This window comes from Adiantum capillus-veneris, chromosome 8, assembly GCF_014529385.1.
Source record: "Adiantum capillus-veneris isolate H3 chromosome 8, ASM1452938v2, whole genome shotgun sequence".
NCBI lineage: Eukaryota > Viridiplantae > Streptophyta > Polypodiopsida > Polypodiales > Pteridaceae > Adiantum > Adiantum capillus-veneris.
Window position 1 is genome coordinate 104,885,160 of NC_140938.1, and position 72,089 is coordinate 104,957,248.

Here is a 72,089-nt window from a genome sequence, read left to right on the forward strand (position 1 = left end):
GAGTATGAACCCATGACTGCAAAGCCCATTGCCAATGAGCCAAAGGTACTTGAGACATTCTTGACAGACCTCACCAAGGCAATCCAAGAGTCTCTTAAGGATAATCGACCCCCTCAAAATAGTCACATGTATCCAAGAAGGGAGCAACAATGGTGTTCCATTTGCTTAGGTCCACATAGCACTAGTGAGTGCCCTACGTTTAGAGTAAAATTTAATGGAACTTGCAACGCATGTGGTAGGTATGGTCACCAAGCTAAAGATTGTTTAATGATCAAACGTATGATGGCAAATAGACCACCTATAGCCTGGACGGATGCGCCTCGAGCTCCTGTATTGATGCCTACTCCACCTGTTGAGTAACTACCGCAACACATGGTCCCTAGATCTCAAAATGTTGTACAAGCTACACCGCTACCACCTCCTGTGCTAGGACCGCAGCCCCCGCATCCAAGAGTCGCCCCTATGAACCAAGTGGGTTGCGAGCCATCAAATGCTTATGCAGATGGCTGTGAGGAGGAAATAGACACTAGTATTGCCTACGGACTTGATACATTGGAAGAGTGTCCTATATACTACATGGAATATTGTTGGGGGCAAGTCAAGCCGGTTTATCAAGCTGCTGCTCTCGCATCCAGAGGTCAAAATATCAACACCCAGGCTAGGAGGCCACCTCTTCAATGCTACGAGTGTGGTGGACCACATCGAGCAGCGGAGTGCCCTATTAGGCTGCAAAAGAATGCTGCACAGATGCAAATGAATCAAGGGAGCACGTCTACAATGCCAATACTCACATGTAATCGTTGTGGCATAGATCACTTGATTGCCCAATGCCCCTATAACCCAAATGCGCCTAAAATCACACCCCTAAATTTGGTCGAAATTGCTAGTGTGACATCGCCAATACCACCCGTCGCACCCGCTTATGCGATTACACGGTCCATGCTTCAAGGGCCAGGCCATATCCTCGAAGAGAGAGATACCGCGTCAGTTATCCAAGCAAAGAAAAAGAAGACATGAAGGAAGAAGTCGCAGAATACGGAAAATTCAAAGCCAAGTTCCAAAACAAACATAGGAACAGGAGATGACCCCGTGTATATGAATGACCTCGAGGATGATTCAGATTCAGTCGAGACAATGGAGACTAGAACCAATACCACAAAGGGAAAGACCGATAAAGAAAACTGTAACATGGAACCAAATGAAAACCGAATAAGAGAAAACCATAAAGAGCCTCTGAAAACACCACAAGTGTTTCCAAATCCAATCCAAGACCCCCAAGATAAACCGCAGGGGCAAAAAGGGAAGAATCGTAAAAAGAAGATTGGGACGTACCCAAACCCTGTAGACGAGATTAAGCAGGTGAAACATCTAAGAGGTTTAGTGGAGGAGACTCAAAGGAAACTAGAACCAGAACCCATGCATGTCAAAATTCATGACACAGTGTTTCCCACGCAAGTTCATCCACCCCACATGAACCATAGACCGTTAGCCATATCTAGTATCATCCAAGAAGGGAGTGAGGACGGGACATCAGAAAGTGAGCATACACCTTTCTTGTTGGAAAGGATGTTTAACGAAGGAATACCTGATCCCATTGAGGAATATGAGATTCCATCCTCACTAGTTCCTAGTCAAGGATCTACACCCTGCAAAACGCCAATGAATGTTGCCAAACTAGTGGACTTCATGTCTTCTGAGGTCCGAACCACGATCATAGCAAAGCTGTATGGAGATCCTGAGTTATTCCTTGCACTTCGAGCATTCCTTAGCGGAGAGCTACGAACGGGATTACCGCAGTTTGCGCAACCAAATAGGCCTGACTCGATTATGATTGATGAGGAAAATCATGTGCAATCACTTGACTTAGTTGGACACGAGTCTGTGATCGAGGTACCCATTAACGAATTAGGGCAGTATTTTGAAGGCGACGAGTCTAATGCGACCCTACCCATCACTACCAAGGGATTAACTATAAAGGGAATTCTTGATGGTGGTGCGGGAGTTAGCATCGTTACAAAAGATTGTTGGGAATCCATGGGAAAACCCCGCCTCAGTGTTACTAACATTGTGGTAAAGATGGAAAATGGTACCATAGCCAAACCTATGGGGATGCTCAAGGATCTTAAGATCAAAGTTCTAGGACACAAGGTACGACATACGTTCATTGTAATGGATTTCTCTAAACACCTCATGTCATATGAAATGATTTTAGGACGACCATTCATGAGGGAAGCACAAATGGTTCATGATTGGTCTAAAAATCATGTCTATTTGCAATTCCAAGACTCTGTCCTTAGAGTGGATTTGGTGACTGGTAAGGTACACCCCTTAGGGAGTAAAACCATTATTGATCATCGCTCTGACACCACAGTTCACTCAGCCCCACTACAATATTGTTACACTTGTAAGAAGGATACAGACATTGGCCAAGATTCTCCTTATATGGATATCCTACCTGGGATGAGTGAGTCAGAGAATGTGAATTGGGTCCACCTAGCATCAACCATAGACACTTGGGGAAATAGGGGGACGACTTGGGTAACACCTGAGGGGGATGAAATGCCTATACCCTTAAATATGCTACAAGCAATGCATATCGCTTCTGACAAGACTCATCCTAATGTAACGAAGAAAACATACAAGTGGGTCCCTAAAGCTTCTTTAGTGACCATAGCTAGTGCTATAAAACAGAAGACTTGTAAGAAACGTACCACTCGCTCCAAGAAAAGTAAGAAAATGTTGCGATGGATCCCTAAACGACTATTGGAAGCCCAAGGCTACTATCAAGGAAATGATCAAATCTGGGTGGCAAAACGTAGATTGTGCTCTTACCTAACACCTGACCCAAGTGAGCCCAACCCCGTAGCTCCAAAACAAATCAATGATCGTGGAAAGAAAAAAATCACAGAATGCTACACACCCGCTCCCGAGCTAGTTTGGGTACCAAAGAAAGAACGATTTGTTCCACCTAGCTCAGGAAGGGGGGAGTCCCATGAAGCTTCTAGCTCCTCATGTAATACATCCATAGAGGTAAAAGCTTCTACACAGCCTCCATCTATAGTAGTGGACCTCCATGAAGCTACCAAAGAATCCACACCTCCCAGTGTTCAAGAATCACCTGATGAACCACTTCAAGTTCGATCCTGGGAGAGTACCTTACCACCCTTGCAACTCGACAAGGTGCCTAGGGTAATAGAAAACTACTGGCAAAAATCCTCACCTATTACCAACTGGAACAATTGGTTTCAAAGGGTGACAAGCTCATTTCAAACGGTATGATCTACCCAAGGAAGGGGGGAGTGTTTGCTGACAGTCATCATTCACTTGTTTCCCTCTCAACCTTTTTCCCTGACCTCTCAATCTCCGATCTTAGGGAATGTACATATAAAGCTTTATACTCACAAAAAAAAAAGAGCAAGAGCAATTAGCAAACGAGTATGCACATTAAAAGCCAAAACATTGACTCAGACCTACACATGTCACATCTGGTACAGTGAAACAGAAACCTATGTCATGAAACACCTTTGATCCTCATCACTTGAGTGATGGAGGGTAGGTAAGATTAGTACGATAGGAGTGTTTCTGTTTTAGAGTTGAGTGATTAGCAAAGTTCTCTTTTCCCACTAATGTGCCTCCTGGAGGTATTCCTTTTGTTTCCTAGTGTGTACAGGAGCGTGTTGCTATTGATAGGATTTGGACCTTCATGGAACCTTTCTCTCGTTCACACTTCAAATCAAGCACGACCATCAACACAAACAGGTGTTTCTTGTCCATTAGCATTGCCGTTATCTTTTTGCATCTATGATTGTCTGCTTTGATTGTGATTGGTAGCATAATATTCAGCGCATTGGCTTAGTATCAAACATTTAATTCAATGTAATGTTTTGTCATAATCACTTGTCTAGGTTTAAAAATCAAGCAGTCCGACTAAGCTAGTTTGACCAAGCTAGGTATTAGAAATCTTCTCTTAATACCATGGGGAATGCCTTCCTAATAAGCAATGGTTACTTAGGTTCTTAATCCGATTTAGGCAGCATTGTATGAAATGTACTAGGGCTTTCTAGTGGGCTTAACCCTAGTGACCTTTAGCTTAAGTATTCTAAAGGGAGTTTACTAATGTGATGAGCCTGGGGAGGGTAACAGTGTTATATGACCCCCCAAAGTTACAAAATTTAAATGCTAAAAATGAACAAACAAAAAATCAAAGTGCCACAATGTAAAATTTTAAGCTGGAAGAGAAATCCCCGCTTGATTTGGTACTTCACTCACATGTATCGCCTATGGTACTAGAGCCCTAGAGGTTCCCAGTGTGGGCGCTTTTCCTTGAAAAGCAAAAAACCCAAGGCATACAAAATAAGCACACACATCATAATTGAATCACTCTGAAAAGACTTTGGGGGGTCAAAGAAAAAGTAATCAGTCAGGCGATGATTTCATGAGAAATTCCTTTATGGTAGCTTAACTACAAGGTTTTCTAGATATAGCCTCTAGTCAGCCCTCGAACATCAATACTTGGCTCTCACGATTAAACAACTTAATTGACCACTGAAAATTAAGAAGCTTACCCATGGTATTAATATTCGATCTCTAGTGCCTTTCAACCGTCAAATTAGCGACCCCAGACTTGTTTAATTTTCTACCTTTACATCTGTTTATGCATTTGATTACATTGCAATTTAATGTTCATTGCTGACAAATTGTTTGAAATTCTTTGACCAATCAATTTTTCTACCTAAAACTGCATATGCTTTTTAAGAGAATGCAATTACTGTGCCAATGTTGTTTGATTTTACAGTGACTGAAGAAGGCTAAGGACATTCATCTCAAATGCTCTTCCACCTCGACGAACCAGCTTCAACTCAATAGCTTCCGAGGACGGAATCTACATCAGGAAGGGGGGCATGTTAACCCTCACGGCACACGGACACCCTATGATCTATAAACGTTGTATTATTTAGAGTCAGGTACCGGGCTTGTCGGACCAATAGGGAAATGTAGAGTGATCGCCGATGAGAGGCGCACTTTAACTTGGACATTCAAGGGATTAGTTAATTAAGCATGGGCGCCCAAGTGTGAATGGGGTGAGCTCCTATAAAAGCCAACTAAACCTAATTTTTACTCATTCTCTCATTTGTGCAATAGAAGAGTGCTCTTGCTCCATCTCCATCTTCTTCTTCTTCACCTCCTTGTGTGTGTGTGAGAGAGAGAGAGAGAGAGGGAGAGTGTGTGTGCGATCGAGCATTACGAAGGCACGACGGCGGCGAAGCGGTTGAGCGCGGCACGACTGTAGCTTCTTCTTCATCGCGGCGAGGAATCCACCACGAAGGTGAGCGTAGAGCGGTGAGTGACACACCCTTTGTTCTCTTGAGCTTGCTAGTTTAGGCTTGTTGTGTGCTTGGAGCCGTTTGTGGCTCGCACACGGTGTATTGGCAAGTCCCTTGCTTCGACAGTGCGGCAAGGAGTGCACACTTTATCTTACCTTAATGTGTGTCACAGTACCTTTGTGTATGTTGATGTAGAATATTTCAAGCTCGTGTGCGTTGGAGGTTTCTGGAGCACTCATAGGTTGAGAGGAGAGGTATATCAAGCTCTTCTTCTTACTCTCCTTCGTTGGCGACGATCACGAACAAGGCATGTAGAAGAACTTACTTCTTGAATTTCAATGACACTGCAACCTGTTAACAAGACCTCGATGAAAGCTTTTAAGGCCTCTAAAGCCTCCTCCTCTTCTGTTCTCCAATTTGCAAACTCCTCACGCCATTCGTCCATTTTGTAGATTGCACATCTTCATTGCTTGTAAACTGAAGGTCTGTGTAGCCCTCCTCAGTGGGGGCACCAAAATGATAGCGGGAAAAAGAGCAGTGCAATCGGGTGGCCTCTGTACTCGTGCACACTCCACAAACCACACCTCATGCAAACAAGCAAAGAACAAAACAAAGGGGGCACCACCCTAAATTAAGAGGTTTAGGGACCTCACACATAGTGCACATAGGCAAGTGAGACTTCTTGCATTATGATGGCATCAAAACATATGGCAAAACACATAGAAACGAAGCTTTGGGACCTTATGTAGCATATATATACACAAGACATAAGCTTAACAATACAACGGCATCTGATCATACATAACAAGGATATAGAGAAGCAAGCCAAGGATGGCATAATCCCTTGTCAAAAACAATCAACCTAGCAAGTAGGTATGATCCTATTAGCAACACATCTATACCTTAGAGAATGATGGCGAGGATGGTGGCCATGGAGCATGAGAGAAGACTCCTTAGTTAGGTCTTAGGGATAGTAATGTAGCATACTAGAGGGGGAGAGAGAGAGAGAGAGAGAGAGAGAGAGAGAGAGAGAGAGAGAGAGAGAGTAGAGCTCCATCCATAGCTCCTCGTTGTGAGCAATGTCGTCATAGCTTCGTTGCTTGGTGAAGTGGGTGAAGTGTTGGTTTTGAGTGAGAGAAGGCCTCCTTATATAGGTTTCTGAGAGGGTTTAGGATTAGGGATAATAAACATGCTTAAATCCGCTGATTGGGGTTACTTTTTGCTTAGGGTAGTCAACAGATTGAGGTCACTTGATATGTCACCATCAAGATATTCTCTAGAGTGATGTGAGAGGGGAGGGTAAATGCTGATTTTTCTGATTGTGACACATGGGGATAAGGCCTTGACTAGCATTTAAGAGCAGGTAAGGTGGCTGTTGAAACTGGAGGTTCTGCACATGTCAGGGGGGGACCTGCGGGGGGGGGGGGTGGCAGCTGGGTCCTCCTGAATATCAAATTCTCAAAAAATCCTCAACCATGGCTTCTTTTGACATGTGTTCTTTGAAAAAATCAGCATGTCTCTTTTCAACTCAAAAGTCTTTATCCCTGTTGACTCACCTTTACCATAAGATTTTCTCCTTTTCTCCTCCTGTAACTGCATTGTTGATGCCCAATCACTGCTTCTAGTAACAGTGAACTGTTACTTACCAAATACTTATGGTGCAGTAAAAAATATTTACCATGGGTAAAAAAAGTTACTGTAGGTAAAAAGTGATTTGTATTTACCATGTAGGTGAAAAATATTTACTGTAGGTAAAAAATATTTACTGTGGTAAAAAATATTTACTGTCGGTAAAAAAGTGACGGAGTATGCTGTGCTGTGAGTCCACACGAACATCCTCGTGTTAATTTCACTAGAAATTCACACCTAGAATGGGCTATTCTGTAAGATATATGTTGTAGGCATGCATAAGAGCTCGTTCCCACGTATCTTCTGTCCATGGCACTTTTTACTCTTTGGTGCTTGTGAAGTAGATTTTTCTTCTCTTTCGAGATCCCTTGGACTAGAGTATCCTCATCTCCCCAACAACTGACTGTGCCTTTATTGCATCTTCAGAAGGGGTCCTAAAAACCATGCATCACACCACAATTACTACCTCATTATTTTGCACATACAATGAATGATCTGCATCAGACATCTCGAAATGAGGAATGCCACAATCCTCTCATACCAAGATCTAGGTGCTTGCTTCAGCCCATACAATGCTTTATTTACCCTACATACAAGGTCATGTAGCCTCATATTTACATAACCTCGTGGCTGCTCCATACACACAACTTACTCAAGTCTCCATTTAGAAATGCATTCTTTACATCCATTTGCACTAAACACACAAATGGTAGTCATCTTGGCTACAAGGCTGAACGTCTCCTCATAATCAACCCCATAAGTCTGTGCATAACCTTTGGCTACAAGCCTAGCCTTGTACTTGCTCACACTACCATCAACATTATGCTTTGTTTTGTAAACCCACTTACATCCGATTGACTTTTTTGCCTTTTGGTAATGGCACCAATTTCCATGTTCCATTTGCATCAGGTGTATCCATCTCTTCATCCATAGCTTGCTTTGATTTTTCATCTTTGATATCATCATCAAAACATGTGGGTTCTACATCCTTTGCAATATTTGCTATATATGCACAATGACGCACCACAAAATTGTCATAAGTCAATCTTTGCACAGGATTTCTTACTCTTTTTGACCTACGTGGTCCAAGATCACTTCCAGGTGCCTTGTTCCCTACTTGCATCCTTCTTGCACCCGAAGTCTTCACAGAGATTGTCTTAAGTCAATCTCTGCACAAGATTTCTTACTCTTTTTGACCTACGTGGTCCAGGATCACTTCCAGGTGCCTTGTTCCCTACATGCATCCTTCTTGCACCCGAAGTCTTCATAGAGGGTATACCAAACTCATCCAAACTTTGCTTAGAACCAATGCTATTACCATCATCATAACCATCACTCAAATTTGGAAATTTAGGGACATCATCAAATTTTTCCTTCCCTTTCCTTGATACATTTGAAGACTTAGCAGGATTTAATATTTCACGTAACGTGCCACTCCATGGATTCTCACCATGACCTGCACTAACCCTTACGATGCACTCAAAACTTGTGATTGTGCACCTCTATTTTTGTAGCCACATTTTCTGTTACATCAGCCCCAAAATCATCTTTTACATCAACATACCAACTTGCCATTTCAATAAAAATGACATCCTTCTCATCACTTTACTTGTGACAAGATTGTAACACTTGTATCCTTTTCGCTCAAGGGAATAACCAATGAACATGCATTTTTTTGCTTTTGGATCAAGCTTACTTCTTAGGTCATCCGATACATGCACATAAGCGATACATCCAAATAGATTAAAATTTGACACATCCCGTGTTCACCACTGAACTTATCTTTAGGTGTCATATCATGTACTGCAATAGTAAGGGTCCTATTCATTATGTAAACACCTGTAGAAACAGCCTCAACCCAATAACAATGAGGCATGTGCTTCTCATTCAATGTTCTAGCAGCTTCTGCAATGTGCATGTTCTTACGCTCAACAACGCTATTTTGTTATGGAGTATACCTACATGAAAATTGCCTCTAAATTCCATGATTTTTTAGAAAACCATTGAATTCATTGGAGAAGTATTCTCCCCCTCCAGTTGACCTTAGGCACTTTACATGTTTTCCACTATGTTTTTCAACCATATCTTTGAAGTTCTGAAAGTGCATAAACACCTCACTTTTTTGCTTCATGAAATAGACCCATACCTTCCTCGTATGGTCATCAATGAAACTCACATAGTATCTATATCCACCCATAGATGCAATCTTTGTCGGACGCCATACATCTGTATGCACTAAATCCAATGCATTCTTGTTTACATGATTATCATGAGGAAAGGATTCTTTTGCCTTCTTTCCAAATTGATAAGCTTCACAAACTTTCTGCATTTTAGAAACTCTAAACATAGGTAAACTTGTAACCATCTCTTTAGTCTGCATCATTTTCAGCCTCTGAAAATTTACATGAACAATATGTTTGTGCCATATCTCAATGTCTCGAACAACACTTGCACCCCATGCAAACATGGTAGCATTCACCTCGGGCACATTTACATCCAAATTAAACATTTTGCCCACTTTCTTCCCTTGTGCCACCAGCCTTCCATTGTTCTTATGCTCTTCGACAAAGAGACCATCAAAGCTAAACCGGTCCTACAAACCCTACTCAACTATTTGCCCAATGGAAACCAGGTTCTTCGTAATGTTGGGCACATGCAACACATTGGTTAGGTACTTTACTTTACCATCTGTCATACACAATGGCACATTTTTTGTATGCATAATAGGATGTGTAGTATCATCCCCAGTCTCTACATAACCAAGACTATGTGAAGTATGCATTTCCTTGAACCATTCACCATGACTGGTCATGTGACTTGATGCACCAGAATCCACATACCAGACATTATTACTAGATTTTACCACAGTTGTAGGCATAGTATTCAACATGTGGTACACCACAAATAGCATCTTGAGCTCATTTGCATTCTTGCTAGTGGTTACATAATTGTTTTGCTTCCTCCTGTCTAGACAATCACGTACAAAGTGACCATGTCTTCCACAACCCAACATACTACATTTTTGTGTTGACGTACATTATTATGTTGTGCATTTCCACAACCTCTTGGACTCCCCCTACCTCAAAAGTTTCCTTGACCACCACCTGTGTTTTGACCTTGATTGTTGTTCTACTGTTGTGCTTTGTGGTTACCTCATCCCGGCCTCATCCACAATTTGTGCCACATCCCCTTCCTCTTCCTCTATTGTTGAAGAGGATATTTTCAGAATTGTTTCCACCCTATGTAGAGGAGTCTTTCTCAAGTTCCTTCTCTTCCACGACGATTAATAAGGACACTAAATTTTTAAACAAGGGAATGTTCTCTCGAAGATGGATGCCAGTTTTAAACCATCTATACTCAGGATTCAAACCTGACAAAAATACTTCTACTTTATCATCATTATTAATAGTAACACCAATCGATGCAAGTGACTCACATGTGCTATTTATCTTCATCGAATAGTCATTGATGGACATGATTTTCTTCTAACCATTATTCAACTCAGTCTTCAACTGCAACTTTCTTGCCTTTGTGTTGGTCACATCCAATGATAGCAAAATGTCCCAAGCCTCCTTAGGAGTATGAGCATCCTGTATATGCCCAATCAACGTGTCCTGTAGAGTGATAGAAAGCCAATACATGACCTTTCGAGCTCCCTGGTTCCAATCTTTAAATGTCTTAATTTGCACAACTCTCATGGGGTTTATCTCTTTGTACGAACACACCTCATAATGTTGGCTATAATATTGTAACTTACTCTGATCTACTAACAATTGATGATTAAATGGTCAATAAATCATAAGGTGTTTGCCATTGTTTAAAGTGCGCAATTAAGTCTTTAGGTCTTTTTCAAGAATCACCCATAAATTATTTCAAGTTGAATTTCATAAATGTTCTAAGGCAATCTCAAAGGTTTAGGGTCATGTGCAATCTCATGTGGCTAACATTTGCTTTTTGCTCTGCACAAATGGAAAACATACCTCAATACAATGACATACCACCCCAACATGATGATATGCCATTTGAGCAAGATGATGTGCCATTGTAGCGTGATCAAAATGCAAATGAAGATCTCTGCCTGAACCATGCACTAGTGCAACAAATCTATAAGGAGGATGAGATTCATGTAGCTAAAGGATATCTAAGTGGTTTGGCAAGGTCCAAACATGACGAGTCAAACAATGATGGAGAGACATTGAGCTACAAGGAATGCAAAATATTGTACCCAAATCATTTTTCATGGCACACACTTTTTAGAGCCTCTGGCAGCACAAAGGGGTCCCCTTCCACAAAGATTTTTGACCTGAAACACACAATATTGGTGCAGCATATGCACACCATATTCTTACAGGCGTACAAACAAAATCCAAACAACAACTAGATAGCCATTTACTTGTGCAACAATGCTATTGTTTTTATGTTTTGGGGCACAAAGTGGACTAGAATGATTAACCTAGCACAAGAGGAGTTGGCAAGGGATGGCCAACATAACAAGTTCATGCTCAAGAGACAAATGAAGGAGAGCCTCCATGCAAGAAGGGCTTCATGTACGTCCAAGGAGACAACAATCCTTGAGCAATTTGCTACCCAAAACATAGAACTTGCCAGCCAAGGAGAGACCACACAATCATTGCACGCTTGATGCGAAGGACTGGAAGTTAACAATGTTGTATTGAAGTAAAAACTAGCAAGATATGAAGCAAATTTTGGTCCCTTGGAAGAGGATATATCACAAGTAGGAACGAGCAAATCCATGGGATCAAATGAGTTTTTCTTATTGGAGATCATGGGAGATTACACTCAAGATCTAAGTTAGATCTTTTTTACGCACAACCCATCTTTTTTGTAATTGCCCTTTTTGTAATAGTGTGCACTTTTATAATAACCAAATTAATGAGATTACTTTATGTTTGAGAGAGCGAGAGAGAGAGATGTTTGAAAGTTAAGGGCTTTATTTGATTAATAATGTCATTTATACATCATCCAAAGCGTCAATCACATGCATTACATTATTTACGTCCTCCACAATCAAACAATTTGGATCCTCATCTTCTAGATCCCACTCAATTTCATCATTAGAGTGGGCTTCATCGGCAATTGCTTCATGGGTTTGAAAAAATCCAAAGCTTTGTTGTGTAGCTATCCTTGCCAGCTTTGTGTATTAGTTGCATATTGCAAAAGGCGTACACTAGACCTGTAGCCCATTTAGGAGTTAATTAATTTATTTTCTTAGTGTATACAAAGGAAAAAGACGATTAGTTTTTCTCACAACTTCCACCAGAGGTGGTGGCTACAACAAGACTGTAATAGCCACATGCTGTAGCTCCACTTTATCCCTACCATATTCCTTCCACCAAATAGGTGCACCCATTGTCTTGAATGCATGCTTGCCATGGATCTCCAAATATTCCTTCTTTGTTGGTGTAAGTTGTCTTTTGTGTGTAAGCTACCCTGCCATATGCATCACTCAATAACTGTGCACACACTTTCTTAAAATTTTTGATGACCTCATTATTAGTAGATTGATTGTGCATTTGAAACTTTGAATCCACCACAAAGCCTGCTCCACGTAAAGGGGTTTGTAATTGATCCCAACGTTTCTCAACTAAAGAGACCATCATGTTTTTCTCTCGTATTGCAAAGGGACGTACTCTCTTTTAGCTTGCAAATATCCTCATGCATGTACCAATAGACCTGCCCAAATATGAATTCATCTTTGTCAACCAAGCACACTAGATGCACAAAAGGCTCTATAACATCGGCAAATTTTCCCACATTTCTCTTGAACACAGGAGAGTTAACAAGCTAAAACCACTTAGTGGCTGCGAGCTCATAGCGAGGATACTTGTCAATCCAAATCTCCCATCCACTATCTGAAAGTATTTCACAAAGGGCTAGCTTTACGTGTTGCAACATTTCAAGAACGTAGTACGCAACTGTAAATCATGTTCACAAAATCTACAACTTCTTCCCGGGTGATTTAGTTCTAAAAAGAGAATAAGAAAAAGCATGCTCTCTAGTGAACTTGATGATATTGTTAACATCCATCTCACTAACGACACTTTTCCAAAGTCTCTGAGAAGAAAATTCAAAGTGTGGGCAACACATGGAACCCAGGTAAGCTCAAGATACTTGATTTTGATTGCACGCCTTGCACCTTTCTAGTTAGATGCAATGTCTGTGACAATGGCAATAAATTTTTTGGGCCCATCGATTTTCAAATTGCATACTCATAGATGCCTGCTAAAAAATTGCTTGTTTTTTCTTTCAAGGAAAAACAAGAAAAATTGCTTGTTTTTTCTTTCAAGGATGTATTACTTGCTTCAATGAAAATGGATCCCCTCAAAAAAATCAACATCACATTTATCAAGGGTTTATTTTGACAATTTGTCCATCCATCAAGAACAATTTTACATCCATACTATGGCACACACTCAAGCACTATGCACTTCAAAACACTATTTGATGAAGCTTTGACTTTTCTAGATATTCTATAAACATCTTGTTGTAATCAGGTGCCACAAATCCTTTCTTTGTTATGCTCATCAAAGCATCCTTGAAGATAGGATTATAGATTCCGCAAGCGACAAAATCTTGAGTCCATTTGAGATGTAGCTCAAGCGACCATTGCTTGTCAAATAATTGATGCAAAGTAGAATTAATACTCATGTTGACCACCAACTGATGCTACATTGCATCCTTTGAAATGGGAAGTGGTAGGTGTGGGGTTTGAACCACTAGATGTTTGATTGTATGCAGTAATAGTGGGGGAGCATTGTTCACCCCCTTTTGCACACACGAGGGACTATATTACTTCATCTTCAAAAGTCATCTCCACATCCCTCTCAATCATTGAACTAATTACTTTTGGATAGACCATTTTTCCTTCGATAAGTATTCTCTTTGACTTGAGCACCCATTCAAGAAATTTTTTAGCAATACCTTCAGGGAATGTTATTGCAATCTAGCACATTTTCAGTTATTTGAACACATGTTCTTTTATCTTGTGTGCATTCCCGCTAAATTTGTGGCCACAAGACTTACACCTCAACCTCAATGAGGTATTTTCTTTTATCAGTTCATCTATGTAGCTCCACTCATTTCCTTCCTATTGAGGTCTTTTATAGTGTGAGATTTCACTCTACACATGATGAAGCATCGCCTAATTTACATCTATATAGCCTTCAAGTGCAAGTAAATTTTGCACATAATAGGCAATCTCCTAAATCTATTTAAATGAATGTCAAGTGTGAGTCAATCTCTACATGGGAGAGGTTATATTTATTTACCCTACCTAAATCACTTTCAAATGTGAGTCAAACTCTACATAAGGCAAGCAATCACTATTCTGCTTACAAAAATCACCTCCAATGTGAGCATTGCTCTACACTTGGCAAGCAATCACTAACTAAGTCTACCTAAGTTAATTTTAAGTGTGAGCATGGATCTACATAAAGAAGTAACTACTAATTTAAGTCAAATTTAATTACGTCCGAGTGTGATTTTTTTCACTAATTTACTCTACACAAAATATATTAACCAATATATCTAATATCAAAATTTTATGAAATAGACTTTATTTCTCATTAAAAGCTCAATCATCAAAACACTATTTTTTTTTTTTGGTTTTGAGTTTTAGGCTTCACCTTTAGGTTGAACTCAAGGCAACTATTTCAATAAAGAAGCCCACAATGGTAAATGGCTCGCGAATCATTCTAATATAGAACAACATATTTTGATCAAAATATAGTTCGATTAAAACATATTTTGATCAAATTATATTTCAATCGAACTACTAATAAATTAAACGATGTTGGAATTTTTTTTGATGTGGCACTGTATTATATGTATGTTTAATTGATGGTGCTATATAATACACCCGATTAAAGCGTATTATATATACCCCATATAATGTACAATGCAACTTAGGTTCCAGTCCTTCACCAATAAGCTCTTGGGCCCAGCCTCCCATCTCTTTTAGCTAATTCTCACACAGTCCCAAAGTGCCTACCGCCCTGATTGAGTGAATTAGGATAGTGGAGGTGAGATCATCAAAATTCCCTAGCCAAGTCTACACGTCAAGTAGTTTGTTGAAGTTGGAACCTCTTACCTACAGAGATGAAATAGAAAATTCTCCGGCATGGTGCTTGATATCTCCCTTAAGCATCCAACAATTCCTTTGCTTCCAATAGCCCAAAAGAACTCAATTATAGCCTTGTTCCAAGCCTTAGTGAGGACCCCTATGTGGTCACCTAGCATGAAGTGTTCTAATAAAAGGGGTTTATTGATTACATGTAAGAGTGGGGCCAAAATCAGCTTGCTAAGGGGACAATTAATAAGTAGATGGGGGAGAGTCTCTATTTTTTGATTGCACCTAATGCAAGTAACTCAATAGAGATGGGACTCTGTTTGGGTTATGGGTGAGAGAATGGGGTCAAAAAGGTTCAAGGAAATGAAATTTGCATGCTTTGCATGAAACTTTGGAGTGCATGAGGAGGGTGCCCCTCTAAGTGCCATGTGGCCAAGCAAAAAACCACATGCAAGGGATTTGAGGTAAATAATGGGCAATGTATATGACTCCTCACCCCCTTAATAGGAATCACAAGTGAGAAGGACAAGCTCCCCTCCCCGGGGGATTCACCATGGAAAACTTACCGCACTACGTAAGTGTAGGGGAGGGTTTTTTTTTACAAGTTACATAAGCGTATAAGTTAGGGGCAGGTCCCCAATAATTAGTTAGGGGCAGGTCCCCAATAATTTATCTCCCAAGCTTAAAAATAAGGAAGGGGGTATCATATTTAGGGGGGGGGGGGGGGGGGGGGGGGATTTTACCCTGGTTGATTATTTGTAACGATTGGTCACCAATATGCAATAGAACTTGGATGAATTTAGGGGAAGTTTTTTATCAGGTCACGCATCAAATTTTTCATGAAGCCGTTCATAGAGATAAAGGCTGATTTGGAGAAGTTTAATGGTTAATTTACACCAGCTTTGGATGGGTCAAAATTGGATGAGTAGCCAGAGGACAGGCTGATCGGCACATAGTTTGAAAGTCAAACTAAGACACATTGAGGATACATCTAGTTATCAACAAAAGTGGTTCATTAGTACGTTGCTAGTCACTATGCTACACTCTTTGACTAGTTTTACTCAATTAGATAATGTCAAACCTAAATTTTGTATGTAAGATAGGGGTATGATAGTTTTCTTCATTGATTGTCGTATAAGCATAGAAAGGGGGGTCATATTCCCTAATATGAGTCGTATATAGGGGTTTTATCAAAGTTGTTCGCTTGCAGGTGGCGTCTTGTTTGAAATATAGAGTGAATCCCCCGGGCTCCCCTCTCCCATGAGCCCACACGCTATGGTGTGGCATGGGATACTAGTTCTACACGGTGTGCATGCATGCATGGTTGGGCCATTTCAGCAACGTGGCAACATACTCAATAGAGGTGGCCGTTTGTTTTTGGGTGGCTACAACTCCTATTGATCTAGGGGAGGGATGCACATGGGCTTGCCCACGAGTATAAAAAGGCTAGGAATTTTGTAGTGAAAACAAGGGGAGGCAACGACATCACTCCCCATTGCCTTGATGGAAAATATAGATTCTAAAAATAAGAGGTGGTGCATGGAAATAAAAAAAAGAACAAGAAGGTGGTGCAAAGGAGAAGAGGAGAACAAGAGGGAGGTGGTGAGAGGAGAAAGTGAGGAAAACCACATTTTTTCATGCTCTTTTTTTGGTTGTGAAGGGTGTGTGAAGAAGAAGAGGGTGTGAACAGCTTGAAGAAGAGCTTAGAGAGGAAGGCTGTGAAAAGGGTCTCTCTCTCTCTCCCCCCCCCCCCCCCCCCCCCCCCCTTTTGGATGCTTGGCTTTGGGTGTGAAGATTCTCTCTCTTCCGCTCTTGATCACAAAGAAAGGAAGGAGTGCATATGCATCATTTGGGCCAACTTTTGTGATCAAATTTTGAATTCATTAAACAACATATTTTTTGGGATTTAAGGGTGTTCTATTCCTTTGTCCAAATTCCTAATCCCTCAACATCTTTGGTGAACCGAGCTAGGAAATTTTGGTTGAAAAGATGTCTCAATCGCAAGAGGTAGCCATGCACTAGATTTTGCAACACATTTTCACTTTTATGTAGCGACAACAAGCAATGCAACAACAATTTTACTTGAAATAGAGGATTCAAAAATCTTGATGGGTGGTCTCTCATAAATTGTAGGGGTTTAAAGGCCGTGATATCTCAAAGTTTTTTGACGTTTATGAGCGATATACAGAGGACAATGGGATTGGCGATCATGATGTAGTTGAAGGGTTTCACTTGATTGCAGTGCCTGAGCTCCCAATTAGAGAGACACGCTTTACAAGGAGAAAGCTAGCAAGAGTTTAATAAAGACATGCAAGAGGAGTATTTTCTTGAAGATTCTCATAGGGTAACCGAATAGAGTTTTATGAAGTGGGTGTAGAAGAAAAATAAGATTTTTTTTTTTGCATGAGAACTACCACAAGAATTTGAAAAGAAATTTGAGCAACTATTCATAGCAAAGCAACATTCATTGAAACTAGAATGGGTAGAGCTATTTCTCCAAGCTACTAATCCATGACTTTAGAAGAGCTTGAAGTGGAAAATGAGGGTGGAAAAATTGATTGTGGGTGATTCCATGGACACAATTGAAGAGAAAATAAAGGAGAATTCAACCCCTGTAAACCTAAATTGGAGGATCTGATCCTTGAAGAATGGATAAATGGCATACAAGAATTAAATTTTAACCTAAAGGTTTTAATACTTGAAGGTTTAAGTAGAAAGGGTTCTACATTAGAGACCAAGTAATGTTCACCATGAAGAGTTTGGGATCATCAATGCATGTGGACATTGTGAAGATTTTAATGAAATTTACAAGAAAAATGTGGTTTTCTGGAAGAACAAGAAGATTCATTTAAGGGCAACTACGAAGCCACTTTTCTTGAGTTTGAAAAACAAGGTATGAAAAAGCTAGTGGAAGAGATGGAGCATAATGTTGCTTTTGTAGAAGCAACTCTTGTATACAATAAGAGAGATGATGAAGGTGTAAGAGCTAAGGGTGATTTTCGGTCTCATGCTTTGAAAAAGTGGAATCAGGCATGGTGGCTCATGTTAAGTTGTGCTAGGTAGGGAATTTCATTTGAGAAAACTATAGGGTAGTCTGATCTGCTGGATTCTCTTTAAGTATATGCATTTATTATCAAATCCCAAGCTAATAAATCTATAATGGAAGAGAATCAAAAAACATATGAGGACAATGCGCGATCGTCAAAGAGGGCTACTAGATCCAACAATAAGAAAGAAGAGGAGCATGCTCCCAAGCACACTCTTAAGGTGGTCATGGAAGAAGTGCCAAAGACAAGAAGAAAGGTAAGCCTAGAGGACTTTCTTACAAATTGAAATCTGACATTAAAATGGATACAAATTTATAGAAGGTTTGACGAACGAATTCTTAATAGCAAGGTGGAGCTCACATTGGCAACATTTGGGGATAGCCAAGCATTAGTTTCATGAAAAAATTATCGACATTATTGAGAGGAAATGCCAAGTTCCAATTGAGTCAAGACTTGAGCCAAATGTTTCACCATATTGAGTCAAATTTGAATGCTTATGAAGAAGAATGTATAGATGAAGAGTCAAAACCAATGGTGATTTCAAGGGTCAAATTTGAATGCTTATGAAGAAGAACGTATAGTTGAAGAGTCAAAACCAATGGTAATTTCAAATCCTATTACACTTGAGGTAAGACATGTTCATTTTAATGAAGATGAGGATGAGAAATTATGGCCATGAGCCATTTTTCAAGGACTCATTGGGGCATCAATGAGCCAATTTTAGTACTCATGGACCATGGATTGGAGATCAACATTATGGCAAACGGTTTGCACCAAAGGGGGGAGTGGCCTAGTGATGTGGACCATGGTTGGTAGATTCAAGCTGCCAACATGCTTCCAAGTGATCTTTATGGTACATGAAGGTAACTATTGGTGGGGATGTTTGTGATTTTTTTTTTTGTGAAGGAGCATTCCTTATATCCACTCTTATTAGGATAGCCATATGTATTATGGTATCTCGGGTATAAAGGGTTCGGGCTGATTCATGACGGTTTGTGAGTTATGACCAAAAGAATGTTCCTATTGCCTCTATTATGTGAAACAAAAAGCGCTTTTTATGTACGCACGTGATCATAAACACATCATGTGCATAAATCAGTGTGTAAAAAATGATAAAAAAATCACGGGACAACTTCATACGTACTCGATTAATCCATACATGCACTCACTCGTATATGAAAAAACAATCACCGAGAGGGTGACTACTCAGAAAAATGACATACACACACACACACACACACACAGAGAGAGAGAGAGAGAGAGAGAGAGAGAGAGAGAGAGAGAGAGAGAGAGAGAGAGAGAGAGAGAGAGAGATGATGATGGCTATGGAGTTTAGAGCTTCTCATCGTGCTTTAGAATCGATGAGGGGCTGTCAAAAGGCTTCTTGCTTTGCCGCAAGAGAGCGGTGATGAGAGCTACGTAAAGGTACCACGAAAGCTTTCGAAGAGCGCATACACCGTGAAATGAGAGAGGAGATAGTGAGCAAGTAGAGAGAGAGTATCCTTCTTTTTCTTCTTCTTCTTCTTCCCGAGAGAGAACAGCTTATGGAGATGGTGATGAAGAGCTTGCACCACTTCGTATAATAGATACGTATAGCCTTGCGGTAGTAGACGCAACAGACGACACTGCAAATTGAGGCTTGCAGGTGAATTTATAGGCTCTGCAGATGGAGTGACTCCCAAGGCAAAAACTAGTGCTAGTTTTTGGGCCAGGAATAGCTCCAGCTTTTTGGCAACTTTGGTAAAAACATGCCTTTGCTTTTGGTGGTCAACTTTCCCACTTACCATTCAATTTTTACAACAAAATTGGCCAATTGAACAGTATCCGGCCAGTAATGGAAACCTTAGCTAGACTAAACCATACCGTAATGTCCCGAAATAATTATGACTTTCCCATACTGCCCTGGCGTATTTACGGTATCACTTTTTATAAAAAAAATTCTCGTAAAAATCTCGTTTGGTGATCATTTTTTTAAATCCGATGGAGACTAAAATTAATATTTTTATGTTTAGGTCATCATAAAAAGCACATTGCTTTTCAGAAACGCCGAAAAGCACAAAAAGCTAAAAATAGCATAAAAAGCAAAAAAAAAAAAAATCCTAAAATTGAACCATGGGTTCCCCTTATTCACTGAAATAAGAAAGCGGACTCGCTTTTCACTAAAAAAGTACTAAAAATCATGAAAAGTTTAAAATAGCGTGAAAAACACTTCAAAAGCAGATTTTTACAAAATTAAACCATAGATTTCTTGGAACACGTAGATCAAGGATCCGAGCTTGCTTTTTGTACAAAAGCACCTAAAAGCATAAAAATCATGAAAAAACAAAAAATAGTGGATTTTTTCAAAACCGAAACAAACGTCCGTTTCACCTACTGGAAGATGGAAACGGCCTTGCTTTTCACTTTAGAACCTTCCAATACTGTCAATCAAGCATCTCAAGTTAAAATTTGGCAAACATAAATTGAAAGCTGTTTTTCTTATTTTTAAAAGAGACCGAAAAATTGGGGATCTTACATCCTCCCACACTTGAAAAAATTCGAGGTGTCCACACCTCGACATGAAGTATAGATAATTTAGTCTCATTACATCATCACGTTCCCAAGTGGCATCTTCTTGAGGATACATTGACCATTTAACAAGGTGTTCAATAATGGTCCGATTACGTAGAGGCTTAGTTCTACTCTGAAGTATCACTTTGAGATATACTTCAAAAGTTCCATCAGTACAAGATAGATAGTAGAGAATCACCAAGAATATGTTGCGGATCAGGTACATACTTCTTGAGTAAGCTAACGTAAAAAACGTCATTTTTTTGACATCCATGTTTCTTTTGTCTGTCGTAGGAAACGTTCATAAGCATTCATATACAATATTTGATTAGTGACAACAATATCCTTTCTCAACCTGGATTGTATCCACTCGATACTCCCAACAGGCGAGGGTTTATGCTCAGGTGGTCTAAACTTGGGGTTCCCTGTAGCATAATGATACCAAGCTCGAAATGTATTAGGTACAATAAAGTCCGTAGACATCAATCTTTTCTTCTCTTCACCATTATGCGTGGTAGTGACAAGACTTTGCACTTCCACTCCAGTTTGGAAATGCTCCTCCATCATAAGGTGGGAGAGTATATCCGTCCATATTCTCGAGGTAAGCGATCAGTCATCTACACACACACCCCATCGTTCAAGTTAGTTAGAATGATAAAACCAAGATTCAAGGTCAAATATTATATCCTCAAAACAACATGCGTTACAACAGAATCAAATTTTTATAAGCACAGAAGACCAAAAAGGTACATGGTGTTTCTAGGGAGATACATAAATACAAAAGGGTCCTATGAAGCGATTCTTGGTTCCTACAACCGAGGTTCTACCCTTATACTTGTTCACATCTCGAGTATCAAAGTTTAGTACTTCAACTTGTGCATTGAAATTCAGGTCTTCCTTTTTGTACCATTCCTCTCCTCATGATACATCTGTGGGTGGTAATCCATTAAAGCAGTTCACATGAGCATGCCATTCATTTACATCACCTCTGTAGAAATATCTACTTGAGTTTACTGTCATCGATTGTGCTTGGGCAAAGTTACTAATGCACCTTGGCTTCTCGTAGTCATCAAAGGTAACAGTACCATTGTGAGGGTTGTATTTGAGAATAGGTCTGTAGACTCTATTGAACCCATCCTCAGGTACATAATAGAATCGATTGTCACTATTTGACTTCTTTCATACTCTGATTATGACCTTCTCACAAAATTCGTATCTTTGGTTTAGTATAAGGGCCTTCTTACTAAGTTTAAGTTCTCGACTCGGTATGTCCAAAAGAGAACATAGGTTAAGGTAAAGAACATATCCTTGCACTTTAACGTCGCCTTCTTGGATCTGTTCCTTTATCCAAAGTTGTGCGTTGGTCATAAACCTATCAGGCACTTGTGTTCGATGTTCAGGTTCAGCTTCAACATATAACTCCCATGCTACATAAGTGTTTGATACAAGGTAGTCTCTAGTCCCCTTTGAAACTCGAACCACTTCAATTCCCCAATGGAGACTGAGGAGACTGAATCCAACTGCATAATTGAAAAGACTCTTTGTGCAAAATCACTCGGGAGTTCATCTAGGCAATTAAGACGATCCATCTAAAAACAAGAAAAGGAGAGAGAAACTTAGTACATATGTGAACCAAAACTGAGTCTATGCTTCTTTTATTCATCAAAATTTGATTTTTATGACTTCTTTACAATATTATGGGTGGAGCTAAGTCTCTAAATATTTTTTTAACTCTCATGACAGGGTATTCTTTCAGACCTCCCACGCGACAACGTGGTTTGTAGTTATCTTCTAGCTTTCTTTTCCTATGATAGCTGCAAGAACTTCAAACTTCTTAGCAACTTCGGCAATCCTTAACATTTGGGAGCGTCGCCAAGTAGTAGAACATATCTTTAGGATTTTATGGTCGGTATATAATTCAAATCTCCTTCCAAGAAGATAATGTCGCCATACTTTAAGAGCATGCACAACGACCAATAATTCCAAGTCAGATGTAGGATAATTCAACTTATGTATACGTAACTTACAAGATTCATAAGCTACTGGTTTTCCTTCTTGAGACAGAACGCCACCAATTGCTTGTCCACTTGCATCATTGATGAGTACAGTGAATGTCTTTGAGAAGTCTGGAAGCTGTAGTATTGGACCGTTCACTAAAGCTTCTTTGAGTTTCTCAAAACTAGCTTGAGCACGTCATTCCAAGTATACACTTTCGCCTTCTTAAGCATATTAGTCGACGGAGATGAAATCTTAGCGTAGCCTTGAATAAATGCATGATACCATCCTGCCAAACCAAGAAAGCCACGTACTTCTCATACTGTTTTCGGTGTAGGTCAAGCTATAACAGCTTTGATCTTGCTTGCGTCAGTAGAAACACCATTATTGAAAACCTTGTTAAATGGTCAACGTATCCTCGGGAAGATGCCACTTAGGAACGTGATGATGTAATGAAACTAAGTTATCTAGATTTCATGTCGAGGTGAGGACACCTCGAATTTTTTAAGTGTGGGAGGATGTAAGATCTCAATTTTTGGGTCTCTTTTAAAAATAAGAAAAACAGCTTTCAATTTATGCTAAATTTTGACTTGAGATGCTTGATTGACAGTATTGGAAGGTTCTAAAGTGAAAAGCAAGGCCGTTTCCATGTTCCAATACGTTAGACGGACGTTTGGTTCGGTTTTGGAAAAATCCGCTATTTTTAGCTTTTTCATGCTTTTTATGCTTTTAGGTGCTTTTTTTCAAAAACCATGATCTACGTGTTCCAGGGAAACTATGGTTCAATTTTGTAAAAATCTGCTTTTCGAGTGCTTTTCATGTTATTTTAAGCTTTTCATGATTTTTAGTACTTTTTAGTGAAAAGCGAGTTCGCTTTCTTATTCCAGTGGATAAGGGGAACCCGTGGTTTAATTTTTTTTTAAAAAAAACGTTATTTTTAGCTTTTTGTGCTTTTCAGCATTTTTGAAAAGCAATGTGCTTTTTATAATGATCTAAACATAAAAATATTAATTTTAGTGTCCGTCGGATTTAAAAATGATCACCCAAAGCAAAAACAGGACCAAATGGGATTTTTACGAGAATTATTTTTATAAAAAGTGATACCGTAAATACGCCAGGGTAGTACGGGAAAGTCATAATTATTTCGGGACATTACAGTATGGCTAAGTCTAGCTAAGGTTTCCATTAGTTGGCCGAATACTGTTCAAATGGCCAATTTTGGTGTAAAAATTGAATGGTAAGAGAGAAAGTTGACCACCAAAAGCAAAGGCATGTTTTTAGCAAAGTTGCCAAAAAGCTGGAGCGATTCCTAGCAAAAAACTAGCGCTAGTTTTTGCCTTGGGAGTTAATCCATCTAGCTGCAGAGCCTATAAATTCACCTACAAGCCTAAAATTTAGTACCAGTTTTTAGACAGACGTTTGGTTAAGTTTTAAAAAAATCCGCTATTTTTAGTTTTTTCATGCTTTTTATGTTTTTAGGTGTTTTTTTGTGAATAAAGAAGGTCGGATCCTTGATCTACATGTTCCAGGGAAGCTATGGTTCAATTTTGTAAAAATCTGCTTTTCGAGTGTCTTTCACGCTACTTTTAGCTTTTCATGATTTTTAGTGGTTTTTAGTGAAAACCGAGTCCACTTTCTTATTCCAGTGGATAAGGGGGACCCGTGGTTCAATTTTAGATTTTTTTTTAATGCTTCTTACGCTATTTTTAGCTTTTCGTGATTTTCGGTGATTTTGAAAAGAAATGTGCTTTTTATGATGACTTAAACATAAAAGTATTAATTTTAGTCTCTGTCGGATTTAAAAATGATCACCCGGAGCAAAAACGGGATCAAATGGGATTTTTACAGGAATTATTTTTATAAAAAGCAATACCGTAAATATGCCAAGGCAGTACGAGAAATTCATAATTATGTCGGGACATTACAGTATGGCTTAGTCTAGCTAAGGTTTCCTTTAGTTGGTTGGATACTGTTCAATTGGCCAATTTTGCTGTAAAACTTGAATGGTAAGTGGGAAAGTTGACCACCAAAAGCAAAGGCATGTTTTTAGCAAAGTTATCAAAAAGCTGGAGCTATTCCTGGCCCAAAAACTAGCTCTCGTTTTTGCCTTGGGAGTTACTCCAGCCAGCTGCAGAGCCTATAAATTCATCTGCAAGCCTCAATTTTTAGTGCCGTCTGCTGCGTCTACTACCGCAAGGCTATATGTATCTATTATACAGAGTGGTGCAAGCTCTTCATCACCATCTTTATAAGCTCTTCTCTCTCGGAAAAAAGAAGAAGAAGAAGGAGAAGAAGAAGAAGGATACTCTTTCTCTATTTGCTTACTATCTCCTCTCTCGTTTCATTGTGTACCCGCTCTCCGAAATCTTTCGTGGTGAATAGAGAGATACTGCTCCCCGAGGGTCTATGCACAAAATATACAATTTACACCTTTATACAATTTTCAATATACATCACAGTTGCGGAAGCATTTTCATAGGGAAGGAGTTCTCAGTGCCCCACCAAGCATGGAGTTTAGACCATGATCCTAGCAACTAGTGCTACCTCTGAATGGGTGTTATAAATGAAAGCGTACTAAAAAAATATATAACATTGAGGAGAGTGAATATATGTGTACACTGCGTTGCGGGAAGAGAGAGAGAGAGAGAGAGAGAGAGAGAGAGAGAGAGAGAGAGAGAGAGAGAGAGAGAATATAGTGGAGGGTGAATTAGAGTGCACAAAGACATGAGAAAATGACAAGAGAGAATCTTTGAATGCCCCATCTAAATTAAACAGGCAACCATGTATTAATGCAAAGAAAAAATATGGATATACCATAACATCAAAAAGTTTATGACAAAATAACTACCTAGAGAGCACCGGACCCTGTGTAGGGAGCGACCGGTCCACCCATCCACATCCGCTCTACTACGGACAAAGAGAATTTCACTTTGCCAAGAGCGAGCCATAACACCTCCAACCTACCTGAGCCAGATATAAGCCGAGGCCGCTTCGCCTCCCTCCATGAACCCGAGCTCTAAAAGGATCCCAAGTACCAGTAGGTGGTAGGGTATCAACACAACCATATCAGTTTAGGCGCCACGCCTCTTCGATGCCCAGCACCGGGTGTTTAGGCAAAGCCAAGGCAAAATCCCTGACGCGTTAGCCGTGTAGGTCATTCAGCCCCCAACGCACTAACCGTGTAGATGAGCCTAACAAAAAAGAAGACCTAGGCAACACCCCCAATCTAGCAAAGCCCTAGTTCAACAACCCTTTAGTTTAAGACTAAGCGATGTAGGTGATCCTAGTCTTGTAGTAATGCTACCACGAGAAACATAACACATGAGTCCAATCACAATAGCACTTTCTATATGCGCAAACGATCTTTTCCAAGCAGTTAAATTGTACAGGGTCTCTACCCTTAACGTCTACCATGAACCATCTAGATCACTTCATGATCCAATCCCAAAACCATAAACCATAGTCCAATCACATCACACGGGTGAGCACTCCACCCAACTTGGGTGAGGCACGACCAATCTTGCACAACCACTTTAGAACATAACATGGCTGCAAAAATTTCGGCAACATAACCATATCGAAGGGAAAAAAAAAGCATGAGCCACACCGGCTTCCACCATAAAAATCATAACCATAATCCATGAGGGAATCTCAACCCTTAACCACCAACCATAATCACACTAAACCAACTTCCACACTTGAAGTTTGACATAACCCCTGCAATCAATTGGAGTCCATACACATGTGACTCTTAAAACGTGAATCTTTCATGCATAAAAAGAAACTGACAAGAAACTAATCATGATATAAAAATCCAATTTTGACAACATGCAATCATGCAAAGTTGATGCATCACATCTACACTTCACCTCCCTAGCACATAAAGCTAGTTTTGACCTAGAGAGATGGAAAGCAATCATAACCATGCATATGAGGCAGGCATCCACATCAATCCATGAGTTCCCATACATCATACGATTGCATTCCATCACCATAAACATGATGCAAAACAACTCTGACCTGTAAGTCAACCATAAACCATAACTTCACACATATGCAAAAACAACTTTTTGACATTTTTGGGAGCGTGCATAACATGAAAATGAAAGTATTTGACCTCAAACCAATGCATCAAGCTCAAATCCATAATATAGACTAGCACTCTATCACATCACTTTACCCATATTGTACTTACACAACAAACGGTAACCCAAAAAAAAGCCACTCTAATCATGTCTGTCTATACGGCTCAGGATGTCTAACCGTATTCCTTCACATAAGTTTATGGACATCTAATATCTGAAATCAACTCACCACAACAAACCATAAATCATCACGACGTCATATGGTACCCCCTTGGTAGCACCCCCTACACGTGTAGGTAACCGATTATAGAACGATTAATAACTCGCATTTCCGAGGTGATAACGGAGACCTAGATTCATTTATCTTCAAGTTTCATCAATATTTTCAATTGTTTAAGTGGGTTTGCCCATCCGGTGAATCTATATAGTGGTTTTCCAAGGAGCCTGGAGTTAAAAACTTTTGTTGTGTAGTGGGCAACAAGCTATTTTTTGACCATATCTCTTAGCTCCTGCGTGATTTTCACATGACATTAAAGAGAGAAAATGTTCTAGATGATGTGTTTTATCTTTGGTTTAAAGGGTTCGGGCTGATTCATAACGTTTTGTGAGTTATGACCAAACAATGCTCCTACCGTCTCTATGACGTGAAACGAAAAGCGCTTTTTATGCACGCATGTGATCATAAACGCATCATGTGCATAAATCAACGTGTTAAACATGATGAAGTAATCACGAGGAAACTTCATACGTACTCAATTAATCCATACATTCACTCGTATATGAAAAACAATCATCGATAGGGTGACTACTCAGAAAAACGACATAGAGAGAGAGATGATGATGGCTATGGAGTTTAGAGCCGTGCTTTGGAATCGATAGGGGCTGTCGAAAGGCTTCTTGCTCTGCTGCAAGAGAGCGATGATGAGAGCTATGTAGAGGTATTCACCACGAAAGCTTCCGGAGAGCGCGTACACAGTGAAATGAGAGAGGAGATAGTAAGTAAGTAGAGAGAGAGTATCCTTCTTCTTCTTCTTCCCGAGAGAGAAGAGCTTATGGATATGGTGATGAAGAGCTTTCACCACTTCGTATTATAGATACGTATAGCCTTGCGGTAGTAGACACAGCAGACGACACTAAAAACCGAGGCTTGCAAGTGAATATATAGGCTCTGCAGCTGGCTGGAGTAACTCCCAAGGCAAAAACGATGCGCTAGTTTTTGGGCCAGGAATAGCTCCAGCTTTTTGGGAACTTTGCTAAAAACATGGCTTTGCTTTTGGTGGTCAACTTTCGCACTTACCATTCAATTTTTACAACAAAATTGGCCAATTGAACAGTATCCGGCCAACTAATGGAAACCTTAGCTAGACTAAGCCATACTGTAATGTCCCGACATAATTATGACTTTCTCGTACTGTCCTCCCGTATTTATGGTACCGCGTTGTATAAAAATAATTCTCGTAAAAATTTTGTTTGGTCCTGTTTTTGCTCCGGGTGATCATTATTAAATCCGACAGAGACTAAAATTAATATTTTATGTTTAGGTATTCATAAAAAGTATATTGCTTTTCAAAGACGCCAAAAATCACAAAAAGCTAAAAATAGCGTAAAAAGCAAAAAAAAGTAAAATTTGCTAAAATTGAACCATGGGTTCCCCTTATCCATTTGAATAAGAAATCGGACTCGCTTATCACTAAAAAGCACTAAAAATCATGAAAGACTAAAAATATCGTGAAAAATAGATTTTTACAAAATTGAACCATAGCTTCCCTAGAATACGTAGATCAACTATCCACCCTTGCTTTTTGCAAAAAAGCACCTAAAAGCATAAAAAACATGAAAAAGCTAAAAATAGTGAATTTTTCCAAAACTAAAACTAAACGTCCGTCTACCCTATTGGAACATGGAAACGGCTTTGCTTTTCACTTGGAACCCTTCAATACTGTCAATCAAGCATCTTAAGTCAAAATTTGACAAAACATAAATTAATTATTTTTCTTATTTTTAAAAGAGACCCAAAAATTGGAGATCTTACATCCTCCCACATTGGAAAACTTCGAGGTGTTCTCACCTCAACATGAAGTATGGATAATTTAACCATATTCTGAGTTCAAGGAGCCTGAGGTTGGCAAACCAATCTGTTGGACTGTCGTCAATATATATGAAGAAATTGGCGGAAAGGTTTTTGGTGACGGGTAAGGTAACTACGGTCAACACTCTTCCAATAAGTTGTGCTTCTTGGCATGCCGATTTTGGTCTTGTTCTCTAAGTAAAAGAGTTCTCGTTCATCCGTGGACAACCGTGTCACCATATTGCTGAACACTATGGCCAAAACCTCATTCCCTTGGCTAAAGCATTCAGGCGTCACTTTGGGAGCTATTTGTTACTACAAAATAAACATTCAAAGGAATTACAGTACCGTTGTTGAACACTAATGTGGGAGAATAAACGGAAACAAGGGTTAGAAGATAGACATGTGATTATGGATCTCTCTCAACACGAGGCCAAGGTAAAAGGGGTCCAAATGAGAGATGGTATGTTAAAGAGCAATGCTACCTAATGGAACTTAAAGACCTTAGGTTTAGCTTCATTAAAAACCTCTAAAAGTTAGTGTTAAAAAGTCCTTTGACCTTAGGCAAGCTAGGACTGACCTTGAGGTAGAAACCCTACCCAAGCATGAGGTTCTTGTTGGCTTGCTAACTAAAGTGCTTAAAGTGTTTGTGGAAACCTTGCCCAAAGCTTGAGGTGATTTTTATGCTTAAAATTACTAAGGTTCTTGAAGGGTTCAATTCAAAGATAAACTCTCAAGAGGCATAAACGATTTCCATGCTTGATTGACTAAGTGCTTGAAGTGTTCAATTCAAACCAAATGACTTAAGAAGCATAAAAGACACATGGCAAAATTTTCCACATGTGGCCCTCATGATGTGCTTGAATCCTATTGGATAGGCTTTAAAGGGGTCCAATGAGAATTTAGATGCATAAAAATAAATAAATAAGTTCTTTCTCTCAAAGAGGAAAAATAGGGCACATGTCCCAAATGATATAATTAAATATTACTAGAGAGAGAGAGAGAGAGAGAGAGAGAGAGAGAGAGAGAGGGGTGGACCAAGCATGAGAGGGGGGGTATACTCTCTCTCCCCCCCCCCCCCCCCCCCCCCCCCCCCAACACACACACACACACACACACACACACACACACACACACACACATTCTCTCATTGTGTGGAGTGCAAAGTGCAAAAGCTCCATCTCCTTCTCCAAGCTTGTTGTTGAGAAGTGGAGAGCCACCTTCCTTCTCTCCCGACAAAAGCTATGGATATTCTCCTAGAGAATACAAGAGGGTAGGACATCACAAATTATACCCTGCATGGCAAAGATCAAAAGCTCAAGAAGTCGAAGAGGGAGGAAAGAGTATCTCTTTTCTCACCTATGATGCCTTTGGTGCCATCGACAAAGTATTGGCATTCATCCAACAATTTGATGCGGCCTTTTGAGACGAGGGCTTCATAGAGTCCTCCAAGCTACACCATGTAGCTATGCACTTCCAAAAATCGGCTCGTCAATGGTGGGCTAGCCTTCGTGGAAATGGTGAAGCCCCAAAGACATGAAAAACTCTACAAGTTTCCATCATGAAGCAATTCCTTGCAAGCAATGCAAAGGACAAAGTACTTACCACAAAATATGGCTCAGTTTAAAGCTTCTCTCACCGAGTCTATTCAAAAATATGTAAACAAATTTTGGGATTTACATCTCAAGGCTACTGTCTTCCAAAAGATAGGCTTTGCCGAGCAAAAGCAAAAATTTTGTGTGGGATTACTTGAAGAAATTGCCGAGTATGTCAACTCCCAATGGCCTGGTTATATCACCAAAGTAATCCACCACATGGTTGCTTCCCGCATCAATTTCCAACAAGGGGTTATATGGAATGTCAAGCCCATGGAAAACAAAGAAAAAAATGATGCAGAGGGAAAACGAATGCCCAAAATTCTTCCCAAGGCACTTCTTGCAACAACAACAACAACAACAACAACAACAATAGGTCCAAGGAGAAGGGAGTTGGAAAAGACAAAAACAAACTCTTTCATGAAGAGCTTGCAGCTTTTTGCAAGGACCATAAGTGTTTTAAGTGTGGGGAGCCAGGACATGGCTATCATTCTTGCCCCAAGAAAAATGCCGCAATGAGATTCCTAGGGCTTCCACCATCGAAGCTCCAAAAGACGATGCTCGTTGCAAAGGATCATCTCTCTCCTATGCTTGGGGAATGGTAAGGGAGCATGATGTCTTCATCTTGTTTGATTCTGGCTCTATCACAACTTCATATTAATGGAGTTGGCAACCAAGTTGGGCATTCAAGCTTTTGAGATGGGAGATATTGTAATGGCTGACAAAACTTTCAAGGGACAACAAGCCTCCATTACTTCCTTGATTGGGAAGTTGAGGCTTCATGTCCAAAGCTATGTCAACAAAGAAGACTCTTTCATCTCTCCTCTCCAACACGAGGATGCTATCCTAGGGGCGCCATGGTTTGATCGCATGGCTGCCAACATGAAGTTCCCTAAAAGGAGAATCTACTTCACCTATAGGGGAAAGAACATGTATATAGATGCTAATGAGTTTGGTCATACTATACCAATATTCACCAGTTTTTGATAAGTTGGTGAAAAGCTTGAATTTTGCATACATGATTTTTGTCAAAGAATCCACTGCTAATGATTTATCAAATGAAAATGGTAGGAATCAAGATGAGTTAGACTTGTCTACTTTTCTAAATGGATTCCAAGATGTTTTCATTGATGATATCACTATGGACTTACCTCCAAAAAAACAAGGGGATGATGACCATTGAATTGAGCTCCTACCAGGAAGCTCACCGCCTAACAAGCCTCCTTATCGAGTTTCCCAAGCTCAACAAGAGGAGATCATGAGGCAAGTATAAGAATTGGTAGACAAAGGGATGGTGAGACATAACTTCTCTCCCTTTTGTTCTCTAGTCCTTTTTAGTGCAAAAGAAAGATGGTACATACCGTATGTGTGTGGATTATCGAGCTCTAAACCATATCACTATCAAAAATAGATTTCCTGTGCCTTGGGTAGAAGACCTGTTTGATAAGCTACAAGGCTCTACCTCCTACTTCAGTAGGATTGATCTTAAAAGTGGCTATCATCAAACAAGGATAGTGGATGAAGATATCCTAAAGACCGCGTTTTGTACAACGTTTGGTCTTTATGAATATCTAGTCATGCCTTTTGGCTTGACCAATGCACCAGTCCCATGATGGACAAAATATTTAGACCCTACCGCAAGTTCGTTGGAGTGTTCTTTGATGATATCATCATCTACTGTAAGTCCTTGGAGGAAAACAAGCAATGTCTCCAAGTGATTTTTCAAGCATTGAGGGAGTGGATGAAGATATTCTAAAGACCAGGTTTCGTACAATGTTTGGTCTTTATAAATATCTAGTCATGTCTTTTGGCTTGACCAATGCACTAGCCACATGATGGAGAAAATATTTAGACCCTACTGCAAGTTCATTGCAGTGTTCTTTGATGATATCATCATCTACTCCAAGTCCTTGGAGGAACACAAGCAACATCTCCAAGTGATTTTTCAAGCATTGAGAAAGAACAAGCTTTTTCTCAACCAAAAGAAAAGCGATTTTTTCCTTCAAGAGATTCAATACTTAAGTCATATTATTTCTCAAGATGGTATCCATATGGATCCATCAAAGTTGGAGGTAATAAAAGCATGGCCTAATCCAAGGAATCTACATGAGCTAAGAAGCTTTATTGGTATGTGTGCATACTATAGATGCTTCATAGCAAAATTTTCTCAAATAGAAGAACATTACATGACTTAACAAAGAAGAACGTTAAGTATTCATGAATTTCTAAGGAGAAAAATGCTTTTGACAAGCTCAAAGAGAAGCTTACCTCTCAACTAGCCCTCATGCTTCCGGATCTCTCAAAGCCATTTGATGTCCAATGTGATGCTTGTGGTGATTGCCTTGGATCAGTCTTGCTCCAAGAAGGGCAAGCCATAGCATATGAGAGGCGAAGGCTTAATATGGATGAACGGGTCTTGGGCATTTATGAAAAAGAGCTTTTAGGTGTTCTACATGCCGTAGACACATGGAAGCACTATTTATTGGGGACTCCATTCACTTTACAAACAGATCACCAAAGTGTCAAGTACTTCATGACGCAAACCAAGCTTTTCGACAAACAAATGAGGTAGGAAAATTTTATTTCACAATTTTATTTTCTTATTGCTCACATTGCTGGTAAGCACAATCAAGTGGCCAATGCACTTTCACGCGACCAAAATGCGGTGTCCATAGCAACTCATGATGATCTATCTTCTATGATAGATGAGTATGCTATTGACCTTGACTTTAAAGATGTAATGGTAGCCCTTGATTTAGGGAAGAAAGAGAACCATTCACCTTGCAGGATGGTTATCTTCTCCATGGAAATAGACTATGTGTTACCCACTCCCTTCGTGAGAAAGTCATGTGTCAATACCATGCTCCTCCCTATGCGAGGCATAGAGGCATTCAATCTACTCTTCAAGGAGTAGAGACGTACTTCTTGGCCTACCATGAAAGTGGACATACAAGAGTATGTTTCAAAATGTGTCGTATGCCAAAAGACTAAGTATGATAGAGGGAAGAAACCTGGATTACTCCAGCCATTGCCAGTCCCTAATTCACCATGGGAGAGTATATCCATGGATTTTTGGATTACCCAAGTCTATCCATGGGAATACGGGAATATGGACAATAATCAACAAGTTTAGCAAGCAAACAAAATTTATTCTTGTTAAAAAGACTATTAAGGCACACCAAATGGCAACCATATTCATATCTCAGATTTTTGAACACCATGGATTACCAACATCCATCGTGTCGGATAGAGATCCTAGAATGATCGGCAATTTTTGGAAAGGTCTCTTTGAAAATCTAGGTACAAGATTGAATTTATCTTCGGCCTACCACCCACAAACGGAAGGCCAAAGTGAGATAGCCAATCTTACGATACTCGATCTACTAAAGACTTATATTACAGAAGTAGATCAAGGATCACAATGGGAGAAGTACTTACCCCTTGTAGAGTATGCATACAATATTATTGTCCATACTACTACAGGAAAAGCACCTTTTGAGATCATAGAGGGAAGACGTAAAAGTCCCTTGCTACTTAAAGTACATGGGAAGATCTACGCTTGATGAGTATAGCCGTGACCTACAAGAATCTTATCAAAAGGTTAAGGAGGCTATATCCATCTCTCAATAAAGGAAAAAAGCTTTTGCTGACAAGCACAGAAGGGAATTAGCATTCAGAGAAAATGATTGGGTCTTACTTAAGTTTCCCAAGGCTCGATTGAGACAAACGACGGGCAAAAATCCTATGGTCCATCACAAGTATTATGCTAAATTAGCAAAAAGATACTATGGTCCTTTTCAAATCTTGAAGCCAATAATAACATGGCTTATCAACTCATGTTGCCCAACCATTGGCTCATACACAATGATTTTCATTTGAGCCTACTTAAACCCTACAAAGGAGAGACACCAAGAGAACCAATTATTGAAGACTCTCTAGAAATCAAAGACCAAGAAGAGGTGCTACAATCCAAAGCTATCCATCGGCATGAAGACAAGGTACTATGGCATGGTAAGATTATCCGATGGTATCTTATTAAGTTCAAAAATTATCCTTTTGAAGATGCTAGATGGATGCAAGGAATACAACTTAAGGATAGTATGAACCTTGTCAATGCTTACAATGTTGCACTAGAGTAAGCAAATGTGAATGCTTTCTAAATGAACAATGTTTTTGTCTTATAAGACTAATCCTCTTTTGTGCACAAATTTAAATAGTATGCATGCTTAGATTCATGTTTGTGATGAAGACATCACTCAAAGACCAAGTAGAATTTGCCACTCTAATTTGGGAGTATGATATGGACTAAAGAGTAGACATGCTTGTGGTAGCTACGTCTACCAAGCACCAAATCGACTAGTCATCCATTCTTGAATGATGTTGCAGGGTAAAGAGGAATTCTCTACCCGCTAAGAAACGCAGACTAATGACTAAGACTTTGTCTCTTCTACCTCATAGTCGAGGACGACTATGATTTCAAGAGAGAGGTAATGTCATAAAATCTAACATCTAACCAACCCAAATGATTTTCTCATATAAAAATGATAATTTAATGTGGGAGAATAAATGGGAACAAGGGTTTAATTATGGACATGTGCTTATGGATCTGTCTCAAAATGGGGCCAAGATTAAAGGGGTCCAAATGAGAGATGGTCTATTAAAGAGCAATGTTATCTAATGGAGCTTAAAGACCTTAGGGTTAGCTTCATTAAAGACCTCCAAATGTTAGTATTAAAAAGTCCTTTGACCTTAGTCAAGCTAGGACTGACCTTGAGGTAGGAACCCTACCCAAGCATGAGGTGCTTGCTGGCTTGCTAACTAAAGTGCTTAAAGTGTTTGTGGGAACCTTGCCCAAAACTTGAGGTGATTTTTATGCTTAAAATGGGTGCTTGAAGTGTTCAATTCAAAGATAAACTCTCATTGAGAGGCATAAACAGTTTCCATACTTGATTGACTAAGTGCTTGAAGTGTTCAATTCAAACCGAATGACTTAAGAAGCATAAAAGACACATGGCAAAATTATCCATATGTGGCCCTCATGATGTGCTTGAATCCTATTGGATAGGCTTTAAAGGGGTCCAATGAGAATTTAGATGCATAAAAATAAATAATTAAGTTCTTTCTCTCAAAGAGGAAAAAGAGGACACATGTGCCAAATGATATAATTAAATATTACTAGAGAGAGAGAGAGAGAGAGAGAGAGAGAGAGAGAGAGAGAGAGAGAGAGAGAGAGAGAGAGAGAGAGAGAGAGAGTGGACCAAGCATGAGAGGGGTGTGAGCAAAGAGGAATGGAAAATAGGTTTTTCACAAAAGAAACCAGGGAATAATCAATCTATGTCATCCTCTAGACAAGCAAACACTACAAGCAGCATGCAAGGAGTCTTGCAGATTTGGGTACCAAAAGCACAACTCAAGGACAATCCAACTCAAATTTGGGTGCCCAAAAACTCATCTACCATACTAAAGGAAGTTTCATATCTAACAACTCAGAGAAAAACATCTTTCATAAGAGAAACTAGCACTTGATGGGTTTGGAAACCAAAGGAGCCTTTATCTTCTCCCACAAACAGTCAAGCCGATGAATCAGTGGGAAGTTAAATCTCAAAAAACTCCACCAACAGTTCATTAACAGAAAACCGAAATAGCAATGGAGAGTTAAATCTTAGCAACCATCACCATTGTTACAACAGCTTAGGAAATCAGTGTGCCAAAGCATCCAGATGGTACAATCAGGCAAAGAGCACATAAACTACAAAATTTGCTATTTAGAAAACATCAACAATATACCTCGACCACGGAAACCCTTGAGTTAACTACTCAAGACCCAACTCTTGCACCGCATACTGATTTGAATTGCATTAACCTTCAAAGCATTGTAGAGCCAACCACGCCGGCTATGCACAGACATGATTGTTCAACCCATGCACACAGTTGTTCTGGAGTACTCCATCTAGGAGGGGTGGAAGGAAATTTCATTAATTAAGGCCAATGTTTGAAGAGGGAGAAAAAAGTTGGATGTTAACGTGTGGGTTTTTACAAAATTACCTAATAATGCCCTTAAAAATCATCAACAAGGGAATTTTAGATGATAAAATCTCCACGATGAGTGTAAATAGTCTAAGAAATTACACTTAAAAATAGCCCTTTTTGTTTATTTTCATTAATTTTTCTTGATATTGTAGCTTAAATATGGAGAAATCCACCAAAAAGTAATAAAATAGTGTTTTCAATGGATTTGCTTGATTGTTGATCTTTCAAAAAAAAATTTGACTGCATTTTATTATTTTCTTTGGTTTTTTAATAAATAGGTCAAACATTAATAATAAATAGCAAATGAGCTCAGATGGAGGAATTGAAAATACACTGTTGATCAGGAAGACAAGACGGGCATGCATAAATTTTTTTGATCAAAACGACAAATAGACCGTCAGAGCCTGTTTTTGCAAATTCTTACAGAATGAGCTAACGAAGTCTGATTGAGGAACTTTTCGAGTCTAACGTAGAGTTCACGGCCTATTAGGACGGACAAGGAAATCTGGGAAAAGTACTTTGAGAAGTTTGAGTATAGATAGCTTAGGTAGCCCGAAATCACCTCATTTCTACTAGTCACGCTTGGAGAAGAGAGCTCTCGACCTTCTTCGCGCGCGATTTTCGGAGTCCACAGTCACCCATTTTCAACGCCGTTTCAGACGAGACATGAGGGGTGAGTTCTAAACTCATCAAAGAACATTTCTATGCAGTCAGTTAGTAGGAATAGTTCCCAGGAAAAACCCTAGAATCCTAGCTGTGTACAGATTCCTAGAACACAAAAATGATCATAGTGGCCTATCAGCTCAACCGAATTGGACAAGATATGAACTTTAGCATGCCCCTAGATAGTATAATACTTCCATATCATTAGATGACCATTTGACAAAGGTCGAGGGGGTCCCCAAGTAAATAATCTAGGTTTTTGCCACATACCAGAATTGAATTCTGATGCCACGGGAAGCATATAGACAAGGTCTATAAACAATATACCTAGATGGTTTCAAGAAACCAGTCAAGAAAAGCCCTCTAATAGCAGGAAATAGCTTGCAGACTACAAAGTGTCAATTTTGACATATGGAGTCAAACTGACTCTGAATGAGCCCAAATTGGTTGAGCAACATCAGAACTATGTGTGTAGCGGACAAGTCCATGGCTTCAACAATGACCAAACGTCTCTACACACCAAATGGTAATAAAAACCGGTGATTTTAGAGTCGAGAAGAGCACAAAGTGATGCCGACGTGACCAAGTCTTACCAAACTCATTTTAGAACTTGTTTTAGATATAAGAAAGATGTGTAGGTCATAAAATTATCATTTCAAGCATAAAATTCAATTGTTTGTAAATAATCTTGATTATTTACTCTTTTTGTAAAATTGGCTTGAAAATCATCATCCTTCAATTGTCACTAGTACACATCTACATCATGTCACAATTTTAAAAATGAGCCCAAAATGTTCAGTAATTCTTAGATTTTGTCAAAAAACGCACTAAAAGCTCTTCAATCCAAATTTTGAGTTATTTGTCACATTTTTTTGATCCAAAACCTCCCATACCTCACACAAAGGGTCTGTAGATAGTCTACAATCAATTTGAAAGAAAAAATGCTCAAATTAATGCAAAAGTAAATAATCACGATTATTTATATTTTTGCCCAAATGAGCCTAAATCTCATTTTTGACCTCATGGGACCAACGTAGATGATGTGACAAGGCCACCAATAAAGTTTGATCACATTTGGACCTCAAAAACCCAAAACTCCTTTATATCTACTGTTTCACAGTTTGAAGACTAAATGTGGCACCATTTCCACACTCAAATGAGCTCACACTTCACTCAAAGTTCTAAATCACATGTTCTTCAAGCCTATTAAGTAAAAAGTGCAAAAATATGGAAAAAATCCCCTGTTGTAAATAATCACGATTATTTACTTTTTTTGCAATTTTTGCCTAGATTGAATGATATTGATCTATACATGTTTTTATGCATCTATGCATGCTTCAACATTGGTTTGAAGCAAACCGGACATCATTTGCTAGCAATTCAGACAAAGGGCATGTCATAGCAAAATTTTCTAAGTTTGAAACTATATTCTCCTAATAGGTGCAATGCAAGATGCTGAGAAAGCAAAGAAGAGAAAGACCCAAAAAGAAAAGCTGCAAGAGTTGCCACCATATTAGTTGGAGCCCAGTTCTATGAAAACGGCCAAAGTCACCTACCTGTCAAAGGAACAGCTTAAGGAGCACAACACCATAGTCTTCATTGGCAGATTCAAAAGTTAAGATGGAAGTCAGGTGGAGTTACAGATGCTACCAAAGGAAGTCTATGATGTAGCAGCTAAGCTAGCTACAAAAGAAGCCAACAAGAGGTTGGGACTTCGAGCATTTTATGATCAAGAACCATGTGGAGTAGATTTCCAAAGGGCTTACAAACTACTATTGACCATTAAAGAGGATGGTTCTGCCCAGATCACAGATTAGCAAGGACAGAAAGTTGAGGTAGTCATCAACAAAGACATAGTGGTTGAAGCACTAAAGCTGCCTACTGAAAGTATGACAATGAGAGCAAGAGGTAGGAAAATAGCTGATATTGCATTCTCTTTTTATTCGTGCTTGAAGCCATTTCCCTTGACCTGCAAACTCATCTGGTAGAAAAAAACTACTACAACAATGAACGAGTTCAACCAACTGAACAATGGAAAGTTTTTGCTGTTCAAGGCTTTTTCTGGAGCTTTTTTGGCCTTCAATCTCAATTTGATCAGCTTTCACGGATGTAGTTGCAAAGCTAGGGTGGCCTTCTTTGTGCACTTAGATCATGCCACGGCTGAAAATTGGCATCCCTCCCCACTTCGATGGCATCTACTCCATTTTGGCCTCCAACTATCATGTAACAAGCTCACTCTCTCATTCTCATTGTTTTCTTCATAAAATGAAAGGTCTTGTAGTGGTTGCTCCCACAACAACACAAAATAAAGTAATAAAACTTTATAAGTTTTTCAAGAGATGGCTTCCATACAAAGCTACACCATAGCTCTTAAGAAAAGCCTCCCACAGAAGGAACCAACACCCACATTGTAACAAGTCATAAATGCCTTAATTGAAGAAGAAAAGAAGCAAGCAAAGAAGGCGGCAGTAAATGAAGGAGTTTACATTGCATCATCATCATCTAGAAATGCATCTTCATCAACAAGGATCAAAAATAATAATTTTTACAAATCCAACAAACCAAGGCATTTCTCAAAAGATTTCTTGGCAAGAACAAGTTCTATAGCAACTACGACATCAAAGGACATCCACCATAAAAATGCCCAGGTAAGAATAGCACCAGCAACATGAGAGGAAAAGGAAAAATCAACCTTATAGAGAACATCAAAGAAGAAAAAGATGAAAAAGACAAGGAAGACAATTGTCTGCATATTTGTACCACCCCTAATATGTTTTGTGAATATATTGATGTATTGTAGATACGGACAGTCTTCAGCCTTATTTTTTTGAGGGGAGGATTCGTAAGTTTGTGTGACACCATATCTTGAGTCTCAATTTAGCTCAATTCCGTATAGGCCATGCCCAAGGGGAGGATTGTTGTGTGGGCATGTCTTAAGCCTAGTCTGATTCTTTGGTGAGAAGCAACGTCTAGTTGTACCAAGTTTATGTGGAAGATAAGCTTTTACCATACTAAATATTATTATCCTTGTATGGCTTTATGAAATTCTAAGGCCCCAACTGGATATCCATCTTTAGTATTATAAATAAAAATCCTTGCTATACACATCTATCATATGCTAATGTATTATTGTGCACTTTGTATATTGAATCACTTTATCAATAGTGTACTTCTCTCTCTCTCTCTATGTGTGTGCGTGTGTGTGTGTGTGTATGTGTAAGCTATGGATGCCTATAAATTTAAGCTGCCTTGAGCACACACATGCACGCGTGCGTGCGTGCGCGCACACACACACACACACACACACACACACACACACACACACACACACACACACACACCATTACACCATTCCCAACATCAGGGATTTTCCAAATGCCAATTTTTGACCATAGGGTTTGTAATAAGAAATGTACAATTGTGTAGTCCCATACCAATGAAACGGTAACCAAAGGCCATGATTCTTTGAAAGGGCAAGTAATGCACCTTACTCCCCACCCTTGCAAAGTTTATAGCCATAACTTACCATCTTGCCAGTCTGGGATTTCACAAATGTCAAATTTTTTTCCATGGGACGCTTAGCAAGCCCTATGGCAAAGAATTAACGATTTAAGTCCCCACATCCATGAGACGATAACCGATGGTCATAAAATTTCTAAGGGGCTAGTACTGAACTCTATTCATTTCCCTTGCAAAGTTTTATGGTCATCGCTTATCATCTCTCTAGTTTGGGACTTTGAAAACCTCAAATTTTTAACATTGGCTTAGCGAGCTTTGTGATAAGAATTTAGCAATTATGAAGCTCCATGCTGATGGATCATAATTGAAGGCCATGAAGCCTTACATGGGAGGGTAATGCATCCTACCCCCTTCCCCTATAAATTTTCATGTCCATCGCTCACCATCTCACCAATCAAAAACTCTGTAAACACCAATTTTTTACCATAGGGCCCTCAACAAACCCTATGGTTAAAAATGGGCCATCGTACATCTATATGTAGTCTTGCTCTTGAGCATTGGTTGCACTCCCAAGCTTTCCATCTATTTTCTTCATGAGAGCAATCTTTTTTGAATTTTGAACTTTGTGGATGGGATCATTGTGTCGTCTATCGTGCTTTCGAGACCTTTGTGACTGTGTACCCGTGCTTAGTTAGGGAAATGACTCTTAGAATAGTAAGTGATTGAATCAAAAAGGCATGAAGGGTTCCAAAACTTTCACACGCAAATAAAGTGAACATTTTCAAAAAAGGGTTATATACATTTTCTATCTAGTGTAATATAAAAAGGGTAAATCTTGAGAACCTCTCGTCATCCAGAAAAGCTCCCTCCTTCCAAAAATTTGGCCCCCTTAAGGCCGTGTGATTCCCCTTATATTTTGGTTGAACTGCCTTCCTTTTTTAATCTTAAGTGAACCACCCCTTTGCATGGGTGACAACACCCTTTGCAATTATTGGCTAGCTTGCACCTCAAGTCCCACATGAGCGACCCCTATGGGAGCATCAACGGTGCCGTTGGTGCCTACCCAGTTTCCTTCAAAAGTAAGGGCATAGGTAGAGGCCCCTTGTGGCACACCACATCATCACTATCCTCAAAATGCCTCCAATATTCGGCTCTACCAACAAATGCCCTTGATGGTAGGAAGCATCGCATAAAATTGGCAGAATCTTCCAGCTTCTGCGTGCAACAGTTCCCATGAGACGTCTGCCATAGCCATAAGCTAAAGAGCTCCCACACTCTCCACTTGTGATGCCCATATAAGGGTGGACGCCCATCCGTTATACACCAAATTCCAGCTCCCCCTCTTTGCATGTGGGCTTTCCACGCTGACACGTGGTGCCCTATGGTTGAACCCCAAGCTTCAAAAATTTCAATGCAAAAATCGGAAATAAGTCTCGTGTTTCTCTTCGCGTTTACTTGCCTGCCAATTTTTGCCCAGTGGTAAAAACACCAAGCCACAAATACCGGCTAAAATCTTCCAATGCCGACTTCAATCCACACAAACCCTACTACACTTTGATTTCTGTATGGACTCGAATGATGCACCCCATATTGACCCAAAATCATCTGATCACTACAGTCACCACGATTGTCAAACTTCAACTTGTTATTGTTTTGCACTCCCGATCTGATTTTTGTATTGTCACTTCTTACTAACTCCATATAGTGCGTACCACACTCCAAAACCCTATCAAGGCCCAAAAACTCCCAAATGGCACATTTCCCAATGCTACCCAATTGGCGTAGAACTAGTCCCCACCAAAACTTTAATTGATCATATGTCCCTCATTCTAGCTCCGATTGACTATCCAAAAGGACTGACACGCTCCATAACACATGCTCTACACATCTATTTGTTGCTGAGACCAGCTTTGACCATCTGTCATCACCTACCTTCTTGGATCTACAATGCACTCCAGATTCAAACATCCATATCTTGCAATACATAGCTCCGTTTGATGAGTTGTCTAGACCAGCTCATAGACCACTTCAAGCTCTACATCTCCAAGCAAGAAACCAACACTTTATTCATCCTTCATCTACTATCCCATCTAGGTCTTTTTGAAGCTTATTTTGAAGTCCTTTTTGGCCTAAGAAACCTTTTTAGACATACACAGTTGCTACCACCTACCTACCCAGGATGTTGGTACCTACTTTAGCACTTTGACATGCACTTGCTAGCCCATCCATACTTCCTTTTGTGCTCTACTATGGTCGACACACTTTGGCTACACCACCGTGTCCAAAGTAGCTTGCACTTACATTCTGGAAATTGGGGTGTGTGTGTGTGCACGTGCGTGTGTGTCTACACGCGAATGCACGTGTGCATGCATGCGTGTGTATGTTGTTGTTTTTAGACTTATACATAAAGCAAAATAACAACTCAAAAGATAGATGGATTTAGACAAAGGACAATGATTAGCAAAAAAAAAACTCAGTCTTTGATTCATTTTTGTACAACATAGTGAGAATGAGGTATCATTCTAGTGTTTTGTACATAAGATAGTCAAGGACAACTTATTATGAAGTGAAAGAGGCCAGGTTTGACAGTGATGGATAGCAGCTTAGCCAAAAAGATCCTAAGTAAAGATGGAGTCCTCACCTACATCCATATAAACAACACAACACATTTGTTAGCCTTGAATATGTATTACAGGTGTCAACAAACCTATCAGTTGTTATGCATATTCTACTTAAAACCTTTTTAACTTATACATATCATCCATATAATGTTAAATATCAGCAAATATCCATTCTCAGGATAGTAAGCCACAGATGAAAGTGACATGTGTCTGTGTGTGCACCGTTGCTGAAGACAAGTCAAAAGAGAAGAGGGGGCAAGTTATTTTCAAGATAGCAAGGAGAGGCAAGCGTCAAAGTATGCACTTAATTGAATTTTTAATGTTTACTTCTTATTGCTCCATATAATAACCATTCCAATTAAGAACTTTTGGTTTGAGGGGAACGAGCAAAAAGAGAAAGGGCTCATGAAATTTTCTCACTCTTTCTCATTTTTTTCTGTCATTCTCGGGTATCCAAGGGTGGCTAAGAAAGTGTTCTCACACTCCCTCTCACATGGGAGCTCAAGGATGGGTTTCCTTCTTGCACAAGAACTTGGCAATGGATGCAAACTGAAGCAAGCGAGCTCATCTTCTTCTTATTATCCTTGTCCATTATTCTAACTATGCTTAAAGCTGGATCATGGAGTAAACATACTAGAAATCATTTCTTCTTTGCTTAAGAAATACTTCTCTTCCTTGCAATTCTTTCTCCCTACTAGGGTGTTTAGGGCTTGGGAATGAGGGGTACACCATGGAATCATGAAGCTCATTATCTTCTTCTTCTTCTCTATTATTCTATCTATGCTTAAATCTTGCTCATGGAGTAAACCTTCTAGAAATTATTGCTTCTTTGCTTAAGAAATATTTATCTTCTATGAAATTATTTCTCCTTGCTAGGGTGTCTAGAGCTTGGGAAGGAGGGTCACACCATGGAATCATGAAGCTCGTTATCTTCTTGGTTCAAGGGAAGCTCTGCAAGAGACCAATTTTGTATTGTAATCAAGGCTTTCTTTGAGATAATTATAATACAAAGTCCTTTTGGGGGCGGGACCAATTCAAAGAAAATCCAGTCCTTAATAAGTTGCTAGTCTTAATTGTGTCACTATCTTTAAATTCTGTGCATGCTTTAATGTTCTACTGTGTGTAAATGGTGAAATGAAATCATCTCATCACAATCTAAAGATGTCCTTGAAAGAATCCTCTTAAAGGAAACTTCCTTTTCATAATTGAATTCCTCTATGTTCATGAGAAAATATTAGATTCTTTGACATTGGTATAAGACTAAGGTTTCTCTTTTATCACCTAAGAAGATAGGTCCTTGAGTAATCTATGAAAAGGTTGTTCATTGTAATAGGGTAAGTGAGATCGGGATTTAGTTTCTTGATTGGCATGTCTGTTTACACGATACATCGGACACCATCAAGAACTATGGTCTTAATAATGGAGTCTTTTTAGACTTCCCTCTTTATTAACCATTATTGAGCTATTAGGTGCTTGATAGAAACCGGTGCCTACTTAGCACTATTAAACCCACTCAACTACTCTTGTAATTAACAATATTCTAAACCACAGGTGTATTTACTCGAGTGTTAATTTCAAGGGATAAGAAGTGTAGTAACCAAATCTTTGATAGTGCCAAGGAAAGATCCAGTATACATTTATAAGGAAATCTAATCATGAGTGAATGTAATCAAGAGGATAGACTATTATTGGCAACTTGGAGTTAGTACATGGTGTAATCACTGATGATGGTCAAAAAATTGGAAACTTGGAGTTAGTACATGGTGTAATCATTGATGATGGTCAAAAAATTTTAAACTATCTTGTTAACAAGCTTCAAGAAGTGTTGGGAGATCCTACTTTGAAAGTGGGGTTCAAAGCCAGCTGCAAGCTCTTCAAATTCCTCCAAGTATCCAAGAAGAGAGACTTCCTGCTAGGCCTCCTAGATGAGATATCCAAAAGAGGAAACTCTTTGGGTAATGAAGAGGACATGCGAGGAGAACCTCCATAGCACTTTGTCAATGAGAATGCTATGCATCAAGAGTCTTCAAGGGAGAGGTATTAAAATGAAACCCCTACTACCTTTGAAAGTGATGCGCCCCCTAGAACGTGATAGGTAAAATGATCACTAAGCCCTCCTAAGAATAAGAGTTCATTAGATGCTCCCTCCCATAAAAATCCTATGAAGGGAGAAAGCAACCCAAGGAGGCGGAAGTGGAGAAATCGGTCACCATCATTGCTTCTTCTTCTTCCTCCTCTTCCTTTTTGTCATCACCATTTTCTAACAAGAAGATCAATGACTCACCACCCAAGAGACAAAATAGAGGAAATATGTGGCATGGTAGAGGTAACACAACCTTCAAAAGTTCAAGGAAGGGGGAAAGAACATCACTTTCCTTACCTATGATAGAACCTTTGGAGCAATGGATAAAGTATTGGATTTTATCAAAAAAATTGATGTGGCTTTTGAAGATGAAGATTTCTCAAAATCTTCAAAGATCTGCAATGTCTCTACGCATTTCCAAATTTCAGCCCGTCAATAGTGGGCATGTGCCAAATATGAAGTCCTCATGGAATGGCAAAGTTTGAATATGGCACCCTATGAGTCTATTCAACAATAGGCATATAAGCTTTGGGAGTTTCATTTCAAAGCCACTGTCTACAAGAAGATGGACTTTGCATAAAAAAAGCAAGAATTTTGTGCTGGACTATTTGAAGAGATGAGTGAGTATTTCAACTCACAAAGATCTAAAACTATCTCAATAGTCATACATCACACTATGGTCACCTCAAGGATGCACTTCCATAAAGGGAGTAACAAGGACTCCAAGCTAATGGAAGCTAAGGAACCAGTTGAGCCAAAGGGGAAAAACAATCCAATGGCAAAATCCAAGGAAAAGGACAAATAATAAAAAGGTAAAAATTGAACCTTCATCTGAAGATGTAGAATGTTAGCATAAGGATAACAAGTGTTTCAAGTTTGGGGAGCAATGACATGTTTCACGTGTCCTAAGAGAAGTGAACATAATGATCCTCTTAGAGCTACCATGGTGGAAGATCTAAAATAAGTAGAATGTTATTGAAAAGATAACAAAAGTATTTCAAGTGTGGAGAGCATGGACATTTTTCGCATGTGTTTCCTAAGAGAAGTGAACATAATCATCCTCCTAGAGCTACCATGGTGAAAGCTCTAAAAGAGGAAGTCCATTGCAAAGGAACACCACTCTCTAAAGCTTGGGAAAAAGTAAGAGAGCATAATGCTTTCATACTTTTGATCTTGGCTTTACCCACAATTTTATCTCTATTGAGCTAGCTACTGAGGCGGTCCGGGGCGGGCAACAAGAAGAGTGGCCTCTAAACACCCTTCGAGGCTCCCGTGCTGCTCAATTGGGGCTGGGGCAAGCACAATCAGAGACAACAACAACCCACAACCCGAAACCAAACAAGAAAAGGGGCACCACCTAGTTGTAGACGCGAACTAGGACGCACGTGATATCTCCTTGTACTCAAACGCACAAAGAGAGGGGAATGCAAGATAGCCACACACACCAAACACAAACATTCACCACGCCAGAGAGAGGTAAAGCGCACAAATCAACTTGAGCAACTCAGTCTTAGCCTTAAAGACTAGATGCACACAAAGTTTGATGAGAAATAGAGAGACAACACAAAACTTGACCTTGTTTCTAATACACAAATTGTCTTAGGGTCACGGGAGCCCTCTCACTGAGCACCCTCTTACAATTGAAAGTTTTGGCAAACAATTCAACAAGCCCTCAAACCACCAAGCATGAAATGACACAACAAACGTCAAGGACAATATACCTTCAACCACCTGATGAGCCAACTTATCAAGTCAATTTGGAGAGAAGAGTCGTAGTTGCAACATACAATTGCACCCAAAACTATGAATCTTATTTATGGACAAGAGTAGGCTACAAGTGTGATTGCTGAGTATAGTATCACTCCACTCCTCTAGATGGCATAACTAACTTCAAGCTTCTCCATGCACCTATGTGTAGTGATGGAATAGAGCACTCACAATGCACACACTCTACACAACTAGGCTTGAAGAGTGGTGTGTTATGTGTTGAGAATGGTGTGGTGTAGTGTGATCATGTGATGTTTTACAAGGGAGAGAAGGACTCTATTTATAGGTTTTAGAAGCCCCGATTAGGATTAGGCCTAATCAAGTTTATTTGAAGGAATAAAAGATTATGCATATTTTTATTTTTTTAATGAGGGTGGGTCTCTCTTGTCCTTTGAGTCACATGGATGTGGGCTCAAGGGAAGAGAATTATTGAGGATGAAAGGAGAGAGGATTGAGTGAAAAATTGGGGAGTGCCTACTCTAGTAGAGGGTGCATTTTACAATAAGGTTAGTGGTTAGTAGTTAGTAATTATCACTAAAAAATATTTACAAAATCATTCACCAAATGGTGAGATATATGATGAGAAAAGTTAGAGAAGGGATGAGCTTGTAAAGAGAGGCTGAAGCTTTGGAGAAGTTGACATTCACCTCTTTACAGCACCGGAAGAAGAAACAGTCAGCATGGCGAAGCAACGCGTGTCGATGAAGCTATGTTATTTCAAACCTTGGAAAATTCATGATAAAAGCCTTCATTTGCAGAGGTTATCCTTGGATTTTTGCTGATTTTTTAAAGTTCTTTACAAAGCTGAAGAGAGTATGGTAATATGGACATATATGTAGAGAGAAAGGGGGACACATAGGGTGTAGAAATGGAGGATGAAGGGTATGGAAGTGTGAGAGTTGTGGCAATGGTGCAAAGGGTGAATTAAGACATGGGAGTTGCAGGTTTGGGAGTGGGAAGGAGAGGGAGGAGTGTGTGTGAAAGAGGAAAATGATAAAGTGGAAGAGGGAGTGTGGCTGCATAGCATGGGCAAACTGGGGCCCACCAATAAAATCTAAGCTCAAAGCTCGTAGCTAAAAAAAAATTGAAAAAATTTGAGTTGAAAGTTCAGCTCACGAGCTACAACTTTTGTTTGTATCACCTTTTCAAATTCGGGGAGCATGTGATCTTTAAAAATTCAGCAAAACCGACTGTTTTTTCCACTACACAAGGTCCTTGTGAGGTCCTTCTTTGGATGATTCTTTTGAATACCTCCAAGAGTGAGCTCCCCATGGTGCATGCATGCATACTGCATACCCTTGACCTTATTTGGTAGGTCTATAATTGAAGATATTGTTGAGATCATGATATAAGTGAATAGTACAACTAAGAAAATCAAATATTGAGGGGTCTAATAAAATATGTACATGTCAAATATAAATAATATAGGTGGAAAAAATATAAAGGGGTCAAAATAAATCTCTCTCATTATAAGTCTACCATAAATAGATGAAGATTTTTGGTGTTCTAATTTATGAGAGTAAAAGAGAATAGATGTAGGAAGGAAAAATCACAATAGTGAAAAAATATACACATAAATAAAACTAGTTTTTTTGGATTTTTGTTGGGATGGAGTTACACTAAAAATAAGAGAAGCTTGCATGAAATTATTTTTATATGGAATAAAGAGTATGCAAAATGGTAGGAAAAAATGTGGTAATGGTGAGTCAATGTACATAGCATAAATAACACACCATAGGTAGAAATATTTAAATAAATACCAAAATAATTATGAAAAATCCTTTTATTTAGGCTCTATATACAATGAAATATTTACATACAAATGGGCCGTAATATATTTTATTTTTTTGATTTTATTTATTTTTTTGGCTCAACTAGCCCAGTGACTAGCTAGTTGAGGGTTTTAATGAAAATATGGAGAAAAGTCCCTAAGTCACACACGCCTATGTACAGTGAAATGGTAGGGATAACCAAAATGTTTGAGTGATTTGATAGGGTGAGGTAGCTTACTATGGCAATTATGGAAAGCCAAAAAACGGCTATCATTAGCCCTCCCCCAGGATGATGGTATATTCATGTACCATCATAGAGCATCTTTTCCAAAGAGAGTGCTTCAGATTCCTTGATGAGATCTTCATTGTTTGGCCCCTCGGCATTTTGGCTGGAGTTACACTCATGCTTCATGTAACAATACCTACATGAGATAGCTGCCTTTTGACAGATCTTTGGTAGATCCTTTGGTAGAAGGCGACTCGAATAAGGCTTCAAGCGATACCCGTTTACCTTCCTGGAGTGCTCTTTCCCATTCAAGTCCATAAGTTGATAGTAACTTGAATTGAAAGCCTTCTTAACTATGTATGGCCCTTGCCATCTAGTTTCAAATTTGGCATTAAAACGATTATCGAGTCGATTGTCATACCTTAGCACAAGATCTCCTTCATTGATGCCTTTGTCCTTTAGTTTCTTGTCAAGCTTCTCCTTCGCCTGCGTAGCTTTCCTTTTGTAGCACTTGTATGCTGCTTCTCTTTTCCACTCAAGCTCAGCTAAGGTAAGAAGTCTATCCATTCATGCTACTTGATCATCTTGTGCTGCTTTGCCATGAAGTCGCATTGTTGGGATGTTTAGCTCAATTGGTTGCAAAGCTTCTTGACCATAGACCAAGTGAAATGGTGTAAACTCCGTGGCTTCCCTATATGTGGTTCGATACGCCCACAAGGCACCATCCAAGAAGTCATCCCACAACTTTGTCTTGTTTCTCACCATCTTTCTAATGATGCTTGCAATGACACCATTAGCTTTTTCTACCAAACCATTTGATTGGGGATAGTAGGGTGTACTATGACGATGTAGAATGTGAAGTTCTTCACAGACTTCTGTGAGCAAGCTCTTTCTAAACCCTGGACCATTATCAGAAACAATCTCCAAAGGTGTGCCAAATTTGCAACAAATGTGAATGTATACAAATTTGCTCATTGTCCTCTCAGTTACCTTTGCCACACTTTGTGCTTCCACCCACCTAGTCATATAGTCTACCGCCACTAGAATGTAGAGTTTACCATTTTTTGTCCTAGGGAGAGGACCCACAGCATCAATTCGCCACTTTTCAAAGGGTCCATTTGCAAGCACGATTTGCCTTGGACCATACACCAATCTTCTATTCCCATTTACCTGACAATTGTGACAACTTTTACAACAAATGTTGGACATCCACATGCAGACTTGGCCAAACATACCCCGCAAGCAAAATCTTCTTCACCGTTAACTCTTGGGCAAAATGACCACCACATGCCTCTTCATGCAAACCTTTTAGAATGGCTAGAATCTCCTTGATAGTTGGTACTCTTCTGCACACTTGATCATTCCCTCTTTGATAGAGGGATCCTTCTAGGAAGAGATACGCGCTTGCCTTTTTCATGAGTCTCCTCTTCTGAGACTTCGTGAAGTCTTGTGGAAACTCACCCTCCAAAATGTAGCTAATAATGGGAGTCAATGACTCCAATCCCTGGTATCTCGGTTGCTTGACAGCTGCTGCCACCATGATGACCTGCACTTCTTTCTCAACACATGTAACTGCTTGTTGTGCAAGTAAATCGGCATCTTCATTTTGTTTCCTAGGAATATGATATAGTTGCACTTCTTCAAACTGATTAAACATCCTACGAATGGCACGAACTTTGGTCCTTAAGCTTTCATTCTTGCATGCCCAAATGCCTAAAATTTTCTTCACAATGAGAAGTGCATCCCCTTTTACCATGAGACGTTGTATACCTTGGCCAATGCATATCTTTAAACCATGAAGTAGTGTGTCGTATTTTGCTTCATTGTTGCTAGTTGAACCTGGTAGATTGACCTTCTCTTTCATGACCACTTCTCCACTTGGGTTGAGCAATACTAGCCCTCCCCCTGCTTTTCCTGTGGCTCGTCGAAAAGCTCCATCAAAGAACAAGGTAAAAGCATTATGAATACTTTTAGGTGGTGGCAATGGTAGGGTCTGTACTTCAAGCACCTTAATCTCCTTCTCATGTACCCTATAAGTAAGGATACCTGCCAATTGTGCACGCACACTATCTTCTACTTTGAAAGAGTATTGAAACTCTTGCAACTCCATAATCCACTTTGAGATCCTAGTACTAAGATTCATTTGAGATGACACCCAACGGAACAAATTTTCTGCAGTGAGAATTACAAAAGGTTTTGGTAGCAGGTAGGATCTAAACTTTCTCACCGCAAACATGAGAGAAAGCATCATGAGTTCTGTCTCTGTGTAGCCTCTCTCTAAAGCATTCATGACCCTACTAGCAAAGTAGATGGGTCGCATTCTGGTACTGTGGGGATCTTGTTGTAGCAAAACCGCACCAATTGTTTCTTTCCCAACACTAGAGCAAACAAAGAATGTGTACTCCCAACAAGGAGGCATGAGTGTTGGTAGCTCTGACAAAATGTCTTTAATGTTACAAAAGTACCTTTCAAGCTCATAAGACCATGCAAATTCTACTTGTTGTGTCAACTTTTGCAAAGGGTGAAGCAACTCCGAAGCTAAGTGAATGAAGCGTGACATATACTTCACCTTTTGAATGAATGAGATGACCTCTTTAAGATTCTTGCGTGATGGGAGCTCAATAAGAGCCTTTGCCTTTGAAGGATCCACCTCAATGCCTTTATAGGAAACTTTTCTAGTGTAAGCACAGGTTGAGAGATAAGCTTTTCTTTAAGCTTTTTGAAAGCATTGTTCTCCTTAGCATACCATGTATACCTAACGCTTTTCTTTGTTAGGTCATGTAATGGTCCCGCAATTTGTGAGAACTTTTCTATGAAGCGTCTATAGTATGCACACATACCTATGAAGCTTCTTAGTTCATGAAGATTCCTTGGTTTAGGAGGTAGCTCACAAGGGATATCGTCAATAAAAACATCTTGAAACCCCTTGAGGAAATTGGATAACTCTAATTCCTTTTGGTTGCTTTTATTTTCTTTTGCTAAAGCATTAGGTTCATTTTGAGAGTCTTTAACAAAAATCATGTACACAGAAATAGAGCTCTTTATTGACTTGTTGAAAGCTGGTGTATGTACAATGGGGATGGTGTTACCCATTTCCTTAGCATCTATATACATGTCTTTTTCCCTGAACTTAAAGGAGATTCTCCTTTCAGGAAATTTTACATCGATAGCCAGACGGTCAAACCATGGTGCCCCTAGGATTACATCCTCATGCTTAAGAGGAGAGATAAAGAAGTCCTCTTTGTCCACATAGCCTTGGACATGAAGCCTCAATTTCCCAATTAAGGGAGTGACTGAAGCTTCTTGCCCCTTGAAGGCACTGTCTGCGGGTAGGACATCTCCCATCTCGTAGGATTGTATGCATAGCTTGGTGGCTAACTCCATAGATATAAAATTGTGAGTAGAACCAGGGTCAAAGAGAATAAAAGCATCATGTTCTGTTACCTTTCCCCAAGCATGGCATAGAGGAGATCCTTTGTGGTGAGTTTGGTGAGTCTCCTCCTCTTGGATTTCAACCAAGGAATCTCTAGGAGGATCTTGGTGGTTGTTCTTTTGGGGACAAGTGCGGTACGCATGCCCTTGTTCGCCGCACTTGAAACACCGGTTATCTTTACGATAACGCTCAAGCTCTTCAGGAGAGAGTTTATTCTTTCCTTTATAAACTCCCTTCTCTTTAGCTTTGTTGGAGTTGCCCTTAGGGGACTTTTGGAAATTGTCCTTCCCCTTAGGCTCATTGGAACCCTTGTTTTCTGGGGGCTTATTATTTCTTTTTGCCCCCGTTTGGAAATTGATTCGAGAGGCGACCATAGTGTGGTGTATTACCGCCGATATGGTACGTGGTCTTTGGGAGTTGACATACTCCGCCATTTCTTCGGTTAAGCCCGCACAAAATTGTTGCTTTTGCTCTCCAAAATCCAACTTTTTGAAGACAGTGGCTTCGAGTTGTAGGTCCCAAAACTTGTCTACATATTTGTGGATAGATTCATTGGGAGAGAGCTTTAAGCTTCGCCATTCGGTGAGTACTTTGTGTTTGGCATCAGTGGCCAAAAACTGATTCATAATGGAAGCTCTTAAAGCTTTCCATGTTCGTGGAGCTTTACCGTTGGCTCGTAGACTAGACCACCATTGTCTGGTGGACTTTTGAAAGTGCATAGCTACATGGCGTAGCTTAGAGGACTCCATGAAGCCCTCATCTACAAACTCCGCATCGAATTGCTGGATAAAGGCCAGGACTTTGTCCGTAGCACCAAAGGTACCATCATAGGTAAGGAAAGAGATGCTCTTCCCTCCCTCTTTGAATTTCTTCACCTTGGACGGCCTCTTCCATGCGGCATAGGATTTCCTATGGCCTCTTCTTTTTGATGGTTCAAAGGTTGCACCATCACTTTCTTCAGAGGGTGAAGAATTTGAAGAAGGTGGAGAAGAGGGTGACCTCTTTCTTGCCTTTTTCTTGTCTTGATCTTTGTCATCTTCACCATAGCTTTCATAAGAGGAAGAGGATGAAGAAGATGGAGAAGAGGGTGTCCTCTTTCTCGCCTTTTTCTTCTCTTGCTTTTTATTATTCCTCCTTGAATTGTGGTGGGGAGAATAATATGATGGTCTTCTCCGCTTTGGTGGTGATGGAGAGCGTTTAGCCCGCCGTCTTCATGGAGCCATCTCCGCCGAGGTGGCGGGAGACTCACTTCTTTCTCGTTCCTTCTGTGGAGGCTCTTGAGTTCTCCTTTGGGAAGGAGATGCATCATCAAGAAGTAAATTCTTGAGCCCTTCATATGGATTCTCTTCTTCTTCCCGAATTGGAGAGAGACCTCTTTTGGTAGTCTCACAAGGAGGCTCCCTAGGTGTTCTCTCGTCATGGTGATGAGCTTGGAGAATCCCGTGAGCACGGAGCTGCCGTTGCACTTCACTTTGGAGAGATGGATTGCCCATGGCTTGTTGAAGCCTAGAAACAAGATAGTTAACAAGCATTGAAGCATCATTAGTAGCTTGCTCATGAGCAAAATCAAAGTTATCAACATTAATTTCACTCTCTTTACTATTGTCAGCCATTCTAACGACTTTTAGGTGTACTTTGGCACTTCAAGCCCTAGTTGCTACTCCTCTTTACCCCTTTAGAAAAAGCACTCAAGCTACTGTACCCACGGCTCGAATACCATTAATTGCAAGGAATAGAAGAGAGGGTCTTTCGACACCAAAACAACACCGGCTCTTGTCAAGCTTCTAATAGCTCAATAGTGGTTAAGCCGTAGGCAAGCCCCGTAGGACTCCACTATTAAGACCATAGATCTCGACGGTGATGCCCCGTTAACTGCACGAAGGCAGGCGCACTGCAAGGCTGAAAAATCCCTATTCTACTTACTCACAGGCAATTAATAATACCAACCATTTGTAGCTAGCTTGAGGACCTCCCTTCTTGAGCAAGAAAAGAGAAACCTTGAGCTCTGATGCCAATGTAACATTTAATGGCCTAATAACTTATGTGTAGCGGAAATTAGCATGAACATAGTGGGCATTTCATTAGAATAGATTCCTAATGAGAATTACAAGAGTGCTTGGGTGGAGAGAGCAACAAAAAGCATAACACCTAGTTAGATAGCATCAACAATAATTTCAAAAGAGAGAGAAATTAAGCTATTGACAACAGTTGAGGACCGGATTTTCATGGAGCCGGTCCCCCCTCCAAAAGGCTTTGTATTATGGTTTCTCCCATCAAGAGAGACATTGTACAATACAATTCTTTGTGTTCCTTCAAGACTAGCTAGTGCAATGAAGATGGAAGCTTCATGCACTAAGAAAAACACTTAATCAAACACAACTTGAATTATCCCCGTTCTCAGACCCAAGACCTCACACACCTTCGAAGATGGTGAGAGCTAGCAGGGTATGAGAGTAGATTGAGAGGAAGAAGGAGTATCTTACGAGAAAGATGTACATCTCCTCACATAATCACTCATATGTAGCATAGCTTATCTTAGTAATTAGCTTGGTGGAGGAGATGAGCATGCATTGAAGCTTGGCCCTTGGTTGGATTTGCATCCACATGCCAAGAGAGTGTTGATGTAGGCTTCTATCTCACAAGCTTGGAGTAGGTGATGAGCTCTCCATTAAAGCTTGGGAGGAGATAGAGTATTCTTTCTTTACACATGAGCTTGTGTGAGCGTGTGTGTGATAATGCCTTGCAAAAATCAGCCCCCCTCTCTCTCTTGGGCGAGCCCTTCCTGCTAAATTGGTCTGGCATTTGCTTCATTGGACCTCCCCAAGTCAAGCCAATGGGTGTTAAGCAGCATAAGTGATAGCCTTCTGACATGTGTCCCCCTTTCCCCTTTTGTGAGAGCTTTAGGTAATTAAATAATTAAACTAAACTCTCATTGGACCCCTTTGCCTCCTGGCCAATAGGAATCAGGCAAGCCATTGGGCTCCTGAATGCTCATTGGACCTCTTGGAAGACTGCCCAATAGTCTTCTAGGAGACTTAATTCTCATTGGTTTCTTTTATTAAATATTTTTAAATTAATTAAACTATATTTAGTCTAGCTTAATTCTTATTGGTCCACTTCAAGGGTCTTCCAATAGGAATTGGGCACACCTTGTGGGCATCTGGCCTAGGGAGCTGACATGTGTCCCTAATTCCCTTTGTGTAAAGGGAGCCTGTGTGTGTGTGTCTGTGTGGCTTTCTCTCTCATCCCCTACTAAATGGGCTCGCCCCCTCCTTTGTAGGCTTTGAAGAATACTTTTGTACACACACTAAGCATCCAATTTTCCCTAGGGTTGACCTTTGGACACAACCTTTGAATTTTGGAACCTTAGCATTTTGGAAGTCTTAATGGGATGAACCTTAGGGTCTTTTTAGCCCATTGTTGCACATGGCTCTTTTGCAGATGGCCCCCTCTTGTGATCCCTATTTTCCCTCCTTTGGATCCCTACTATGGCCGGTCTGCTAGCTTAACCAGTATTCTAGCTTTTTCTCCCCTGGTACCTCCCCACATTAAATGATCAGTTTAATATGAGAAAATCATTTAGGAGAATTAGATATTGATTATTATGATAGCAACCCTAGTTTTAGCTGCATTAAAGGTAGCAGGTGCACCCGCCTCAACTTTTATCTTAAGGTCAGGAAAGAGTCCGGCTATGAACCTCTCCTTCTTTAGGAACTCTGCACCATCACCAGGGTCAGCAACATTTCTCACCCATACAGCCCAAAGACGTAGAAACTCTTGCTTGTATAAGTAGTAGTCATCTAGGTCTTTTTGCTTATGAGAAACAATGTCTTGCCATAGTTTTTGAGTGTTTTGGGGGATCAAAGAAGTATCTCTTGAAATGATTCACAACTTCCGTGTAATTCCCTTTAACTTCCTCAGGCAATGAGTCAAACCAAGTGCTAGCATCTTTCCGAAGGATCACTTCAAACATCTCTATGCGTTCTTGATCAGTTACTATCCTCTTGATACGACAAGACATCTTGAAATTTGCTAAAAATAATTTTGCATCCTCTCCAGGCTCTCCAAAGAAAAGAGGATATCCGGACATTTGGCGTTGGGCCTCCATTGAATCGGTTTCAAAGTGAGAACACGTTTTTGTTCTTCTTTCTTAAAACAATTTACACAATAATGTTTTCTAAATTGCAATCTATTCTACAACAAAATAAAAATATTCACATCAAATGATCTATGATAATCAATAAGAGGCAGGATGACAGGATTTGGTGATGCGAGAATTTCTCCTACTCTTTGGGCACCAAACATGAACACCATACGTTGTTGAAAATGGATTTTTCTACTAATTGCAATGTTTATTCTAATGTGTGGAGTGAAATTAAAGGGAAAAACCTCTATTCTTGGGCAATTATCCATTGTCTATGCATGACGTTATGCTTAAAAAAAAACAAAAAATATTGAAGTCCAAACTAAGGTCGTACCTAATGAGAGGCAAAATAAAAGGATATACTGATGCGTTTATCTCTGCCAACCTAAGAGGACCTAAAATTCTACGAATTACACGTTGAAATTGAAACTTAGTACTAACAATTATGTGTACCTTTTGCCTTGCAATGGGAATGAAGGGATCATACAAATTGTCGTGATTCATGCAAGCTACTTGATTATGCTAAAGGTTGAGCCTACACAAAACATACACAAGACGTCCTTAGTGGGGGCACCAATTTGAGGCGGTTCGGGGTGGGCAACAAGAAGAGTGGCCTCTAAACACCCTTCGAGGCTCCCGTGATGCTCAATTGGGGCTGGGGCAAGCACAATCAGAGACAACAACAACCCACAACCCGAAACCAAACAAGAAAAGGGGCACCACCTAGTTGTAGATGCGAACTAGGACGAACGTGATATCTCCTTATACTCAAACGCACAAAGAGAGGGGAATGCAAGATAGCCACACACACCAAACAAAAACATTCACCACGCTAGAGAGAGGTAAAGCGCACAAATCAACTTGAGCAACTCAGTCTTAGCCTTAACGACTAGATGCACACAAAGCTTGATGAGAAATAGAGAGACAACACAAAACTTGACCTTGTTTCTAATACACAAATTGTCTTAGGGTCACGGGAGCCCTCTCACCGAGCACCCTCTTACAATTGAAAGTTTTGGCAAACAATTCAACAAGCCCTCAAACCACCAAGCATGAAATGGCACAACAAGCTTCAAGGACAATATACCTTCAACCACCTGATGAGCCAACTTATCAAGTCAATTTGAGAGAAGAGTCGTAGTTGCAACATACAATTGCACCCAAAACTATGAATCTTATTTATGGACAAGAGTAGGCTACAAGTGTGATTGCTGAGTATAGTATCACTCCACTCCTCTAGATGGCATAACTAACTTCAAGATTCACCATGCACCTATGTCTAGTGATGGAATAGAGCACTCACAATGCACACACTCTACACAACTAGGCTTGAAGAGTGGTGTGTTATGTGTTGAGAATGGTGTGGTGTAGTGTGATCATGTGATGTTTTACAAGGGAGAGAAGGACTCTATTTATAGGTTTTAGAAGCCCCGATTAGGATTAGGCCTAATCAAGTTTATTTGAAGGAATAAAAGATTATGCATATTTTTATTTTTTTTATGAGGGTGGGTCTCTCTTGTCCTTTGAGTCACATGGATGTGGGCTCAAGGGAAGAGAATTATTGAGGATGAAAGGAGAGAGGATTGAGTGAATAATTGGGGAGTGCCTACTCTAGTAGGGGTGCATTTTACAATAAGGTTAGTGGTTAGTAGTTAGTAATTATAGAAAATATTTACAAAATCATTCACCAAATGGTGAGATATATGATGAGAAAAGTTAGAGAAGGGATGAGCTTGTAAAGAGAGGTTGAAGCTTTGAAGAAGTTGACATTCACCTCTTTACAGCACCGGAAGAAGAAACAGTCAGCATGGCGAAGCAGCGCGTGTCGATGAAGCTATGTTATTTCAAACCTTGGAAAATTCATGATAAAAGCCTACATTTGCAGAGGTTATCCTTGGATTTTTGCTGATTTTTTGAATTTCTTTACAAAGCTGAAGAGAGTATGGTAATATGGACATATATGTAGAGAGAAAGGGGGACACATATGGTGTAGAAATGGAGGATGAAGGCTATGGAGGTGTGAGAGATGTGGCAATGGTGAAAAGGGTGAATTAAGACATGGGAGTTGCAGGTTTGGGAGTGGAAAGGAGAGGGAGGAGTGTGTGTGAAAGAGGAAAATGATAAAGTGGAAGAGGGAGTGTGGCTGCATAGCATGGGCAAACTGGGGTCCACCAATAAAATCTAAGCTCAAAGCTCGTAGCTCAAAAAAAATTGAAACAATTTGAGGTGAATGTTCAGCTCACGAGCTACAACTTTTGTTTGTATCACCTTTTCAAATTCGGGGAGCATGTGATCTTTAAAAATTCAGCAAAACCGACTGTTTTTTCCACTACACAAGGTCCTTGTGAGGTCCTTCTTTGGATGATTCTTTTGAATACCTCCAAGAGTGAGCTCCCCATGGTGCATGCATGCATGCCACATACCCTTGACCTTATTTGGTAGGTCTATAATTGAAGATATTGCTGAGATTATGATATAAGTGAATAGTACAACTAAGAAAATCAAATATTGAGGGGTCTAAAAAAATATGTACATGTCAAATATAAATAATATAGGTGGAAAAAATATAAAGGGGTCAAAATAAATCTCTCTCATTATAAGTCTACCATAAAAAGATGAAGATTTTTGGTGTTCTAATTTATGAGAGTAAAAGAGAATAGATGTAGGAAGGAAAAATCACAATAGTGAAAAAATATACACATAAATAAAACTAGTATTTTTGGATTTTTGTTGGGATTGAGTTACACCAAAAATAAGAGAAGCTTGCATGAAATCATTTTTATATGGAATAAACAGTATGCAAAATGGTAAGAAAAAATGTGGTAATGGTGAGTCAATGTACATAGCATAAATAACACACCATAGGTAGAAATATTTAAATAAATACCAAAATAATTATGAAAAATCCCTTTTATTTAGGCTCTATATACAATGAAATATTTACACACAAATGGGCCATAATATATTTTATTTTTTTGATTTTATTTATTTTTTTGGCTCAACTAGCCTAGTGACTAGCTAGCTGAGGGTTTTTAAGAAAATATGGAGAAAGTCACTAACTCACACACGCCTATGTACAGTGAAATGGTAGGGATAACCAAAATGTTTGAGTGATTTGATAGGGTGAGGTAGCTTACTATGGCAATTATGGAAAGCCAAAAAATGGCTATCACTACTAAGCTAGGAGTCCATGACTTTGACATGGGAGATGTGGTGAAAGTAGATGGAGATCTCAAAGGTAAAGAGGCCTTATTCACTCTTTTTATTGGGAAGCTAAGACTCCATGTATAGAGCTATGTAGACAAAGAATATTTCTTCATCTCCCCACTCAAGCTGCATGAAGATGTTATCCTAGGGGCACCATGGTTTGGTTGCATGGATGCTACTATGAAGTATTATGAAAGAAAAATCCTCTTTTCCTATAAAGGCAAGGATGTTAGCCTTGATGTAAATAGTGCAAGTAGCACCATACCACTTGTACAAACTTAATCTTTAGACAAGGTAATGAAAAGTTATCTTTCTTGTTACATGGTTTTTGTTTAAGAGTCTAAGGAAGATGCATGTGTTCCTAATGAAGTCAGAAGTGAATCTAAAAAGGAGTTAGAATTGTCTAGTTTCCTAAATGAATTTCAAGATGTGTTTACGAATGACATTCCTAGGGTACTACCTCCCAAAAGAGGACAAGATGATCATTCCATAGAACTTTCATATGGTAGTTTACATCCTAATAAGTCTCCTTATCAAGTCTTACCGGATCAACAAGAGGAAATTATGAGGCAAGTGAAAAAGATTGTGGAAAAAGGGATGGTCAAGCTTAGTACATTTCCATTTTGTTCACTAGTTCTATTATTACAAAAGAAGCATGATACTTATCAAATGTGTTTGGACTATTGGGCACTCAATCAAATAACCGTAAAGAATATATTTCATATTCCTAGGATATAAGATTTTTTTGATCAGCTAAAAGGGTCTACCTACTTTAGTAGAATAGCTCTCAAAAGCAATTATCATCAGCTAAGTATTTTTCTTGAAGATATTCATAAAACGGTATTTTGAACAAAATTTAGATTATATGAATTTCTAGTACTCCCTTTTGGGCTTACTAATGTACCAGCTTCCTTAGATAAAATGATGGAGAGGCTCCTTAGACATCATCAAAGCTTCACAAGAGTTCTCTTTGACGGCATTATCATTTATTCCAAGACTATTCAGGAACAAAAGCAGCGTCTTCATGTAATATTTCAAGTTTTGAGAGATAAAAATATTTAAATTAATAAAAAGAAAAGTGTGTTTTTTCTTAAACTATATTCAATGTCAAGGTCATATTATATCCAAAGTAGGGATTCAAATGGACTCTGAAAAGTTGGATGCAATAAAAGGATAGCCTATACCAATGAATCTACTTGAATTGAGAAGCTTTATAAGAATGTGTGCATAGTATAGATGCTTCATAGAAAAATTCTCATTCATACCAAGGCCATTGCATGATTTAACTAAAAAATTATTATATATATATATAGACTACAAAAGAGAATGAATCTTTTGTAGTCTATTTAAGCAAAGCTTATCTCTCAACCCGTATTAATATTGTCAGACTCTCAAAACCTTTCAAAGTCCAATGTGATGCTTGTTGCCTTTGGGGCTGTGTTGCTTCAAAAAGGGCATGCTAAGAATATGAAAGTAGGAGATTGAATGACAAAGAAAATAATCTAGGCATATATAAAAAAGAGCTATTAATTGTATTGCATGCCTTAGATGCACAGAATAATGCATAGATTACCAAAGTCCTAAGTACTTTATGACGCAAACTAAATTATGTGACAAGAAAATGAGGTGGGAAATTTTCTTTCACGGTTTGATTTTCATATTGCTCACATACCTTCTACGCACAACCAAGTGGTCAATGCTTTTTTCACATAGAACAAGGGTGAATGTTATATCAATAGTTACTCGCAATGATCTATCTTCTATGATAGATGAATATGCTACAGATCTAGACGTCAAAGATGTAATGTCAACTATTATACTAGGGAAGAAAAAGGAGCCATACAATGTCCAAGATGGTTATCTTCTCTTTTGCTTCCCTCATGAAAGGACGTCCTAAGATCATCTCAAATGAGATAGTGTGCTTGGAGAAATCCATAACAATGAGGTATTCCTTATTTTGTGTCCAAAGACCTTGATCTTGAGATCTTCTAGCATCCCAATAGGCTTAACAATAGTCCCATTGCCCATCTTTACCACTATGTTTGTGGTCCCAAGGTGAGGTCTTCCCATAGTTTCCCAGCAATTTTTAATCACAATGTTTACCCTAGCACCACCATCAAGGATTCCCTTCATCCCTCGGTAGTGATTGGTATGGTTGCATTGCATTCATCACCCTCAAAGTATTGTCCCAACTTGTTAACATGTATTTCTACAACTAAGTTCTCATCTAGGTTGGGTTGTGGATCTAAGTGTTCCTCCTCTATTGGCATCTCCCTAGCCTTTCAGCTCCCCATTGAGGAAAGCTCGAAGAGCTAAGAATAGCTCGGGGTCTCCATATAGTTTGGACATGATGGTGGTTCTAACTTCTGAAGCCATGAAATCCATCAATTTGGTAATATTTAACGACACCTTTTGGGCTTTAGTCCCTTGACATGGAAAAGATGGGATCTCCATTTCTTCGATAGGGTCAAGTAGTCCCTCTATAAACATTCTTTCCAACAAGAAGTGAGTATGCCCACTTTCCCATGACTGTAAGTCACTTTCTTCTTGGATGACACTAGGTATGGCTAGGGGTCTATGGAATTTGTGAGGTTGTTGTTGCGTAGGGAACACTGTGTCTGTAATCTGAATCTACCTAGGTGCTCGCTCTAGAGCCCTTTGGGTCTCTTCTACCAAACTCCTTAATTGCTTGACTCGCTCGATCTCCTTTGTAGGGTTTGGGTAAGTTCATATCTTCTTCTTGGGTCCTGGCCATTGTGGCTCATGATGATCTTCCTTGTTGGTTTCTTTCCTAGTGGTCATTTTGGTCTCCATGATTTCACCTGAATCAAAATCCTCTTCAGCATCATTCATATATACTGGTTCATCACCAGTCCCTATGTTGGTCTTTGAACTGGGGTCTGACTTCGTTGCTTTTTTCCATCTCTTTCTTTGTGTTTTATTATTCTTCTGAGATTGGGTAGTTGATATTATGTCTCTTTCTTCAAGAATATAATTTTGTTTTTGGAGCATCAATCGTGTAAGTACATTTACTGGTACCACATGCATACTTTGGGTTGGCTCCTCAGTAACCTCAATCAAGTTTAATGGTGTGATCTTCGATGCATTTGGATTATTTGAACATTGGGCAATCAAATGATCTATGCCACATCGATTACACATGAGTATCGGCATTTTAGACGTGCTCGCTTGATTGGTTTGCATTAGTGTAGCCTTCTTTTGTAGCCTAATAGGACATCCGGCTACACATTGTGGACCCTCACACTCATAGCATTGAAGAGGTGGTCTCTTGGCAGTGTAATTGATATTTTGGCCTCTTGCAGCAAAAGTAGCTACTTGATAGACAAGTTTGACTTGTCCCCAATAGTCCTCCGTGTAGTATTGTGAACTTTCTTCAAGTGTATCAATCCCATAGGAAATATTAGGGTCTATGTCTTCCTCACAGCCTTCCAAACAAGCAATAGATGCCTCACAACTCACTTGATTTACAGAAGTGATTCTTGGATGTGGTGGTTGCTGTCCCAACACTGGAGGTGGTAAGGGTGTTGTTTGAAAAACATTATGGGACCTAGGGACCATGTGTTCTGACATTTGTTCAAGAGGTGGGGCCGACATCAATGCAGGCACTCGAGGTGTGTCTGTCCATGCTAAGGTTGGTCTATTAGCCATTGCACACTTAAATACTATGCAATCCTTTTCTTGATGACCATACCTCCCATAGGCATTGCAATGCCCATTGAATTTTACTGTAAAAGTAGGGCATTCAATGGCTTTATGAGAACCATAGCAAAATGAGAACCATTGTTGCTCCCTTCTTGGATACATATGATTGTTTTATAGAGCACGATTGTCTCTAAGACTCTCTTGAATGGCCTTGGTGAGATCTGCTAAGGTCATCTTAGATATATTTGGCTCCTTAGCAATAGGCTTTAGGGTCATTGGCTGATGCCCCGATGCTTGCGAGCTAGTAGATTTAGGCTCAATAGACACTATTTCTCCGTGAATCATTAAATTATACTCCAATTGGATCGCATTGGTGGTAATTGCTTCCCAAGTGGTGATACCTCTAATGACTAGGCCATTGTAGATATCCTCATGTCATAATCCCCTAATGAATCTATTAAGAAATCGGTTATTATTGAAGTGCTCATTTGGATTACAACGAGAATTCAAATTCTTCAAGCGACTAATAAAGTCTCTCATGGACTCTCCTTCCTCTCGTTGGGCTTTTTGGAGCTGAGATGCTACACCCCAAAGCGCTCCCCTCTCGTATGTATTCTTTCAAGAACATTCTCCTAAGAGTAGGGTAAATCATTTTTGCCTTCACCCTTAGGGTTCTATACCAATCTCCAGCCTTTCCGCTTAAGGTCAGGCTTAAAGCATGCAGGGCATTGTGTTCTCCTAGTGAACCGCATTGTTGCTCAAACACTTTGATATGCTTTCTCACATCCCTGTCTCCACTAATTTTTTGTGTGAGCTTGGTTATTTTTATTTCCTTAATTCTAGACTCTCTATCAGGCATGTTACACATATTCTCAGCAATAGATCGATCGATAGCTTGAGCAAATGTTGCCAAGTCATTTAAGTGAGCAGGCACCAAGGGTGAAGACGCTCCAAAGACTACATGTGTAGGTATTGGCATTGGGCTTGGTGCATAGGAAGCCCTTGGGTTCCAAGTTTGGTACGGTGTTGTGCCATGTGGTGGCCCAAAGTTCATATGTGTGGCCCTGGGCATAGCAGACATGGTAGTTGGTATATATGCTAATGCTAGCTGGTATGGTCCCATTGAAATAAGATCTTGGATGTTGTGGTTGTGGAGCATAGGTTCTTGAAACAATGGGAGGGGGGGTAGGAGCTACATGAGTACGAGGAACCATAGGTGTATATGATTGGTACACACTTGTAGGTACTGCTGGTGCAGGCATTGAGCTACCATGTAGCGGTGCTTTACTAACAAATGAGGTCCATGGTATGTTCCTTGGCATGCCCATCATTGGAGTAGGCATGGTAGCCACAACGTCATCAAGAGAGAGATGAGCTAGACTTGGAAAGGTAAAGCTATCACTTGTGGGCTCAGATTGTACAGAGACCCCTAGAGAAACAACTTATGGAGGATCCATCAGACTTACTGAGGGGGTCTCCATTTGCAATAAGGTTGGTTGCTTAGCCTTCCATATATCCAAGAATCTCATCAGACCCATTGAAGGCATGTAGATCCCTTTGTTTTGCCTCTCTAGCTCAATAACCCTATGGATGACATCACAAACTCTTTGTTGTTGATCCTCTACGCCCCCGTTGTGGATCGTAGGGCATCTAACCAACCCACATGATAGGTGTGACCTATGTATAGGTTGGTTAGAGTTCTTGTTTGTAGTTTATACTCCCAGTTCTCATTTAGGAATGCTCTATCTAGGATTGAGGTGCTAGGGGTCTCCTTTGAACTATATGCAATGTGGCTCTCTATGGGTTGACCATTAGTGGTCGCCAATTCAAGAGCACTCGATTGCTCTCCTAGCATGGATGTTGACATAGGGGCTTTTGCTTTTAACTCTCTTTATTGCTCTACCCTACGTAAGCTCTCAATTTCCTTTTCCCTAGCCACAAGGATATATCGCTCAACCTCTTGCACTTTGTCAAGGCTTCTCCCATCACGTAGTATAACCTCGGAGGGGAACAGCTCTAAAGAGTCAGGGGTGTAGGGAATGGAGTATTCACGTGCACACTCTCCAGGAGCATGGGGTCTACGTTGGTCATGAATGGAAAATTTACTTCCCTACCCACCTCATTTACATTGTTAGCTCCGTGTTTAGAGCGAGTGGCTCTACTAAAGGTTTCCTTCAAGCGTCAAAGCACACTCAGCCCGGACCGTGGACCCATGTCATGCATGTCTTGGCTTGAGCTATTGAGATTAGGGATCGGGTAACCCTCCATGATGGCGTACTCAGAGGAAGAGTCACTAAATGCAATATGTGGTTCTTGAGTGGTACTACCTTGGGTTCCCGCTGAGGGCCTAGAGCCTAATGTGGGGAATAATGAATCCCTGGGTGAATGGAGACACTCTCTACGTGATCATCCTCTAGCAAAGGACCAGAGCATAGGTGCATGTGACCTCAACACTCTAGAAGTGTTGGTGAGTGCAGATAAAGGCTGCTCACCTAGTTTTTTGGGCGTTTGCAACCCGAATTTACCCGCTTTTTTGTCTCAGATATTTAATTAATGGAAGGGGAAATTAAAAGTCTAAGGCCACATCAACCCCTCCATTTTGATAAGTTTACTCTAGAACTTCTCTTCCAATTTTGGTTGGGCCACATCTCCAAAGTAGTTTTCACTTGCTTTGTGGAGATTGGCATGTGTGTTTCTGTTTTACTTTAATAAATAAACACAAAAGAACTGAAAGTTCAAAAGATAGCTGGCTTTAGACAAGTGACCAAAGGTAGCACAAAAAAAAACTCTGTCTTAGAATTATTTTTGTACATAGCTATAAGAATGAGGCCTCATTTTACTGTTAAAATACATAGGGAAATCTATAATAATTGTTCCATAGAGTGGAAAGAATCTGGTACATCAAGGACAGACAACAGCTAAGCCCAATGTCATAAAATTTAATATCTACCTATCCCAAACAATTTTGTCATAGTAAGCTGGTCATTAAATGTGGAAAAATGAATGGGAACAAGAGTTAGAATATAGATATGTGCTTTTGGACCTATCTTAGCATGGGACCAAAGGAAGAGAAGTCTACATCTCATGAAGGTTCCAAAAAGGGAGATGGTCTAACAAAGAGCAATGAGTAGGTAATGGAGCTTACAAGACCTTATGATTAGCTTCATTAAAGACCTCCAAAGGTTAGTGTTAAAAGTCCTTAGACCTAGGACCTTTAGGTACTTTAGACCTTAGGCAAGCCATGCTTGTGCTTGAGGTGCTTGAGCTGACTAAGGTTCTTGAGGTGCTTCTCGTGCTTAATGACTAAGGTGCTTGAGGTGCTTGATGACCAAGGTGCTTGAGGTGTTCAAGTCAAAGATGAGTCCTACAAAGGAGGGGGTAAGACCTAAAGTTATGGGCATGAGAGAGAACACTCACATGCACACACTCAAGGCAAGCCCAAGAACCAAGAGGCATTAAGGAAACATGTCAAGCCCCTAGCCTTGCTGCCCTCATGGTGTGCCTCAATCCTATTGGATGTCTTTTAGGGAGGTCCAATGAGAATTTAGATGCATTTAAATAATTAATTAATCTCTCTCTCTCTCTCTCTCTCAAAGGTGGAAAGAAGGACACTTGTCCAACTGCTACCTCTATTGCTTGATTTGACCATAGCTTGTGATTGGCTAGCCTTGGCATGAGCCAATAGGGTGCAAGCTAGTCCTAGGAGAGAGAGGTGTCAACCAAGGCATCTTAGGGCTCTTATGTTTTCACATTCTCACACTCACACTCACACTCACACAATCTCTCATGTGTTGAGCGGGAACTCCATCTCCTTCTCAAGGCTTGATAAGTAGAGAGCCTAGACCAACACATCTTGGCTATGGAATGCAAATCCAACCAAGCGTGAATCTTTAATGGCATGATCATCTTCTCTACCTTATATGTTTCTATGCTAACCTAAGCACCAAGAGTAATCTATGGTGAGGAAAGTACTTCTTTCTCGTATGCTACTTCTTCTTCCTCTTCCCTTCCCTCACCCCTGCTAGCTCTCTCCACCTTTGAAGGTGTTTGAGGTGGGGACAAGATAATGCTTTTGCAAGCTAGTTATAGGCATAATATTGGTGCATGAATCTTATCATATTCATGGCATCAACAAAGGTCTCAAGGAACACCAAGTTTGTATTGTACGAAGTCTCTCTTCAAGGGAGAATCTATAATACAAAAGCCTTTTGGAGGGGAGACCGGCTCCAAGTAAATCTGGTCCTCAACTATTGTCAATTTCTCTAATTCTCTCTCTCTTCTGCAATTATTGTTGATGCCAAGCTAACTAGGTATAATATTCATTTTTCTACCTTTAATCAAGTATTCTCGTTATGCTCTTTAAGAACTCTCTTAAGGAAATGCTCACTATTGTTACTTTAATTCCGCTACAATCAATGTTAATAGCCATATTCCATTACATTGGTATCAGAGCTATTGGTTTTTGTTTTCTTGCTTAAGAAGAGAGGTCCTTAAGTTGTTCATGAAAGGTTGGAGTCATTCATTGCAAGAGGGTAAGTGGGAGAGAGATGTATTATTCCGGTTGGAATGAACTAAGTTTGAGGTACACCATTGGGAATTGTAGACTTAATGATGAAGTCTTTTGGGGCTTGCCTTTGGCTTAACCATTATTGAGCTACTAGCAAGCTCAAGAAGAATCATAATCAAATGAGCACTGTTAGACCCTCTCCACTACTCTTTCCAATCAATATTCTATAAACCATGGGTGTGGCTTCTTGAGACCTAACTTTCAAAAGTGAAGAAGAGTAGCAACTAAAGTTTTGAAGTTTCCAAGGAACAAATTAGCACATATATAAGTTTAGTTAGCATGGCTGAAAATAATAAAGAGAGTAGAAAAAAATTTAACAACTTTGATTTTTCACATAAAGGTGCTACTAATGATGCCCCCATTTTTGCAAACTATGTTGTTACTAGGTTGCCACCACAAGCTATGGGCAATCCTGCTTTGCAAGCCAAAGTTAACCAACAACTTTGCACCCATGGGATTCTCCAAACTCCCCAAGAAGAGAGAGAGAGCTTAGGAAGCCTCTTGTAAAGACTTCCAAAAGAAGATTCTCTCTAGTGAGAGAATAAGAGGAATCCTATGAAAGAGAAAGAAGTGAATCTCCAAGTTTTTTGAAAGATGTGGCTCCACAAAGACGGCAGTCTTGACAATCCCCAACTCCTCCCAAGAGGAAATATCATCCTATAGTCCTTCTCCTCATCATTTTGAGAAGGAAGAGAGGAATAAAAAGAAGAAACATGCGAGAAAGAGGTCACCCTCGTCTCCGTCTTTATCATCTTCCTCCTCTTTCGATGAAAGCAGCGGTTTTTATCATAGAGAGTACAAGAGGAGAGGACATCGCAAATCCTATGCTATTTGGAAAAGGTCCTACAAGCTAAATAAGTTCAAGGAGGGAGAAAATACCATCTCTTTTATCACCTATGATGGCACCTTTGGTGCTACGGACAAAGTTTTGGCCTTCATCCAACAATTTGATACGGCCTTTGGAGATGAAGGCTTCATGGAGTCCTCCAAGATACATCATGTAGCTATGTATTTTCAAAAGTCTGCCTGACAATGGTGGGCTGATCTACGAGGCAATGGTAAGGCTCCAAAGACATGGGAAACTCTATGAGTTTCCGTAATGAAGCAGTTTCTTGCAAGCCATGCCAAAGACAAAGTGCTTACCAAATGAAAAGTTTGAAGCTATCTTTCAATGAGTCTATCCACAAGTATGTGGAGAAGTTTGGGGATCTACATCTCAAAGCTACGGTCTACCAAAAGATATACTTTGTCGAATAAAAGCAACAATTTTGTGCGAGACTACCTGAAGATATGGCCGAGTATGTCAACTCTCAAAGGCCTAGGACCGTTACTGAAGTGATTCACCATACTATGACTGCTTCAAAAATCAATTTCCAACAAGGGACTACAATGAACTTTAAGCCCATGTAAACTGAGACTGAAATAAACCTAGAGGGAAGAACAATGCTCAAAATTCTTCCCAAGGAAATTCTAGCAACAACAACAAGACCAAGGAGAAATGAGTTTAGAAAGGTAAAAATAAACTCTCTCTTGAAGAGCTAGAGGCTTTTGACAAAGATCATAAATGTTTCAAGTGTGGGGAGTAAGGACATAGCTATCATTCTTGCCCCAAAAGAAATTCATGCAATGAGACTCCTATAGCTTCCATGGTCAAAGCTCCAAAAGAGGATAATCATTACAAAGGATCATCCTTTGCTTGGGGAAAGGTGAGGGAGCATGATACCTTTATTCTTTTTGACCCTGGCTCTACTCACAACTTCATATCAATGGAGTTGGCCACTAAGATGGGCATACAAGCTTTTGAGATGGGAGATATTGTGACTGCTAATGGGGATTTCAAGGGACCTCAAGAACCTTAGTCATTAAGCACCTCAAGCACCTTAGTCAGCTCAAGCACCTCAAGCACCTCAAGCACATGCCTAGCTTGCCTAAGGTCTAAAGTACCTAAAGGTCCTATGTCTAAGGTAGGGGCATGAGAGAGAACACTCACACACACACACACACACACACACACACACACACACACACACACTCAAGGCAAACCCAAGTTTCAAGATGCATCAAGGACACATCTTAAGCCCTTGGCCTTGCTTCCCTCATGGTGTGCCTCAATCCTATTGGATTGCCTTTAGGGAGGTCTAATGAGAATTTAGATGCATTAAAAAATTAATTAAGCTCTCTCTCTCTCTCTCTCTCTCTCTCTCTCTCTCTCTCAAAGGGGAAAGAAGGACACTTGTCCAAATGCTAGCTCTATTGCTTGATTTGACCATAACTTGTGATTGGCCAGCCTTGGCATGAGCCAATGGGGTGCAAGCTAGTTCCAGAAGAGAGAGGGGGCGACCAAGGCATGCTAGGACTCTCCGTTTTGCACATTCTGACACTCACACTCACACAATCTCTCATGTGTTGAGCAAGAACTCCATCTCCTTCTCCAAGCTTGAGAAGTAGAGAGCCTACACCAACATCTCTTGGCTATGGAGTGCAAATCCAACCAAGAGTCAAGCTTCAACGGAAATCTTATCTTCTCTACCATCTATATTACTATGCTAAGCTAAGCACCAAGAGTAATCTATGGTGAGGAAAGTACTTCTTTCTTGTATGCTACTTCTTCTTCCTCTTCCCTTTCCTCACTCCCTATGCTAGCTTTATCCACCTTTTAAGTTGTTTGAGGTCTTGAGATTGAGGCCAGGGACAAGTTAATGCTTTTGCAAGTTAGTTATGGACATAATATTGGTGCATGAAGCTTACGATCTTCATGGTATCAGCATGGTCTCAAGGAACGAAAAGTATGTATTGTACCAAGTCTGTCTTCAAGGGAATACAAAAGCATTTTGGAGGGGGGACTGCCGGCTCCAAGTAAATCCGGTCCTCAACTATTGTCAATTTCTTTAATTCTCTATCTCTTTTTCAATTATTGTTGATGCCAATCTAACTATGTATATTGTTCACTTTGCTACCTTTAATCAAGTACTCTCCTTATGCTCTTTAAGAACTCTCTTAAAGAAATGCTCACTATTGTTACTTTAATTCCACTACAAACAATGTTATTAGCCATATTCCATTACACGAAAAAAATCCAAGAAAGGATATAGTCCTCCCCTACATCCATGCAAACAAGACAACACATATGTTTGCCTTGGATGCGTTTTACAGGTGTCAATAGACTATATCAGTTGTTATCCACGTCCAACTTACAAACTTTTTAATTTAAAACCATTGTCCAAAGTAGTTATGAATTCTAGTATTTCCAAATTTAAGGTGTATTTTGGTTCCTTTTATGTTCATTTTAAGCTTGTAATAAAAAAAGTCATCACTCCTTTGAGATACAAGTGAATTTAGCTATGTTTATATAGATAAGTTTATTAAATAACCCAATTTTAAATCATTTAAATAACTATTTATGTACATAAAATTTTGATCAGAAGGCCACCACCCCTTCTTATTCAAGTGTTTTAATTACTACTTTTGCCACAACTCATTGTGTGTATACATATCAAACCATCCATTGGGTATCCTACTCATTTGAATACCTTGGTCCTCTCCAAAATCAAATATTACCATGGTTTACCAAAGACAATAATTTTTAAGTCCAACAAGTGAGTAGGATGCCATTCGTCCTCCTCTAAAAAATACATCAAAGCAATAGCCCTTCTAGAAAGAAAAAAAGCCAGGACTAAGGTATTTATGCATTCATTGAGTCGAGAAGTCTTTTAACCATCTATTCGTCCTACAAAGTCATGTATAGATCGGATAGTATAACAACCATATTATGCAAAATACACCAAGTATGGATTAAGCAAAGGAATAACCTTTGCAAGTGTAACGTCTTCCAAATGACACCTAGGATTCAATATATAACCATTATATGCAGTTTCAAAAACAAACATGATTATGCAGACATCCAAATCCAATGTTTTTTTAATCCATTGAAGTAAATTAAACGATAATTCATGGGTTTTAAGCAGGCCACCCGACAACTTACCAAATGTCCAAGTTGTGTGTATAGTTGTAGGAATTGTGGGCATAATAGTATAAATGGTACATGGAACTATGGATAGACACTTTGAGCTTT